Source organism: Salvia splendens, chromosome 21 (assembly GCF_004379255.2).
Source record: "Salvia splendens isolate huo1 chromosome 21, SspV2, whole genome shotgun sequence".
In the NCBI taxonomy this organism is placed as follows: domain Eukaryota; kingdom Viridiplantae; phylum Streptophyta; class Magnoliopsida; order Lamiales; family Lamiaceae; genus Salvia; species Salvia splendens.
In genome coordinates this window covers 7,645,453-7,717,541 of record NC_056052.1, presented here as the reverse complement: position 1 = coordinate 7,717,541, position 72,089 = coordinate 7,645,453, and the positions used below count along the sequence as shown (strand labels likewise).

Below are 72,089 nucleotides of genomic sequence, written 5' to 3'. Positions count from 1 at the left end.
GTGCCTTTCGCGTGTGGAGCGTGTGGCTTTCTCACGTGGCAGCTTTAACTGTGCCACGCTTGACGATGTGTCATGCCACTTGGATTGCTGACTCAGCGGTGGTCTAAAAAGATTACTACGGGTCCAGACCCGAGCCCAAAGACCACCCAAAGACCAATTGCCAAGATCCAAGTCCAAGTCCAAGTCCAAGATCGAGATCGAGACCGGGCCCGCGGCTCATGGCCCACGAGCACCAGCACGGGCTTGGGCTCGGGCAGGCCGGCGGCGGCGGCGCGCGCGTGTGGGCTCTTTCACCCATCTTGGTCCACTATAATTATTAAGTAACATAAAGTCACTTAATTTAAACACATTAAAAGATGTGTCACTTCTCCAATGTGGGATAATTAACACTAGTTAATTATTCCCTAAGTTCAAACTCCAAGCTTTAATTAAAAAGTTAATTATGCCCACCTTTAATCCACTATTTCTCACTCACCGGAAATCGGATTTGAGAAAGTGAATATACTATATTTATCTACGTAAAATGTAGATCGACACTATATCATTTAATTTCACAAAATTAGATGTCTCGTCACATTTATTATTTGGTCAAAATCCATTGACCGGGCATATTTATTCCATGATTTCTACAATCCCCCACATGAGTGGAAATAGCCAAATGCATATGCATGCAGACACAAGCTCAACCCTCGAGAGGTATATAAGCACAAGGATATGTAGTTGTTGGCTTTGAACCCTCCATAGTCGACACCATCGGATACACAGGCGGCTTAGTAGCGCGATGCTTTGAACTAATCCCCCTCGGCGTGCACCAAGACAATGGTGTTAACGCTTAAACACCTCAACCTCATCAGTTCTCACGTTTTGTGTCCATTGTGATTTTGGACACCACTTTCGATTCATAAGTACATTTTATGAAGCGACCACACTTCGCACTTATATAGGTGATTCTTAGTCAAGTACCTTGCCATACTTGGTCTCTTTGAGAACTCCATCTCTTTGAGATCATTAAGAACCATTAAAAGTCATAGACTTACCCTTTACCACTAGGCAAGTTCTCCAACACTCTATTGCTATTTTAGAGAATAGATATAGTTGAGTGTTTCTCATGAACTCTCATAGCTTAGTTTTCCCATTGAACCAAGTTCTTGGGATCTCCAGTCATCATGCTTGGGTTACCACTATGACAATTCTTTAATTTGTGGGTTTCAAACTCATTCCCTCTAGCAACTTATTCATTTGATCACGGTTTAACCCTTTGATTAGCGGATCCGCTAGATTATCTATTGACTTCACATAGTCAATTGTAATCACCCCTGTTGTGATCAAATGTCTCACGGTGTTATGTCGTCGACGTATATGTCGAGACTTACCATTATAGAAGCCATTGTTTGCCCTTCCAATAGCCGCTTGGCTATCACAATGGATCAGCACTGGCGGCACTGGCTTAGACCAACATGGAATATCTTCAAGAAAGTTCTTAAGCCGCCAGCCTTATCTAAGACAATAAACTCCGATTCCATGGTTGATCGGGCTATACATGTCTGTTATGTGGATTTCCACGATACAACACCACCCCCAATAGTAAAGACGTATCCACTTGTTGAAAGTGAGTCTCTATTCTCGAATATCCAATTTGCATCACAGTACCCTTCAAGTACCGGGGGTATCTCGAGAAGTGTAGCCCATGATTTTGAGTATGTTTTAAATATCTCAAAACCCTCACAAGAGCTCTCCAATGCTCCTTGCTTGGATTGCTCGTGTAACGACTCAACTTGTTCACGGCACAAGCAATGTCAGGTCGAGTACAATTAGTCAAGTACATAATGCACCCGATGACTCGTGCATACTCTTCTTGTGCAACAAGCTCGCCTTTGTTCTTGCTCAAGTGAACGTCGAGTTCAATTGGAGTCTTAACCAGCGCGCCATCATAGGCTTTGAATTTATTCAATATCTTCTCAACATAATGTGATTGTGTTAAGATGATTCCATCAGACGTTCTTAGAATCTTCATTCCAAGAATTATATCGGCTAGACCCATGTCTTTCATGTCAAAGTTTCTCTTTAACATGGCCTTTGTATCGTTAATTACTTGAGTGTTGCTACCCAAGATTAACATATCATCAACGTATAGATACACTATAACATGGCCGTTATTAGTGCTCTTGATGTAGACACATTTGTCGCACTCGTTAATTTTGAACCCATTTGAAAACATCACATTATCAAACTTCAAGTGCCATTGCAATGACGCTTGTTTCAATCCATATAGAGACTTTACGAGCTTGCATACCTTTTTCTCTTTTCCAGGTACTACAAACCCTTCGGGTTGCTCCATATAAATTTCATCTTCTAATTCACCATTTAGAAACGCGGTCTTTACATCCATTTGATGAATCTCAAGATTGTGCAATGCAGTAATAGCGAGAAGCACTCGGATAGATGTAATCCTTGTTACAGGTGAATAGGTATCGAAGAAGTCATGTCCTTCCTTTTGTTTAAAACCCTTTACTACTAGTCGGGCTTTATACTTATCCACTATTCCATCGGCCTTAAATTTCCTTTTAAGTACCCATTTGCAACCGTGGATCTACCAACACCCAAGTGTGGTTTAGCAAAATTGAATCAATTTCGCTTTGAACAACTTCTCTCCAATGTAGCCCGTCTAGGCCATCAAAGGCTACTTTTATAGATGTTGGTTCTTCATCTAACATAAAAGCAATGTAGTCGGGACCAAATGTTTTTAGTGTTTTGACCCTACTACCACGTCTTAGTCCTGTATCCTTTGGATCAAACCTTGCACGCTTGCGCGATTCAGGTTCCTCATCCGCTGATTTAGAACTAGTGGTTTCTTCTTCCATTGGATTAGAACTAGTTGCTTCTTCTTCAATTCTTATCTCAGAATTGGTTGAGACTTTTTTCCTTGTCTTTGCAAGGAAATGTATTTTCGAGAAATACAACATTCCTTGACTCAATTATTGTTCCTACAGTAATAGTCGATATTTCAGACTTGTGAACAACAAATCGATATGCACTACTATTAAGTGCATATCCAATGAAGATGCAATCAACCGTTTTAGGTCCGATTGTAACTTCTTTGGGCGGAGGAACCATCACCTTTGCCAAACACCCCACACTTTGAGGTATTTGTAGGATGGCTTCCTTCTCTTCCACAACTCATAAGGAGTAACATCTTTTCCTTTGAGAGGGATCTTATTCAAGATATAGTTGGCTGTCAAAACAGCTTCCCCCCACATGTTATGTGGTAATCTAAAGTTAGAAGCAGTGCATTCATCATCTCTTTTAGAGTTCGATTTTTGCATTCTGCAACACCATTAGATTGTGGTGAATATGGAGCAGTTGTTTGATGAATTATACCACTTGCGTTGCATAACTCCTCAAACGGGGCTACATATTCGCCTCCTCTATCGCTTCGAATTGTTTTGATTTTACAACCAAGTTGATTCTCAACTTCGTTCTTATAATTTTTGAACGCTTCTATTGCTCATCTTTACTTCTTAAAAGATAAATGTAGCAATACCTTGTGAAATCATCTATGAAAGTGATAAAGTACTTTTTACCACCTCTAGTTTGCACCATCTTTAAATCACATACGTCCGTGTGAATTAATTCAAGGGGTTTTGTGCTTCGTTCAACCGAGTGAAACGGCAACTTAGTCATTTTTGCTTCAAGACAAATTTCACATTTATCTTGAGTATCCACTTCATTAGCCTTTAGTAAATCTAAATTCACTAATCTTTTGATGGCTTTTGAATTTACATGTCCCAATCTACAATGCCATAAATTTGAACACTCAGTCAAATAAGAGGAAGTAGATGCTTTATTATTATTAACCAACGGCTTTGCAACACTGCGAGTTGCCACACTAAGCTTGAAAAGCCCATCGGTTACATAACCTTTTCCAAGGGATTTTCCAAACTTATACAAAAAAACCTATCAGACTCAAATACAAGTTTAAACCTCTTATTAACTAGTATTGATCCTGACACTAGGTTCTTGCGGATGTCCGGGACATGCAACACATCCTTCAAAGTGATAGTGACGCCAGACGTCATCATGAGAATCACGTTGCCAACGCCGAGGATTTCAGACAATGCTTGATTCCTCATGTTGATCTTCCTTCCTTCGACAGCAGTGTAGGAGGCAAACTTGCTCCTATCTGAGCAGACATGAGCAGTAGCGCCGGTGTCGATGTACCAACAACCCTTGTTAACAACACGGTTAACCTCTTCAGTGACCACAGTAATGAGGTCGTTTTCATCCAAGTCCTTGAACTCCTTCTCAACGACGTGGGCAGCCGACTTCTTCTTCTTGCTGCGGCAGTCCTTTGCAAAGTGGCCCGGTTTGCCACATTTGTAGCAATCGCCTTCAAACTTCTTTGTAGGCTGCTTTCCCTTCCCATTGTCACTTGGACGATTTGGGCGAGGGCGTTTGTTGGAGGGACCGCCCCACTCCAACAGATTGGCTTTGGCTTCAAGTGGGGTGAAGCCCTTAGGGTGTCGACTATAAGGCGGACACGCCCAATAGCCCCGCCCCAGTTTTTGTCCATAGCCCCAATTTAGTTGTCCACAGCCCCAAAATTCTATTTCCGCCACTATGGTGGACACCTCCAATAGCCCCCAAATTTTATAATCAATTTTTATTTTAAAATGTTTTTAGTGTTAATCAGGTATAATTAAAATCATCGAAGTGTAAATAATTAAAAAACGAGGTAATTGGGTCCGAATATTCGTTGTATTGCAAACAGGTAATATTCACTGCCATAGCCCGATTCCTGAGAGTCGGGTGATTCGTCGTCGCCTCAGTGCATTTTTAGAGAGTGGTTGTGTAGATAGTGAGTGGATGGATTTTGTGAAAATAGTGAAAAATAGGTGGTGGGGAGTGGTATTTATAGAGGTAAATAAAAAAAATAAAAAAAAATTCGAAATTGAATCCGCCGCGCCGGTTGTCCGCCCCCTATGGGCGCCGCGCCTATAGGCGCGACTAATTCTTCCCAGCCGCGGGCTCGCCCCAACCCCGCCTATCCCGCGTCCGCCACCCCTACCACCCCAAATGTTGTCCGCCCGCCATCCGGACAACTTCCCCACTATAGCTGCCCGCCCTCCGCCCCAACCCGCGGCTATAGCCGCGGGCTGTCCATAGTGGACACTCTTAGCCTTTTGGTCGCTTTTGCGCACATCAGCCTCAATGCGCAATTTCACGATCAAGTCTTCAAGGGTCATCTGCTTTCGCTTGTGCTTGAGATATCTCTTGAAGTCCTTCCAACTGGGAGGAAGCTTGTCAATGATCGTGCACCTTAGGAATTTGTCGGGCAAGGTCATCACTTCATACAATAATGCGTGGATGATCATTTGGAGCTCTTGGACTTTCTCTATGATGGGTCGAGAGTCGACCATCTTGTAGTCCATAAACTTGGATGCTACAACTTATTCAGTACCCGCAGCATTATCTATGCTATACTTTTTTCTAGGCTTTCCCACATTTGTTTAGATGTGGTTACATTGGAGTATACATTGTAGAGGCTATCATCTAATGCACTTAAAATGAAATTTTTACATAGATAATCCCCTTTTCTCCAAGCATCATAGTCTGCCATGACTTCGAGCCTAGTCTCTTGATCGTTTGGCGCGGGCGACTCGTTGTCCGTGAGGAAGTTGGCGACGCCCAATGTTGTCAAGTAGAACAACATATTTTGGTACCACCTTTTGAAGTCAGATCCTCCAAACTTTGGTGGCTTCTCGGCAGGTGACATCATTCTTGGTGCCAAAGGTGCCGAACTTGGTCCATGGAAGGAACCAATTCCATTGCCCCCGAAGGAGCCAACAATATGGTTGGGCATAAAGCCCCCACCATTCATGTTGGGCATAGAGCCCGCCATGGTCGTACCAGCCCCGAAGGGACTAGTACCTGCGTGAGACCCGAAGGCCCCAACATTCGTGTGAGACCCGAAGGCCCCAGCACTTGATCCATTAAAGGATCCGAAGGAACCACTAAAAGTGGAACCAACCGATCCACCCGAGGTGGATCCACCAGTGGGCCCAAGGGGGTTAACAAACTCCCAAGGGGTTGTTGATGAAGAAGGATAGCGCCCGGGAGTGGGCATCATCGTCGGAATCGACGAAGTGTTGACAGGTCCAGTGGTCGCCATGGTGGAGGAAATGGCGGCGGCGGTGGTGGCAGCAGCGGTGTTGGATTCCGTCGACATCTCCAGCAAAGGTGTTAAATGTTTCGAAAGTGTTAAGTTCAGTTTATAGTCCAAATTCCTTTAAAAGCAAGTTTTATCTCGTCTTGCGATTGTTGGTTTCTGGGATTACAAGAGAAAAAAGCTGGGCGTAATACAACCCGAAGAAGGAATACAAAAGAAAACTGAACCGAAATTACAATGGAAAAGAAAATCGAAACAGAAGACCGTAAAAGTGTTTAACCGAGTCGAGGTGTCCTCTTTCCGCAAGACGAGATACGCCCCGGTAGTGCTCTTCGGATTGACGTTCCGTCCCAAAAAATAAAACGGCTACGTCTCTGGTGAAGTAGCACCGCAATCAACAGAGCTCCGGCGAACTGGATAGTGGAGAGGGCAGAGCTTTCGACAGAAAAACAATGCAGAGAGAGGGAGAGAGCTTATGCTATTATGCTTGTGAATATATTGTGTCTAATGCAGTGGAATGGCTAGCCTATTTATAGGCCAAGCCACCATGCAGGGTCAACCAAGCCATGAAGGCTCATCATGGCAGATTCGTAACTTTCGGCGGTTACAAGCGTGTGGCAGGAGTGTGCCTTTCGCGTGTGGAGCGTGTGGTTTTCTCACGTGGCAGCTTTGACTGTGCCACGCTTGACGATGTATCAGGCTACTTGGATTGCTGACTCAGCGGTGGTCTAAAAAGATTACTACGGGTCCAGACCCGAGCCCAAAGACCAATTGCCAAGATCGAGATCGGGATCGGGACCGGTCCCGGGCCCGCAGCCCCGACCACGAGCACGGGATCAGGCTCGGGCGGGCCTGCGGCGGCGCGCGTGTGGGCTCTTTCACCCATCTTGGTCCACTATAATTATTAAGTAACATAAAGTCACTTAATTTAAACACATTAAAAGATGTGTCACTTCTCCAATGTCGGATAATTAACACTAGTTAATTATTCCATAAGCTCAAACTCAAAGCTTTAATTAAAAAGCTAATTATGCCCAACTTTAATCCACTATTTCTCACTCACCGGAAATCGGATTTGAGAAAGTGAATATACTACATTTATCTACGTAAAATGTAGATCAACGTTATATCATTTAATTTTACAAAATTAGATGTCTCGTCACATTTATTATTTGGTCAAAATCCATTGAACGGACATATCTATTCCATGATTTCTACATAAAATTGTCCCGTTTCCTTAAGAGACATGGCAATCTTGCATATGTAAAATGAGGATTATGGACCGTAATGGTGAAGCCTGTATGTATATATGTGGCCCTATATTCATATATATGTATTTATTTTAATAATGTCCTTGGCATGTTTGGTGACATCTTTGGAATAATGGTACTATATACTTTTGCTAGCAATGTGAAATGTTTTTTTCTTTGTCATGTCATATATATATAGGATGGAGAAGTCTTCTATTCGGAGAAGAAAAGCTCATAAAAGATTCGTATAGTCTAACATCCTTTGCAATTAGAACTCCACCATTGAACATTCTTTCTTACAAAAAAAAAAATCGTGGAGCACTTTCTTTTGTTTGGTGACAGTATGAATATAATCAAAATGATTTAGAAATAATGGAACATTTATCCTCAAAAGGGGACTATAACTAACTATCAAATGATTAGGCCACCCGCAACGCGTTACGCGGGTGGCCCGAGTCACGTTATGGAGGGACGAAACAAGCACGGGACGCGTTGCAGCGTCCCGGCCCGTCACCAACCAGTCCCCAGCACGTCACGCGTTCCGTCACTCCGAGACGCGGCACGGGACAGCTCGCCACGTGCTCCCGCGACGTGGCCCGCTCCCAGGCCATGCGTGACGCCCACTCGCCGGCCCGCGAGTGGGATTCTTCACGCTGACGCTATAAATCCTTTTTTTAAAAAAATCGAATTAAAATAAAAAATTAAAAAATTGGCAAGACAAATACTCATAATTCATCATCATTTCACACACAACTACACATCTATTCTTCCCAAATCATCTTTATTTCCTCTCCAATATTCATCTCAAATCATCTCTCTTTTATTCTTCCCCCAAATTTAATCGATCTCATGGATCCGTATGAGCAAATGTGTCGAATAATGGAAGAATCACTTGAAGAAGATCGACGCCGGGAGGCGGAGGAAGCTGCGCCGCCCCAAAGACGCTCCCGGACTTACAACCATCGTAACCGGGAGGAAGCCGCCGCAAGGTTAGTCCGCGACTACTTCTGCGATAACCCGGTGCGGGGAGATACCTACTTCCGTCGCCGTTGCCGCATGCGGCGACCGCTATTTCTCCACATCGCAAATACATTGGCGGCCCGAGAAGAGTTCTTCCAAGAAAGGTTCGACGCCGTCCGCCGTCCCAGCCACACGACGCTGCAGAAATGTACTGCAGCAATCCGTTAGCTTACGACTGGACAAACGGCGGATGTGTTCGACGAATACCTCCACATTGGAGACAGCACTGGGAGAATGTGCTTGCTCCAATTCTGCAAAGGCGTCCGGGCAGCCTTCACCGATGAATTTCTCCGGAAGCCAAGCACGACATATTGCCAGTTCTTGCTCCGCCTTCACGAAGAAGTGCATGGATTCCCCGGGATGCTTGGCAGCGTCGACTGCATGCACTGGCAATGGAAGAATCGCCCGGTGGCGTGGAGGGGGTCGTACACGAGCGGCCACAAAGGCACCCACCCCACCGTTATACTCGAGGCCGTTGCCGACTACCGGCTATGGATCTAGCATGCGTACTTCACTACTAACAACCGGCGCTATAAAATGGGGTACTATCTTGCCGATGACATCTACCCGAAGTGGCCAACCTTCGTGAAGACGTGCGCTAGGCCTGTGAACGCAAAGCAGACGCTTTTTGCGCAGAAGCAGGAGGCTGCTCAGAAGGATGTGGAGCGAGCGTTCGGGGTTCTCCAAGTGCACTTCAACATTATCAAAGCCCCGGCTCGTACGTGGTTCACGGAGAGCATGGTCGACATCATGTATACGTGCATAATCTTGCACAACATGATTGTCCAAGACGAAGGACCCAAGGCGGGATATTGGTTCGACCCCGAAGCCCCCGGAAGCTCAACCGCCAGTAGTCCGCCTCGAAGTGGAGTGCATCCGTCTATACAAGAACGGTTGTCTATTCGGGCAAGGACACGTGACTCTTTCGCCCACGCCCAACTCTAAGATGATCTAATGGAGCACATTTGGGCAAACTTTGGCGGATGAAATTAAATTATGTATTTTGTAATTTTTTAGCATTTTTAATTATATATTTTTTAATTTTTTACGAATTTTATGTTGTAATGTTATTTTATTTTAATGAAGTGTGTTTTTTATTAATTGAATTTGTTGGAAAAAAAAATTTAAAAAAAATTTGAATGAATAGTAATTTAAGGGACAGATAAGGGACAGAGGGTTGCAGGTTCTGTCCCTTAGTTAAGGGATGGAGTAAAAAAGTACAGTGGGGCCCGCGAATAGTAATTTAAGGGACGGTATTGTGACAGATTTGTGGATGGCCTTATCCATATTAGATGATTGTCCATCTTAGATTGAGTTGTGTGATTCAATCTCATGAATCAAACACATTACATATTTAATATTTGTTCTGTTTGCTAGATAAAATAATATCAAGATATAATTTAGGATTAAGTTTTGAGATATCAAGATATAATCTAGGATTAAGTTTTGAGATTATTTTAGTTGGGGAAAATTAGCTATGACTAATTATTATATAATTATCCATCTTAAATTAAGCTGTGTGATTCAATCTCATTAATTAAATATACTACATATTTAATCTTGAGATACAATCTTGTAAACTGAATAGTCCTTTATTAACTAATGCCTACTTTAATGAGAACAATTCTTTTAATTATTGTAATTAGTGTAATACAACTCTAATTAGAACTCCAGTGTTGAATATTCTTTGTGAAAATGCCCATGACAATTTCTTTGTTTTAGGATTACTGTGTTATTATCTATCTTTATCATCAAAGATGACACAATCGTAACGTCCAAAGAGCATGGATGTGGGTCCAAACTCACTTTTATTAATTTTTTACTCCCTGCTCTTTGGCAAGAGCACAACACCCACATCCATGCTCTTCCGCAACAGCATGCTTAAGGGTCCCGCCATTCCATTATTCAATTTAAATACTTCAATTACTAAAAACATTTCCAGAATATTAAAATGCATTAAAAATGCCCGATACCATTACAAATTACTAAAAAATAAAAAATTACATAATTAAATCCTAAAAATTAAAAATTACATAATTAAAATCCTAAAAATTGAGATTGAGAGAGTTGTTTGGTATAGTGTGATTTTTTTTGTGTTTGAAATGAAAGTATTTATAGATGAAAGTATGAATTTTGGGTAAAAATAATGAAAAAATAAATTAAAAGTGTGGAAAAAATGGATATATTTTATTAGGAAGTGGAAAAATATTTTTTTATTATTATATCTGAATTTTTCAGATTTTATTGATTTTTTTTTAAAAAATTAATAAAAAATGATAAACCAACGGCCAATCATAGCATGCCACATCGGCTGCTCGTGCTCTTGCTGTTGGCACGACCGTGCTCTATGCATCGAGCAGGGCCGTGACGTCGGCAAGAGCACAGCGGCGAGCAGGGGTCTGCTCTTGCCAACGGCACGACGCCTTCTCTTGCTGACAAGTACCGATGAGCATGTTCTAAATAATAACCAGACTACCTTCTTTGGCAAGCGTGAGACTATGATCATCGATGACAAATATGATTAGATATTACTTCAAATAAAAAACAAATATGATTAGATATTACTTAAAATAATACTATAAAAGTTCGTAAAAAATTATGACCTGGTCATTTACCGCTTCAAGTCAACAGTTCATTAAACAACGCTAACATATGCTCCTATCTTTTATTGTATTTTATTTCATATTTTATAGATTATATTTAAGTTATAGTATTAATTATATTTTTTCTTTTATAGTATTATTCAGTAACATCTCTCAAACTTGTATTTTGATTTTTTAAGAGGCATTTTTCTTGTGTATCAAACGCACACTTATCTTGGAGATAGTATATTAAAATTTGTGGTGAACTATTTTATATACATCTCCAATATCTCAACATTTCATACATAAACTAAAATTGTTTTCTCTCACGATTTCTCTTCTAAATTTTTGTTATTTCAAACCTGGTACTATAAAAAAAACAGGATTCGAATAATAAAAGTAAATGAATGACAAAAAAAGTAAATATTTTATAAAAAAATTAATTGAAGGCTAGCATAAGAAAATAGTCAAAGCCTTTTTTAATCGACTACAAAAATGATACTCCTATCTAGACAAAACATTCATAATTGAATTGAAACGCTGAACCAAATTGAATTGGACCAATAAAAAAATCTTCTTAGTTCTTTGATAAAGCATAGATATATTTTGTACAATGTCTGAATCAATTACAAAATAATTTCAAAACTTCTATTGGTCGTTGCCATGTATACAAACTAGTATGTCCAACAGGTACTAAAACAAATGATTTTCTTTAAATTTGTTTTATTGACAAGAAGGATAACTACGACTCTAGCGGAATAATTTGACCTTTCAGTTTTTATTTTTGTAATAAAATAAATAAAATTTGTGAAATAGTCAATTCAAAAATCAACTGTTACAAGTTGCCAACTAGACTTTGGTAGTTGATGTCACTAACTTAACGTTTTCATGCTGTTTCAAAAATTGTTTTATCCATTTCGCACACTTTTCTCAGCGCGTGAAGCCACTCGCCTCTGTCTGTAACAAATTCGTCAACCTATATAAATATAGATGTAGAAAAATGCACATTACTTATCCGTGTTAAGTTCGTGCAAAAGCTTTCCCCCCTTTTTCTTGGCGATGTTTGGTTTGCTGAGAGCTCGTGGGTTTCTCGTGATTCTCCATCTTTGAGCTATTTGTTTAAAAGGTTTAAATTCTTGATTCTTGGCGTTACTTGCAGGGTTTGGACATTGATTTCATTTTCAGTCTCGTTAGGTATAGACTTCGTTTCCCAATTCGAAAATTCAGTAGCTTGTATTGCAGACCTTTATTTTCCTGAAGAAATCTCGATAAAAATGTGGTCTTTGCATCTTTGAGTTCTTATATCTTGATTTTGCAGAGGTTAATTGAAGAATTCTTGAATTTCTTGATATAGTTGGATAAGTTTTTTCAATGGAGTCTGAAACGGCGGCGAAGTTTAGTCTGTGGAAGCAATCGTCGATGGCGCCGGTGAGGGACTACGAGGAGCTTGATGATGTGGAGGAGCATGAGGAGACTGATGTGATTGACATTGATCCCGGGTTTAAGCTGATGTATTTGGTGAATGGGGGTGATTTGGATGGCATCAGGGAGCTGTTGGAGTCTGGTGTGGATGTTAATTTCCGGGATATTGATCACCGGACTGCGCTTCACGTTGCTGCTTGCCAGGGGTATGATGATGTTGCTCGGCTGCTGCTTGAGAATGGGGCGAAGGTGGATTCTTGTGATCGGTGGGGGAGCACGGTATAAGCTCCATCTTGAGCCTCAAAGCATGTTTTTTTTTGAGTTTGTGTGCTAGTTCTTGATTTATGCACATTGTGTGAAGTTGTGTTTGTGTTCGTGTTTTTGTGCAATGTATGCGTATGTGTGTGTTTGTGAGATGGATGGATGGATGGTGTGGTGATGATTGCTTTCGTGTCCTTTCTGTGCAATTTGTGTATGTGTGTAACGAACGCTGCTCTATTTTGTGCCTCGATTTACTCGTTGTTATTGTGTCAAATTTGTGATCTTTGTGAGGATGAAACTGATCTTCAAGGGTGTTCTGCCCATATATGCAATGAAACATAGGTTTCTTATACAGATCGTTACAATAGTTTGAGATAATCACCATGGAGTGAACAAGTTATGTAGCATACAACTTCTAATTTATGTGTCTTTGTAGTTGTTCGACTATTTTGTGGTAGAATCTCGGTGCTGATTTATAGTCACTATGACAGATGCAATTTGCTAATCTTGCTTTGATTTCTTAGCCACTTGCAGACGCCATACATTATAAAAACAACAGCATAATCAAACTATTGGAGAAGTATGGTGTGAAGGATCTTGTAAGTCGTTTATGCACACCACACAGTTTGCCTACTCGTCCGAAAATTGTATGTCATATTTCTCTCACTCTGCTTAGGGCTTAACATGTCGTGGTTTTCCCCTTTAGATGGCTCCTATGCACGTTGAAAACGCCCGTGAGGTCCCAGAGTATGAGATCAATTCCAACGAACTTGATTTCACCGGTAGTGTTGAAATAACAAAGGTATTTACTATTCTTTTCATATCATTCGACTGTATGCTGAATTATGCAATAGATGATGATCAAGTACTTCATGGCAGGGAACGTATCGGATAGCTTTGTGGCGTGGAACCAAGGTTGCTGTGAAAATTTTTGGGGAAGGAATTGCTATTGAGGACAAAGTGTGAGTTCCTCAAATATAAGGTATTGCTTTTGACACGTACCGTCATCTCATTAAGTGCAATCTTTTTGCAGCAAAGCTTTTAGGCACGAGCTTGCATTGCTTCAGAAAATCAGACACCCGAACGTTGTACAGTTTCTTGGCGCTGTCACACAGAGCAGTCCAATGATGATTGTGACCGAATACTTACCTAAGGTGTTTATCGAAGCAGCAGAACACTTTGATTATAGCTTTGAAATCAATTCTCGTGTTAATCTAATGTATACTCAATCTTGCAGGGCGACCTCCAAGAATATTTAAAGAGGAAAGGTCCGCTAAAACCTGCAACAGCTCTCAGATTCGCAATGGATATTGCCAGGTTCGCCATAATTATATTTCGTCCAAACATAATTAAATGCACCTTTTCTATAAGAAGACGAGTAAAGTCATCTTGCGGTTTTACTGGTGTGCAGGGGAATGAACTATCTCCACGAAATTAAATCCGAAGCAATTGTTCATCGTGACCTTGAGCCTTCGTAAGTTTGTAGTTTCCATCTTCTTTATGTATTTGTGTTCGCATATGTATGAGTTTATCGTGGCATATGCTCATATGCTCAAGTGAGATAACAGGAACATCTTGCTGGACGACTCCGGTCACCTTAAGGTTGCAGACTTTGGAGTTAGCAAGCTCCTTAAAGTCGCCAACAGAATCAAAGAAGACACGCCTCTTGCTTGTCACGACAGTTCTTGTGAGTTCCAATCTCAAACTACTATAATCGTGTCTCAAACAAATTATTGGATGCTTAGATTACTCATCTGTTCGTCATAAATAGATCGTTATGTAGCACCAGAGGTCTTCAGAAACGAAGAGTATGACACGAAAGTAGACGTATTCTCGTTTGCATTGATTCTACAGGAGGTAATGGACTGGCTTCGTTTTTTCCCCTAGTAGACTTTGATATATCGATCTTTTTGGTGTGTAGATGATTGAAGGATACGCGCCATTCTATTCGAAGGAAGACCACGAAGTTCCCAGGTATTATTGCGAAAAGGAGCGCCCTCCTTTCAAAGCCTCATCGAAGTTCTATGGCCACGGACTAAAACAGTAAGTTACTCTCAAGAAGCCAATATTTCAAAGATTCAACGTGATAGAACGGTATCGTGTGGAGTTATTGATTATGAGTTTTTTGCAGTTTGATTGAGGAATGTTGGAGCGGAAATCCAGCTAAAAGGCCGACGTTTAAGCAAATCATTCTCCGACTGGATGCCATCTACAACCGATTTGGCCACAGGAGGCGTTGGAAGGTACTTCCCGTCTCGTTCCTTTCCCTCGTGAAACGACTTCCTCTGATTTTCGATTTTGTTTGAGTAAAAAATAAGTGGATGTTGTGCAGGTGATGAGGCCATTGAAGTGCTTCCACAGCTCGGATTGGATGAGAGACGGGTCGAGCCATACACATTCGTCTCGCTCCTCGTGAAACTGCAGGTGAAGAGGCCATTGCTATGCAGCTTGAAGAAAAGCTCATGTTATTGTTGCTTATAATGAATTTATAATCTGAAAATGTAAGTACTCTCATGCAATAGAGAAAGAAGATAGGAAGCCTTAATCTGTTATTTAATGTGATTCTTTTGAAATATACATTCACATGACAAGGAATAATTTTGTTAACAAAAGATGTAAATTAATTTTGGCTAGTATTTGTGTTAAGAAATATCATAAAAAAAGGAAAAGAGTCGCTAATTAATTAATGTTTATGAAATGCTAGTACCTGAATATTTCCAATCAATAAATTAAAAGAAATGGAGGAAGAAAAAGTTGCAGACCCTAAGCATTTCATGTAACTTTAATTGTTTGGTAGATTATATTGTGGGGGTGTTTCTATCCAAATTGCTAAAAATATTATCCACGTGTGGATAAATTTTGGTCAAAAGTCAAAACCACAATTTATAAAAAATCCTAGTCAACCCCCTCCTACTAAATAATCTCATAGCATCCACAGTGGGGCGTTCTAAGGTACGCCCTAAAACCCGCCCTATGCACCGCCACGTCAGCATTTTATCCTTCTACCCTTCCACTTGCAGTGGGGCGCCTAAACATTTTCTTTTATTTGAATATTTAAATAACTACAAAAATTGGGAAAAACCTTCATTTCATTTATAAAATTAATCATCTTAATAACTCGAAGAAGCAAATTCTCGTTTCACCGAATTCTACTTTTTTATCATAATTTTATTTATTCATTTCCCAATCATACTAATTAAATATAACCTTATTGCGAATAAATTCGTGTAAATATAAAACTATTTAGGGGCATACTTTAACGAAGCTAACAAATAATTAGTAAGGCACTAAGCATTTTTAATAATTAGTTTTCAAAATATCTCAATTAGCGTTTGTAGTCCAATGGTTAGGATAATTGCCTTCCAAGCAATAGACCATGTTTCGACTCTCGGCAAACGCATTTTTAAGGAAAATGCGTTGCATCGTCCGCTCCATCGTCCTCGTCGCCCACAATGGGCGGACGATGGCGCGAACGATGCCCTATCGTCCGCGCTTCGTCTGGGGACTAAGCTTAGGGCGCGGACGACGCATCGTCCGTCGTCCGCGCACCCACAGTGGCGGACGATGTTGAAGTAACATTTGTATATGCGAGATTTCAAAATATAATTGACTAAGGTGGTGTTCAATTTCCTACATAAAATAGTAGCAAAATATAGTCTATGATTGAGTCATAAGATTGAATATCATGAACCATACATAATACAAATTTAATTATGGGATATAATCTTGCAAACAGGAGTACGATCACGCCCTAAAGTAGGTGTGTGTAAGCACTTGTTTACTACACACATTGCATGACATTCCCCAACTCTAAAATTATAGAAATAAAGAAAAATATTAAAATTTTGATATAATTAGATATTTATGAAAAATACATAATAGACCAGAATTGGACTCAATTTGATGGTTGTTTGCAATTTACCTAATTAAATAATAGTAGGTGTGGGTAGGGATGTCAATCGGGTCGGCCCGTCGGGTTTCGGGCCAACCCTGGTCGGGTTCCGGGTCAATCGGGTGCGGGCTAATCGGGTTGTGATTTCTTTCGGGTTATAGAAGTTCAACCCTGACCCTAAAAGCTCGGGTTTCGGGCTAGCCCAGCGGGTTAATCAGGTTACTACCGATAAGATTAACATGCGATCATCCAATAAATAATGACGAAAAATAGTTAAATTCATAAAATTTAAAATATTTAATTCTGATAAATTTGAGATATATGCTTAAAATCAATCATAAACATGATCAAATACTAATATTTGATATATTTCGTGAAATTTTAATGCATATTTTAGAAATTTAAATATTTTTTTAGTGAATTTGAAGTTTTTAATTTATTTATCAATTATTATATTAATAAAAATTTAATATATAACTTATATATTTAATATAAAATTAAAAGTTATTTTTTAGCTATCTATGTTATAAAATTAATCAATAAAGTGCCGAATTAGGATTAAAAAAGTAGAATTAGGAGTATAAATTTTATCGGGTTTCGGGCCAGCCCATCGGGTTTTCGGGTCTGGCCCTAATGAGTTGCTGGTAAATCGGATGCGGGCTAATCGAGTTTTGATTTTATCGAGCTAGGAATTTCCAGCCCTAACTCTATAAATTTAGCGGGCTATTCGGGTCAGCCCACGGGTTTCGGGCTATACTGACATCCCTAGGTGTGGGTAAGCACTAAACACTTTTTTAACTACACACGTTAAAGAACACTCCCCGAGAATAAATTATGGAAAACTAATAAAAAAAATTTCAAAGTATAATATAAAAATATATAATTTTGACCATAATTTGACTCAACTTAATATCTTTTTACAATTCACCCAATTAAATTAGGTGTGTAAGCAGCACTTGTTTACACATTACATAACATTCCATATTAGGTCCACTTGATAGGTGTGTAAACACTTGGTATCAAAGTTACGATGTAAACACTTAAATTTATTCTTTTAATTTAATTTTTAAATTTAATTCTTGTATATTAAGTGTGTTACCTTTTAGTTTTAAAAACTATGTTCTGGTTCAAAACTAACATTTGTGTTAAATTTAATAGTCAACCATCTTTTAGCAAATTAATAATTTAATTATGATCTAATTAACTAGATTAACCCAATTAATTTAATATTAAATTTATAAAATATTTTCTATCTATAATAAGAAATATCAAAATTCATATAATAATTTTTACATATAATAAAAAATAGTATTAGAATATTCTTTTATCTAATAAAAATTAAATTGAATTAAAATTTATAAAATATTAAAAAATTTAATTTTTATTATTGGTGAAATATTTTATCATATTTATAATTAAGTCACTAATTTAGTTAAACCATGTTTGACCATTAAGTTTTAATTGAAATGTTAATTATGAACTAAAACATATTGTTTGAGACCAAAAGGTAACACATTTAATCCAACCTAAGCGAGATGTTTTATTTTCACATGTGTTTTAGAAAAATAATACCTCTCCGTCCGAAGGTAATTGAGGCATTTCTTTTTGGGCACGAGATTTAAGAAATTGATTTGTTAAATGTTAGAAGTGGAGATAGGAAAGTAAGAGAGGGGATAAAGCAAGAGAGATGAAAATAGAGTAAAGTAAGATAGTGAATAAAGTTTTTACCACAAAAGAAAATGACTCAACTACCTTGGACAGAGGTGTTGGAAATCTAGCTATAAACAACACTAACCGGGCATAATACAACCCGAGAGAAGATCGAAGAAAAGAAAAAACAGAAACGAAAATTACAGTAAGAAATTCGAAACTGTAAAGATGAACTTAGCCGAGTCAAGGAAGGCCTCTTTCCGCAAGACGAGATACGCCCCGGTAGTGTTCTCGGTTTTGACGCGTCGTCCCCAAAGATAAAACGACTACGTCTCGTTCGTTGCAACACCGCAGTTGGAACGAGCTCCGGCGAACTGGAAGAGGAAGAGGGCAGAGCTTCGAAAAGACTATGCAGAGAGGAAGTATGCTTGTGATATATGGTGTATGAAATGCAGTGGAATGGCTAGCCTATTTATAGGCCAAGCCATCATGCAGGGTCAACCAAGCCATGAAGGCTCATCATGGCTCATTCGTAACCGTCGGCGGTTACAAGCTTGTGGCAGGAGTGTGCCTTTCGCGTGTGGAGCGTGTGAATTTCTCACGTGGCAGCCGTTTAGGCTTTGACTGTGCCACGCTTGACGATGTGTCAAGCCACTTGGATTGCTGACTCAGAGGTGGTCTAAAAAGATTATTATGGGTCCAGACCCGAGCCCAAAGACCAATTGCCAAGATCCAAGTCCAATTCCAAAATCAAGATCAAGATCAAGATCAAGATCAAGATCAAGACCGAGACCGAGACCGAGGCCCGCGACCACGAGCACGGGCTCGGGCGGGCGGCGGCGGCGCGGGCGTGTGGGCTCTTTCACCCATCTTGGTCCACTATAATTATTAAGTAACATAAAGTCACTTAATTTAAGCACATTAAAAGATGTGTCACTTCTCCTATGTGGGATAATTAACACTAGTTAATTATTCCCTAAGCTCCAATTCCAAGCTTTAATTAAAAGCTAATTATGCCCAACTTTAATCCACTATTTCTCACTCACCGGAAATCGGATTTGAGAAAGTGAATATACTACATTTATCTACGTAAAATGTAGATCGACCCTATATCATTTAATTTCAAAAATTAGATGTCTTGTCACATTTATTATTTGGTCAAAATCCATTGACCGGACATATTTTATTCCATGATTTCTACAGGAGGGAGTACCATTGAAGATTACTCACTATTCTTTTTCATTCGTCTCAACTAAGATAACCCATTACTAAAAATGAAAACAAATTTTATCTCTATTTTATTATATCTCTCTTACTTTACTCTCTCTATTTAACACAAAAAATAAAGTTGGATAAACTACCGTGCTAACCAAGGAAGGGTCATCTTTCTTGCGACGGAGAGAGTAAAGTCTCTTCTGTATTATTCTTTCTTTTACATTATTTAATCTTCACTTCAACTATTTATTTATCATTTTTTTAAAACACGTGCGAAAATGAAACGTCTCATTCAAGTTGGGATGGAGGTTGTACTTTACTAGAATTTTACTAAACTTAGATGACATTTTTGCAATTTACCCAATTTAAGCACTAAGCATTTGTTTAACTACACGCATTACGAGCACAGGTGAATCAAAACATAAAATTAAAGCACGACAGTGAATATGCAGATGATCAAATGTGTACAAAACAAGTTATTAAATGGTCAAACCCCACAAAATTCATATATAAAAAACTAACTCCCATTACATCATTAAAATCCACATCCACAATACCCATATATATCAAGGTTTTGGCGTTGGACCACTAAAAAATTACATAAATATGTTTGAACATAAGAAGCAACATATCTTCAACTAGTGCACCTTTTTACACCATCGATCACCACATATCTTTTTGCTTCTCTTACTATATAAAAAATCATTTATGTAAAATATATTTAGTTGAACAATTCCTAAGTAACACAATATTTTTAATGATAATTTGGTAACATATTAGCTCAACTTTTCAATCAAATAACTAGGGTTTCAAAGGATGCATAGTAGTTGGAGGAATTGTGGGGTATTTAATTTGATTAGTTCTGTGCATTGAAACCATTGAAATTTCAACATCAAGAACCCTAAAAAACATACTGGAATTGATCTTGGTGGTCCCTTCTTGGAAAGAATATTGGTTCTAGTATGACTTAAGGGCATATATCCCTATATTAATTCATATATCGATCTCCATTCGCGAATACTCTATCCATCCCTGAAAATTTGTCACTTATCTCTTTTTTCGTCTGTCTCTAAAAATTTATCACCTTTCATTTTTACTATTTTTGGCAGTGGACTTCATACTCCATTAACTCATTATCACTCACATTTTATTATAAAACTAATATATAAAAGTAGGACCCACATCCTACTAACTTTTTTCAACTCACATTCTATTATATTTCTTAAAACCCGTGCCGGGTCAAATGGTGACAAATTATAAGGGACGGAGGGAGTACATTAATACACTCTTATAAGTATAAGATAAGTATAAGTATAAGTACAAGACAAATTATAGTAATGGAGGAATCTTGTTTTCGGCACCAATATAGTGTACAAGCATACGCATTAATCGTTTATTAATGTACTTATAAGTGTTTAAGGTGTGACGGTAGTAGAATCTAACCTGTCTACGCAGCTTAACCAGGTCATACGAGTGACAAATGACTTAATTTTGTGAATTTAAATACTATAGAATCGACCTACATTTGGAGTAGATGACCGTGACCTATTCATTTTCTTAAACCAATTCCCAGTGAGAGAGAAATAGTGAATTAAAGTTTGTCATTTGAATATGAAATAATAAGGTGAAGATTAAATATCACTACAACAAAAAAAACCCGTTAAGGATGTTTTTAATGCATCTAAGGACGTTAATTTGTGTTTCTAAATATACCACCGACACTTTAAAAAGCTTCCTTATTGTTGGTGTCCAAACTAAAATTAGAGAACGCAAACTAAAGTGTCCTAAAAAATAGAAGACCAAGTTAGTTTATCATTAATTTAAGGACGTTTTCTTTTGTGTCCTTAATTGTTGTTATTTTTAAAAAATTTCCAACGCAATTATTGCGTCACAATTCTTGTGTCCTTAAAATATACTCTCTTTGTTCCATAGTAGTTGAGGCATTTCTTTCCGGCACAGAGATTAACAAAAAGATATGTAATGTATTAAATAAAATAATAATAAAGTAGGAGAGAGGAAAAAGTAGAGAGAATAACGTAAGAGAGGGGTAAAAGTAAGAGTGAGAAAGTGTGTTACTTTTTACCAAAAAAGTGAAATGAATCTACTACTATGGAACGCCCAAAATGAAAATTTTGACCTACTAGTATGGAACGGAGGAGGTAAGTTTTTTGTAGTGAATGTGTTATATAATACTCCATCCGTCCCACCAAAAGTGATGGATTTATTTTGGGCACAAGATTTAAGAAAATGATATATTGAGTTAAAGTGGAGAGAATAAAGTATGAGAGAGGAAAATGTAAGAGAGATAAAGAGAAAATAAAGTACTGTTTCCTTCCTAATAATTTGTCACCATTTGACTTGGCATGGGTTTTAAGAAATATAATAAAAAGTGGGTTGAAAAAGTTAGTGGTATGTGAGTCCAACTCTGATATATTAGTTTTATATTAAAATGTGAGTGGGAATGAATTTATAAAATATGTGGTCCACTATAAAAAAAAGTAAAAGTAAAAGGTGACAAATTTTTATGGACGAACGAAAATAGAAATAAGTGACAAATTTCAGGGACTGAGGGAGTAAGAGAGAGGGAATAAAGTAAGAGAGTGGAAGTAAGAGAGAGGGAATAAAGTAAGAGAGTGGAAATAATGTAAGAGAGTGATTAAAGTTTTGTTTTTTGTTAAAAAAGGAAATTGATCACTTGTAGTGAAACAACCCAAAATGGAAAGTTGATCACTTGTGATAGGACACAAGGAGTACTTATTGAAAATGAACCTTCATTAAATCATGTATTTAAAGAGGTTTCATTTCTAAGTGCATAATTATGTACACAAGTAATGAGTTGTGAAACACACACTAGCGCGTCTTCGCTGCCAGCTAGCTTGCCTCGTGCCATGTGTCGGGTGTCGTTGACTTGGATCTTGGCAATTGGTATTTCTTAATGACAGGTCAAATTTTGGTCTCTTACGTTTATTCTAAAATTCTTTTTGGTCTCATACATTAAGTTTGTGACCTTTTGGTCTATAACATATTGTTTTGGTACCATTTGGTCCCAAACATATTGTTTTGGTCCAAATAATCATTTTCTGTTAAAATTAAGAGTCAAAATGTTTGACCAATTTAATAACTTAATTATAATCTTGGACTAATGTTCAATTTTGGTCCCCTACATTTTCCATAAAATTCTTTTCGGGTCTCATACTTTAAGTTTGTGACCTTGTTTGGGATCAAAAGGTTCCAAAACAATATGCTAGGGACCAAAAGGTCACAAACTGAATGTAAGAGACTAAAAATAATTTTAGGGCAAATGTAAGGGACCAAAATTGGACTTTAGTCTTTCTTAATAGTCTCAGACCAATTTAATTATTTTATATGCTCATAACGTTCGACCATTATACTGTAGCAATGATGACAGAGTTAACTCTGTATCGATCCTAGGGCTTGGGAAAAATATCGAAAAAATGATATATCGCTCGTATCGTATTGAAAAATATCGAAAAATTATCGGATTTTTGATATATCGTAATTTTCGATACGAAACGATACCGTATCGTAAGTTTTCGATACGATAACGATATGAATTTCTTTATATCGCGATATATTGTATTATATCGAATATACGATATATATCGATATATATCGATATTTTCGATATATCGAATTTCGGTACGATATATATATCGATATTTTCGATATATCGAAATATCGATACGATAACGATATAGATATCCTCCATATCGAAAGTTCGATATATCGAAATTCGATATATCAAAACTTTCGATACGATAACGATATGAAATTCTTTCATATCGATATTTTCGATACGATATACGATACAACGTTTTTGATACGATATATCGTATCGACCCACCCCTAATCGATCCTCCTATAGTGGCCTAGTTTATATAAATAGCGAGACGATGGCAGAGCTAAGTCTGTATTGATCTATAAATAGAGAGACATTCTATGCCTTCACAAAACACAACCATCTCTTCTAGTTTGTCAGGAGTTTGTTTGTCAGCAGTGTTGCTAGATTTGAGGCTAAACCATTTTATTTTTGAGGACAACAAGCCTAGTGCGAAAGCCTTATCGGGGCATATTTTGTTTTGCGAATAGAGTCTTCCTCCACTCGGCTACACTGTGGTTCTATTATTTAGTTTCATAATTTATAATTTATTGTTGTGTTTTGACTTTAGTGTACTTCCTTCTAGTTTTTTTTGTGTGTATTGTATTGCTAGAAGGTATATTGATAACATTTTCTAGGTTGAGTTTGTTATGGAATTTGGGGCAAAACTGAACTATCATTCTTGTAGTTGGAAACTATCATTCTATGAGTTTCAAGCTATCATTCTATGGGTTGTGAACAACTTAGAAAGTTCAAGGACTGATATGCAATAGTTCGGGGACTAATATGCAAATTCATGTATTTTTCGTTTGTATTTCCCTCACAATTATTTGAGTACGAAAGGAGAGGGAGTTAGTTAGATTCTTCACTTCTGGAGCCGAGCTGTAACTAGCAAAAGAGAGAAAGAGTTTTTCATCTTGTGTTAGTTAGAATTCTTCCATACATTGAATAAAAGTTCTCCACCATTTTTCATCCGAGTTCAGAGTGTTTTCTTGACTTAATCATTTCATTCAATTGTGTATTGTATTCTTGTTCGTTCCGAGTTTGATCTTGGCTGTGCTCGAGTTCTGGTTTTGATTGTATTAAGATAGCGATTGCAAATTGGCGCCGTCTGTGGGAACGAGAGAAGACGACGCATTCGACAATGTCTACCGCGAAATTTGATGTTGAGCGGTTCACCGGCGAAAATGATTTCGGCCTGTGGAGATTGAAAATGAGAGCTGTTTTGATGCAGCAAGGAGTCTGGGATTATGTGAAATCCAAGACGGACAAGAAGGAACTTGAGGGGGTGGATGCGACGAAAGCGCAGGAGCTGGAATATAAGGCGTATAGCTCGATCGTCTTTTACCTCAGTGATAGGGTTTTGAGGGAAGTTCAGAAAGAAGGTGATGCCGCAGGAGTATGGGAGAAATTGGAGAAAATCTATATGGAGAAGTCGATCTCCAATAGGTTACATCTCAAGCAAAGATTGTTCAACTTTAGATTTACTGACTCCAAGAATCTGGCCGATCAGCTCGAAGATTTTCGAAAGTGTATGGATGATCTTGAGGGTGTTGATGATCCTATAAAGGATGAAGATAAGGCATTGATGTTGCTGAATGCTCTGCCTCAGAATTTTGAACAATTCAGAGACTCCATACTTCTGGGGAGAGATTCCAAGGTGACTTTGGAGGAAGTGTATTCTGCACTTAAATTGAAAGGAATGCAGAAATCCATCAGCAAACCGATTGATCATGCAGCTGAGAGTCTGAATGTGAAAGCAGCCTCAAAGAAACCGTTCAAGTTCAAGAAACCATCATCTGATAAATGGAAGCCAAAATCCACAAAAGATGGGGACCAAAAGGAAACTAGAAGCTGTTTTTGGTGTAAGAAACCAGGACACATCAAACAAAATTGCTTTGCTTGGAAGAAAAAGCAAGCTGAAAATCATAAGGAAGAAGGAACTGCAGCTATCACTGAAGAAATTGAAGAAGCTAGAGCTCTGAATGTGGTCCAGAGCAGTCCCATATCCAAGTTATGGATCATGGACTCTGGCTGCAGTTTCCACATGTCCTCAAATCTTGAGTGGTTCATGGATTTGAAGGAGTCAGATGGCTCGGTGTTGCTTGGAGATGATCACGTTTGTGATGTTAAGGGTTGGTGTGGGGAAGATATCCTTGAGGATGGATGATGGATCCTTGAGAACTCTCACTGATGTGAGATACATTCCATCCATTAAAAGGAATTTGATATCCTTGGGTCTTCTTGAGAAGAATGGCTATAGATTGACTCTTTTTGGTGGAGAGATGATTGTCACAAAGGATGGCCAGGTGATCATGAAGGCTGTCAGAAAAAATGTACTCTATTATCTACATGCTGAGGCAGTAGCTGGATCGGCTAACTCCACTCAACAGACCATCAATTGGCATGCTAGGCTGGGCCATGTGGGAGACACTGGGCTGATGCAGCTGGTAAAGCAAGGCATTATTCAGATGGCTGAGTCAGAGATACAAAGAGCCATTGGATCATGTGAAGAGTGCATTCTAGGAAAGAGCAAGAAGCTGCCATATGGAGTAGGCAAACATAATTCAACAGAGCCTCTCCAATATGTTCACAGTGACATTTGGGGCCCTGCACCAGTAAATAGCATTGGAGGAGGCAGGTATTTCTTATCCTTTGTTGATGATTTTTCAAGAAAGGTTTGGATAATGATCATGAAAGAAAAATCAGAGACATTCCAGAGATTTCAAGAATGGTGTACTGCAGTTGAGTTAGAGAAAGGAAAACATTTGAGGTGTTTTAGGACTGACAATGGGCTGGAATTCTTGTCCCATGAGTTTGATGAATTTTGTAAGAGAAAGGGGATTAAAAGGCATAGAACGGTCCCTCACAACCCACAACAGAATGGGGTTGCTGAGAGGATAAATAGAACCATTCTTGAAAAGGTAAGATGCATGTTGATAGCATCTGGAATGTCAAAGCCATTTTGGGGAGAAGCAGCCTCCACTGCTGTTGTTTTAATCAACAAATGTCCCTCTGCTGCTATTGAGAATCAGACTCCGGATAATAGATGGTATGGATCTTGTGGAGACTATTCCAGATTGAGGCCATTTGGGTGTAGAGCATATGCTCATATCAAACAAGGAAAGTTGGAGCCAAGGGCTCTCAGATGTGTGATGATAGGCTATCAGGTTGGAGTTAAAGGTTACAGATTATGGTGCTGTGAGGAGGGAAATAAGAAAGTGGTGATTAGTAGGGATGTTATTTTCAGGGAATCTGAAATGCCTTTCCTCAAGAAGCAAGTTCAGACTGTTGAGTTTGAGGTGGAGGGTCAGAGGGAATCTACATCAGATGCTATGAGATGTTCACCAGAAACCAATGTTGGTGGATCCTCTGAACATGAAAGTAACAGCACGACTCCACAGAGACTGATTGCCACAGACAGACCCAGAAGAAGAATCAAGCTTCCCTCCAGATTTCAGGAGTTTGATATGATGCACTATGCATTGGCTATAGCTGAGGAGATGGACTATCATGAGCCTTCAACTTACAAGGAAGCAATAAGAAGCCCAGAAAAGGATCAGTGGCTATTAGCTATGCAAGAGGAAATTGATAGCTTGTACAAGAATCACACATGGATTTTGGTGTTAAGGCCAACTGATCAGCAAACAGTTGGATGTAAATGGATTTTCAAGAAGAAAATCGAGGTTTCCAACAACAATCAAATAAGGTTCAAAGCTAGATTGGTGGCTAAGGGATTCACACAGAAAGAGGGGGTGGACTACAATGAGATTTTTTCACCTGTGGTTAAACACAGCTCCATCAGAATTTTGCTTGCAATTGTTGCACAAAGAGATTGGGAATTGGAGCAACTTGATGTTAAAACAGCCTTTCTTCATGGAGAGCTTGAAGAAAAGATCTACATGGAACAACCACCTGGCTTCATTCAACCAGGGGATGAGGGAAAAGTATGTCTATTGAAGAGAAGCTTGTATGGGCTGAAACAAAGTTCAAGGCAGTGGTATCTCAGATTTAATGAATTCATGCAGAAAATTGGGTTTGAGAAATCTTTGTATGATCACTGTGTATTCATCAAGAGAAGAGGTGGAGTTGCTGTGGCATATCTACTATTGTATGTAAATGATATGTTGATTTCTGCTAAGCATAAGGAAGAGGTGGAGCTAGTGAAATCTGATCTGAAATTTGAGTTTGAGATGAAAGATCTTGGGAATGCTAAGAAGATTCTTGGGATGGAAATTATCAGAGACAGACATCACAAGAAGATATGGCTGACTCAGAGGGATTATATCAGTAATGTGATCAAGAGATTTTAGATGGATAAAAGTAAGCCAGTGAGCATGCCACTGAGTCCACAATTTAAACTCAGTGTGAATCAAAGCCCAAAGGATGATGAACATAGAAGAGAAATGGATAAAATCCCATATGCAAACATAGTGGGAAGTATCATGTACACCATGGTGTGTACAAGGCCAGATATCAGCCAAGGAATAAGTGTTGTCAGCAGATACATGGCTGATCCAGGTCTGGAGCATTGGCATGCTTTGAAATGGATACTGAGATACCTAAATGGAACTCAGGATTATGGAATATTGTTTGATGGGAGTAAGGAAATTGAAGAGCAGCCTCTGATGGGATATTGTGATTCTGATTTTGCAACCAATATAGACACAAGGAAGTCCCAATCTGGTTATGTATTCTGTTTGTATGGTGCTGCAGTCAGTTGGAGATCAAGTTTGCAATCTGTGGTGGCTCTCTCAACAACTGAAGCTGAGTACATTTCTATGTCTGAAGCTGTAAAGGAAAGCATATGGCTGAAAGGGATCTGCTCTGATTTTGGAGTTGATCAAGAAACTGTGACAATATTATGTGATTCAAATAGTGCTATATGTCTATCCAAACATCAAACATTCCATGAGAGGAGTAAGCATGTGGATGTCAAGCTGCATTTTGTGAGAGATGAGGTTGATAAAGGCTCGGTGAAGATTCAAAAGGTAGCAACTGAGCACAATGCATCTGATATGCTTACAAAAGTGTTACCCGGTTCAAAACTGAAGTATTGTATGGATTTGGTGAATCTAATCCAGCTAAAGTGAATGAAAGAAGTTGGAAGTGTTTGGAAGTTTGTTCAGTTGTGTCCCAAGGTGGAGATTTGTTATGGAATTTGGGGCAAAACTGAACTATCATTTTTGTAGTTGGAAACTATCATTCTATGAGTTTCAAGCTATCATTCTATGGGTTGTGAACAACTTAGAAAGTTCAAGGACTGATATGCAATAGTTCGGGGACTAATATGCAAATTCTTGTATTTTTCGTTTGTATTTCCCTCACAATTATTTGAGTATGAAAGGAGAGGGAGTTAGTTAGATTCTTCACTTCTGGAGCCGAGCTGTAACTAGCAAAAGAGAGAAAGAGTTTTTCATCTTGTGTTAGTTAGAATTCTTCCATACATTGAATAAAAGTTCTCCACCATTTTTCATCCGAGTTCAGAGTGTTTTCTTGACTTAATCATTTCAATCAATTGTGTATTGTATTCTTGTTCGTTCCGAGTTTGATCTTGGCTGTGCTCGAGGTCTGGTTTTGATTGTATTAAGATAGCGATTGCAGAGTTGTCAGCATAAGGTTTGCTAGTGTAGTTATTTGTAGGCTATTACGTTGAAATAAGACTTACCAAACTATCTTCTTCCCTCTCTTTAGCATAGACATTTCTTTTGAGTATGTGATTAAAGAAATTGTATTATATGAGCAAAGTGAAAGAAATTAAAGTAGAAAATAGAATAAAGTAGAGAGGTGATCCTCTCACGATTTTGCTCTTGGGACACTCTCCAAAATGTCTCATACTAATGGAGTTGAGATAGCCTATATATATTGTTTGAAACTACTGATTTTCTGATGCAAGATGTGTTCTGCACCCCTTAAAAAATTAAGATAGAGAATAAATTAAGAGAGAAAAGATGTGTTGTTTTTTGCTAAAAAGAAGAAATGATTCATTATAATGAAACAATCTAAAACGATATTACTCCATTACAGTGGGACGGAGAGAATATTATTGATAAAGTCTAGTGACCAACCGATTTATATATAAAAAATGATTGAACTAACTTTTTTTATAATGGATAGCACGTTTGAAATTTGTTTCCTATCTCCCATTTATATGAGCATATAAAATTGACATTAAGTACGTCATAAGAGAATTACTTCGCATCTCATATCATTGTTAGTTGTAATGTTCACAGCTCCACACAGATATAGTAGTATTAGTGATAATTTTTGTTTTCATTTCCAGCTTGACAAGGTTCCTCTTCTTTTTCTAACATGTGTTTAGGTGTCACTCAATAAACAGTTAGTCGGGTTGTTTTGTACATCAAAGTTAGCTTGGTGATTAGACTATAGTATCATCACTATCATGAGTTACACTTTTAACATTATACGTATAGTGACGAATCAAATTGTGGAATATGAGATAGAACTATAACAAAAAAAAAATGAAGTCAATTTAGTTAATACATGCATATATATATATGAAGTATAGTGTAGATCCAATAACAATAACATTAATTCTAGATACCTAGAAGATTTTCTTGTTATGACTATGTGAAGTTCCTTGATATCTTCAGATTCCTCAAGTTTATTGATTTTAGCACAACCATTCATTTCACACAAACATACATACGATCGATTTATTTAAAGAAATGTCAAAAGAAAATTAACCGAAAAAGAAGGCTAGCTAGCTTTGTACTTTTCACACGATGCATAGCATTCTAAAACTTCACACATCCTATATATAGGGTCGCATTAAGATGAAAACTCAATTTAGAAGATAATTCGACTACTAATCTGGGCCATTAGATTCAAAAATGGAGATCCAAATTAATTTAATCTCGATTGACGTTGTGTTGACATTTCTGTTGATGTTATTTGTCATCTGTTGACATCAAATCTTGAAATATAACGGTCCATATCATAATTCGAAGTTTGTACAATATATAGATTTGCATACATACATCCCTATGTATATATATGACTTATAAGTTATATATAGTTGGCTACAAATCTAATCTCAACCAAAGTATAGAACACAAAATTAAACTAAACAAAACAATAGATGCACGTGTGAATTGCTGGACTAATAGCACACATAATATTTCTTGAAATGCAAAATTGCTTATGGCAAAGTGTTCGATTCTTGCCCATTAATATTGGTTTTGAAAATAGAAGGCAAAATGACCAACCCTTTCTAATAGATGCTCCGGCAAAAGTAGACATCTCACATGAACCCTATGCCCACTTTTTACAAACAGTTTGGCATCTCTATCAATCACATAAGTCGATTCAAGTCGAGTATAATTTTATATAATCAAGTTAGGGTTTAAAAAAAAGAAATTGTAAAATAAAAACCTTAAATCATAAAGTGATTTTATTTAGTGAGTTATGTTACTACTTAATTACCATATTATCACAATTTAAGTGCTCGCATCAACCCTCCATGTGGGTAACACATTCATTAATCCTTGAATTCTTGAACCATTAACTATAAATCCAATGTGTAAATTCACAAACCTACCATCTTCAATTTCTAGTAGTAATACTTTTATTTTTGGCTGAATTGGTTTATGAAATTTGCAATGTTTTAATCAAGCCATGAGTTTTCATAGAAGAATTTGACATACTATATTTTAGCAAGACAACTTCAAGAGAAACGATTATAGGTTTTCTCCTTCCCCTTGATTAATCAAATCTTGACGTGAAAGAGGGAGAAAAAACAAATAAATATATAAAAAAACATGAAAGTATGGGTATTAGAAAATCTAGACACTAAGTGATGTGATATGTATAACTTCACATATCACGTCAATAGCGCACAATTAATAATGTGGTGGCCTATGTTCTAGGTTGTGTTTTTTCATTCTTTATTTATTTAGTTATATTAATTGATTAGTTCAATCAATGATTTCGAGTTTTTTTTTTATAACTAACTAGTTGGAAAAAATAATCAATGATTTCGAGTTTCAGTATGTACTTTTTCGTTATAGTTGGATAAGCAATGCTTGCAATTAAGCTTTTTATGTGTACGTGGTAACCAATTTTTATGCCATATATTTCTTATCGGAGTGAACTACATAAATGGTATCTGATATTTCACGTTCATACATAAATGATGTCTGATCTTTCACTTTCGTACATAAATGGTACATGATCTTTATTTTATATCATTTTTGGTACCTATAAACTACATTTTTGGTACCTGGTGCAATATTCACCCCCAAAATACCCTCTAAACAAATTTATTTTTCCATTTGTGTCATAAAGGGTATTTTGGGCATTAACAATTAGTACCAAAAGTGATATTATAATATCTTCTCTCATTCTCCTCACTCTTTATACTATTATTATTAATCAATATTAATATTATTATTTTGATGTTATAAATTAATAATTAATGTATTTTTGTAATATTATTTGAATATACTTAATCATAATTATAGTTATAATTATATTTAATTATTATAATAATATTATTGTTATAATAGTAAAAACTAGTAATTATAGTTATAATTATATTTAATTATTATAATAGTATTATTGTTATAATAGTAAAAACTAGTAGTAATTAATAAATAATAATTATTATTTTATATTAAATTAATAACTAATCAATATAGTCTTAATCAAAATTTAAAATTGTGAATTGTATTCATAATGATAAAGAGTTAAATATTTTTATTTAGGTGTTTCAACCCTAATACGAGTATAAATAATTTAATTAAAAATATTCAATTGATTTAATTACTTTAAATAATTAATTTAATTAGGTGTTTTGTTATTGATTTATATTATGAATGCAATTAGATGTATGTATAAAACACTAAAACGAAAGAAGAAAAAGAAGAGAAAAGAAAAAAGAGGAAACATAAACTAAGGAGAAAAAAGAAAGAAGAAAGGAAGATAAAATACCAAAAAGAAAAAAGAAAATGAAGAAAAAAGAAAGAAGAATAAACTAAAGAAGTAAAAAAGAAATAAGAAAGGAAGAAAAAAATTCACACATTTGGTTCTATTTAATTGAAATTCCAAAAATATCCTCCATATCAAAAAAATCACATGTTTGGTACCTAGGGTTATTTTTGTCATGGGGTACCAAAAACGATATAAAATAAAGATCAGGTACCATTTATGTGCGAAAGTTAAAGATCAGGTACCATTTATGTAGTTCACTCTTCTTATTAAACATATGTAAAAATTAAAAGCCTCCCACAAAGTTCGAAACCTTAAAATTAAAATTTTAGTGAAAAGTATTGAAGATTGGAAATTAAAGTTATAAATGCTACTCCATCTATCCACTAATTAAAAAGCTATTTTGTCATTTTAATTATCTATAATTTAAAAAATCATTTACTTTTTTTTCCACTTTTAGTATACAAAATCCCACATTCCACTAATTTTTTGCACTCACAATCTATTACTCTTCTATCCCATAAGAGTATGCACTTTTGGACACGAGTTCTAATGCACAATTAGTAAATTAAGAGAGAAATAGAAAAAATAATAATTAAAGTATTGTTAGTGAAAAAGAGGTCTCACTTCATAAAAGAGAAAAGATTTTTCAAAATTAGCAAGTGCATACTCTTGTGGGACGGACTAAAAAGGAAAGAGAGCATGCTTTTGTGGGATTGGGGGAGTATAAAACTAATTCTAGAATTGAGTCCCACATTCCACTTAATTTCTAGATTACTTTTTCTTCACAAAATCAAACAATTTCTTAAAATCTTTGCTGATTGAAAATGACTCTTTAAATGGAGGACAAAGGTGGTACATTTCTTTGTGTTAAAAAGATTCAACCCTCTTATTTTCTCAATTTACTCGGGTCAATACTTTGATTTTGTGATAAATTGACATAACTATGTATATATGTAATTTTATCGACTCTTTGTTGTAAATAAGATGAATTATTATGATTTATTCAAGCAAGACCTTCAATTTAAAATACGCTCCCTTAATTCCACGATAGTTGAGTTGTATTCATATTTATCTATCCCACTATAATTGAGTTGTTTCATTTATTTGGAGAAATTATTTTATTCACTATTCTATTTCACATTTTCTTTCTCTGTCATATACTCCCTCCGTCCGCGAATAGGAGTCTCATTTCTATCCGGCACGGGTTTTAAGAAATGTTAAGAAAAGTGGGTGGAAAAAAGTTAGTGGAATATGGGTCCCACTTGTATATATTAGTTTTAAATGATATGTGAGTGAAATGAGTTGGTGGAATGTGGGGCCTTTTTACCATTTATGGTAATTATGAACCGGGACTCCTATTCGCGGACGGACCAAAATGGAAAAACGTGACTCCTATTCGCGGACAGAGGGAGTATAATTTATTCTCTTTTCAACTTTATTACTATATCTCCGGTTAACCTTTAAACAATCATTTCTTAATCTTTGTGTAAAAAAAGAAATGCCCCAACTAAGATGGGACGAATGTAGTACACCATAACCATCAATGTTATTGTTGTTATCTTATATTGGTGTGAAGATAGAAGTGAAACCACTATCACTAATTGATTTTAGGATGAAAATCTATCATGGTATCAGAGCTGGTCTTCGACTATAGATAAATTTAACTGGCCATTAACATATCTAGGCTTTAAATTTGGGTAAGTTTGATAGATAACTAGTCCAACTCCTCGAAAGTTCAATCTTAAAGAATTTGAAAAAGGGTGTTGACAAATAAGATAAAAATAACTATAACAATATCACATAATCAATATAAAATCAATAAAATCACTATATAAGTCTCGTGGTTAATTCTTCTCTCATTAGTTGGTTTTAACATGACATGAAAATCAAACAAAAAAGTACACTATACTGTCATTAGAAAACAACAAAGGATATCAAATTATGTATAAGTGGCGGAGAATAAAACAATGTGAATTACTTTAAGATTTTAAAATAAGTCAACACCGAACCGAAAAGTTAGGGTTACAAAGTGCTAGTATAGGTTGCAAATCGCATCTAAATACCCAATCTATCGAGAAAATCTTACCCAATTATTCGCTTTAGATTCAATTGATTACATTTGGACTCGAATTTTGAAGGTTTAACCGCAATACGAGCTCAAATATCCTAAAAAGGAGAATATAACTTGAATCCAATTTCGATGCCTAAGAAAATAAAAGACATGGTTAAAAATAAAAATAAAAAGAAGTGATTCAAACATATGCAAAATAAAAGAAATGAATTTTACAATTAATAACAAAATTAAAAAAAAACGGGCTTAACATACATATGCAAAGTCAAACACATATATAGCAAGCTTAAGAGGGATTCATTCATCACCCAAATTAGCCTATTAATAAAACATTAAATCTAAGATCATATGCGAAAAAAATCAAAACTTACCAAATGTAATAAACAATTCGACTAACTAGAGATAATTTTACTTTGAATTCATAACTAATTAAGAAATGTAAATCTCTTCCTATAACGTGGTCCATGAAAGTGAAGTATCCACTGACACAAGTCCCTTTACAATTTCTAATTTCGTATAAGATGACACATTTACAACTTCTCCCATTTAATCTCTTCCATTAATGTGGTCGCAAATCGTAATGCATCAATACACATCACTTGTACGCATATATAATAATCTCTTTTGTCTCTAAGTAGTTGAGTCGTATTTCTTTTTGAATTGTCCAAAGTCTTTTACATTTTTAGCAAAAAGCAATACATTTCTTCTCTTTTTTTATTGGATAAAATGCTCAAACCACAAACGGCAGTGAGCAAAACAAGTTTCAACCCAACCAAAAGCGAACAACAAGATCACCAAACAAGAACGAACATCACATTTCTTCTCTCTTACTTTACTATCTCTTACTACTTTATTCTCTCTTTACCTTTTTCCTTTCTGCTTTACTCGCTTGAACAATTTTTCGAAAATCCTATGCTGAATAGAAACGCAAGGGATGGAGGGAGTACATTGTACCCGCATGGTCGAGTTACATACTCTGTACCCTAAAAACAGAGACTTTAAGGGATGACATGTATTTTAATACAAAATTTATAAAATATGAGAAACCAAAAAAGTAGTGAATAGTAAAACCTACGTTAGAGCATGCCCAATGGCACCTAACCCACGTGGCGCGCCATGGGTTGTGCGTGACGCCCACTCGCCCCCCCACCCACCCACCCACCCACCCACGAGTAGACGTCGTTTTATCCATTTAATTATTTTTTTAATTCATAAAAATTCAAAAAAATAAAAAGAAAAAAACAATTCGCACTTCCCAAAATATAGTCGTTTTATGACCATTATTTCAGTTTTTTTTTATTTTTTTTCATTTTTTTATCTGTAATTCATCCAAATCATATACTTCATAAATACCCTCATTCATCACTGATTTTTTTACATCAAACCAATCTATCTATCACTCATTTTTTTCAATTCAAGTATGTCTAGATGAAGGAGACGAAACGGACCAAACCAAGCGAGAGGAATGGGACGAGACAGGCCAAACCAAACGACCCCCCAAACTTCCATAGTTGTTTTATTGGGAATGTTGTTCGTTGCTACAACGGTCGACACTTCCCGTATGTCGCTGTCAGAACGAGCGACACATCAACAAACAATTGCACTTCTCATGTCTCGTTTGAACGTGTCACCACCGCAGCAGCCGTAAGAGTAATTTTTTTTAGTTTTTAACTATGATTTTCAATTATGTATCTTTTAATATGATATTTAATTTTTAGGATTTAAATTATGTACTCTTTAATTTTTAGAATTTTATTTTATGTAATTTTTAATATTTTAGAAAATTGTAGATGGCATTTTCGGGTTTTTTAATTAAGTTTTATTATTAATGAAATGTTTTTAGGAATTTTAGGTTTAAATTGATTAATAGAATAGTACTCCCTCCGTCCCTAGTTACTTGAGTCGTATTCTATTTTGGGTTGTCCCAAGTTACTTGAATCATTTCTCTTTTTGGCTAAAAACAAAATATCTAATCACATTTACTTTATTCTTTCTTTTACTTTACTCACTCTCCCCTCTCTTACTTTATTCTCTCTTGTACTTTATTTAACTCACTAAACACAACTTTCTTAAATCTCGTGCCAAAAGAAACTTCTCAAGTAACGTGGGACGGAAGGAGTAGGATCCATGAATAGTGAAGAGCATGCTCTTATGGTTGTGAGTGTCGTGCCTTCGTTAAGAGTATGGAATAAAATATGGATAAAAGTGAAGTTGAGTTCCGGATCTATGAATAGTAAAGAGCATCGCGGAGAGCACGTTGAGCATGCTCTTATTACTAATGTAATGCGTGATGAAAAATTCGACTAATTTAAAACACAGGATGGAGTATTAATAAATCATAATAAACCATTTGTTTATCCCATCTACTAGAGTGTATAAGCTGACCACAAAATATCATCAAACTGGACTAATCATCAAAACAAAGGTCATTTTCTTGTTTTATAAATACACACAACAGCTAGTGGAAACAACCATTTTCTGCATCTCTCTTGCACATTTGAGAGAATCAAAAGCTCAAAACACAGAAAATTTCAACCTTTTTTTTCTCAATATTCCTCCCCACTAAGGTACAAATTTCCATTCTTGCAAAAAAAATATCATGGGCTTGAGAAAAATTGAATCTTTAATATGCCCTTTTGTGTGAAATGCAGTTCTTCGATATCTTTATATTTATTCTTGATCTTGGCCTCAAGCAAAATGTTAAAAAGGGGTTAAAAAACATAAAGAAGGAAGTTTCATGTATATATATTCATATGCCGATTTTTTTAATCTTGCAGCTGGAAATGGAGCTCCAAAGTGATCAATCAAGGGAGATGTCAGCTGAGAGGAAGATTGGGAGGGGAAAGATCGAGATCAAGCGGATCGAAAACACGACAAATCGGCAGGTTACCTTCTGCAAGAGGAGAAATGGTTTGCTCAAGAAGGCCTATGAATTGTCTGTGCTTTGTGATGCTGAGGTTGCACTAATTGTTTTCTCAACCAGAGGGAGACTCTATGAGTATGCCAATAACAGGTATGGATTGATCTTTATATATATTGAACATTAAAAAAAGGGATCTTGAGAGAAAACTAAACTTGTTTGAAAATCTTAGTATAGGAGGATCTAGGGCAAGAAGGTTTTGTTTGAGATGTTTTAGTTTTGTACATCTAAAAAGGGTACTAAATAGTTGTGGGTTGATTGGTCTGTTTTGAGACAGTGTGTGAGAAAATTAGGAAAGGATTGTGAGAAGAAGGACATGAGGCCTTTTACAGTGAAGATTTTTGCTTGAGATAGATTATGGATTTTGGATGGCTTTCTGATTTTCCCAATTTTGTGTTTTTGTTTCAACTTTCACTGTGGCTTTATGCGGGTTTCCTCTTTTTGTGATGATCCCAATTAGCCCATGTTTTGCTTAGTGCAGAGATCTCTTTTTTTTTTGTGTCCATGGTGGGAGAAAATAGCAGCTTCTTGCTTTTCTAACCAAGAAAATGGCCACATTCTCATCTTCCTCATCTTTCTCTCCCTCTCCTTCTCTCATGTGTTAGTAAAGTTCTTTGAATGAAATTTTCTCTCTCTTGCACACAAACATAGAGTCAAGTTAAGCTCTGATTATTCTGTTCATCTCTCTATCTTGACACTTCCTTAATTGAAGACCTTAATTACTTTTTTTTATTTCATGTTTATTGAATTGAACTGATCTCTATTCTATTTCAAAATATTTTCTCTAAATTTCACCTCTGCAAATCAACTACACCAAAAGCTGCTCTAATTAGGGTTAGGGCTGGCCTATCTCAGATCCCCAAAACCCAAATAAAAATTCGATCTTTTTCACCTTATTTAGATCAACGTTACTTCCAAAACAAAAAAAATATCCTCAGAGCCCATCAATCAAGATTCAATTTTTTTTCCCTTTTCTTTGATTTCCACTTAGTTTCAAGTCTATTAATCACGATTCTTTAATGTTAATGACACTCCAAAATTCTTGAGCTTTTGACAACAAAACAATCCATCATTACATCTTATCAAATTAAATCTCTCACACACACAGAAATCAGAAGCTTGTGTGTTTCTTGGGAAGATTTCAAAATCCAATTTGCGTGTGTGTGTCAAGTCATCTTGATGCTTTCACAAAGCATTAAAGTTCTTGAAAGCTAAAACAAGAAGGTATTCAGTGGAGAAAGCGAATTCAAAACCAATGAAAACTCCCTTCATTTTTTTGTCATCTCATTATAGCATCTTTAATACCGCAGCATCTCACAAATTTCCATTTCCGGAAACCATATTTTCATTTTCTCTTAAAAATATAATCTTTCTTCAAAATTTAAGTTTCTTTAAAAGAGAGTCATTGGTACTGGCGTTGCCCAACCAATGAGAGAGTTCTGAGATTCTGAGGTTTTTGGAATTTACAAAATTGACGGTTGAAAAGGTGAGGGTTAATAGTATTAACCGTTGGGGAATGGAAAGGGATAATGGGTTAATTGTAATGACTGTGGTAAAAGATGGGTGAATTACTGCCTAGTTTGAGACCTAGAAATTTGGGCCAATCATGCTGCGACATTTTTCCAGCTTGGCATGGACAGCCAATCACTGGCTCGAGGATATTAAGGTAGCAGAGACTAAGATATTCAGGAGCTTTTGGTGTTTTTTTAACAGCTGAATTTAATTTGATTATATTAGATCATGTCAATTAGACGTCTTGAGTAGACAACATCAAATTTGATAAAAAAAAGTTGCACAATCGTCTTTTCAAATAAGAATAAATAAGAATAGATATATCCCTAATTTCAAATATACCGTCCCGTTCTTACCGAATATGATCAACTTTTATTTTTAGTTTGTCTTAACAAAAATAACTCATTACTAAAAATGAAAACACATTTATCTATACTTTATTTTCTCTCTTACTTTATTATTTCCACTCAATATACAAAATTAAATTGCATAAAATCTCGTGTTGTCCAAGGAAGAGGTCATCTTCATCTTTCTTGGGATGGAGGAAGTAGTATGCTTTTCATTATGAATCGACCACAAAAATTAGGCCTTTTATTTTACATAAGTTTCTCTTTAACAAGAGAATCTCATTATGTATTAAGAATACTTTAACTACTTATCATCCCTATTCATTTCCTATTTTATCAATTTTACAATTATTTGATTTAGTTTCAATGTCAGTTGATTAGTAGGAAAGCGTTCACGAATAGTTTTTCTAGTAAGATATTCGAAAAGCACGATATACTAAAACTTCAGTATTTTTTCTTTTTTTCCGTACGATAAGTTCGATATTGTGGTATTTTCTTCATCCCTAGTCACAATTAGTCTTATACACATCGAAGTAGTTACAAGTATGTATATATGAACAATTTTTTAAAATAATCAGGACTGAAATTAGAATAATAAATGAATGCAGCGTTAAAGCAACAATTGAGAGGTACAAGAAAGCATCCTCAGATTCCTCAAGTAGTGGCTCTATTTCTGAAGCTAACACTCAGGTACAAATTCATTATTTTTGTCAATTTGTTCATGATTTGTGATTTTAACCACGTTTTTCTTATAATTTTAAGATGATGTTGTAAAATTATGATAAAATTTAGTTCTAACTGTTACCAACTATGCTTGTTTCAGTACTACCAGCAAGAGTCTTCAAAGCTCCGTGCACAAATCAGTAATTTGCAGAACAATAATAGGTAATATTTCTCAATTTTTGTGTTATATATATATATAGTGAAACTGCCTCAATTAATATTTTTTCTGTTTAATTGGAACAGGAACATGGTTGGTGAGTGTTTAGGTGCTTTGAATTTGAGGGAGCTCAAGAATTTGGAGACTAAAGTGGAGAGAGCAATTGGCAAAATCAGATCCAAGAAGGTACAAGAAATTAATAATAATAATAATAATAATTTCAACCAATTAAAGGTCTTTCATTTAGTACTAGTATTTGTAATTCTATTTGTGGCTTACTGCAGAATGAGCTTCTATTTGCTGAAATTGAGTACATGCAAAAGAGGGTAAGTATGTCAGTAACATTTTAATTATGAAGTCACCATATAGTATTTTATATATATATATATATATATGTTTTGATTGTATTTTATATAGTACCATATAAAACATACTATGAGGGTAAGTATGTAGATAAATCAGTAACATTTGAATTATGAAGTGAATTGTATTTTTTTATGTTTTGATTGTATTTACTAGAACAATTTTTGTGCCTGATTATATTTACTAAATTATATTGGCAGCAGGAGATTGACTTACATCAAAACAATCAATACCTTCGAGCAAAGGTATGTCTGTCTATTTCTCTGCATTAATTTTTCACAATTTGAATGAATTATTAATGAGTGTGAGTTGTTAAATAGATAGCTGAAACTGAGAGAGGGCAGCAGCACATGAACTTGATGCCCGGGAGTTCCGATCAGTATCACGGCCTCGTTCAATCTCAGCCGTTCGATTATCTCCAACCCTCCGATGATTACCATAGGCAAGACCAGACTTCTCTGCAATTAGTGTAAGCCTCTCCTACCATTACCAATATTAATTAGTGTAACATTAATTACTAAAATTATCATCTTTATTTTTTCTTGTGGAATTAACAGCTAACCTTATGTGGAGGCTGTTCTGTCGTCGCAAGTGAGCTCCATCGATTCAAAAACTCTTCGTTATACTTATATATTGTTGGTTGATTAACTTTTATGTTAATGTTGTATTCTTGTCTGTTGAGGCCTCAAATTTAGTTCATATATGTATTTGTGACCTATAAATATTTGACAATGCTTAACTAATTACTACTACTACTACTACTTAATTAATAATGTATATCTGATGTTTGTATTGTTTTTATTACTACTACCATCCAGCATATATCACCGATAAATTATATCTAAATCGTTTATTTTAGTATAAAAAAGCAACGACCATTCCATACAAAAATCATTTCAAATTAAGGAAAAATAAAATATTTTTTGAGGAATGCAAAACTAATTAGTAAAAGAAATTATTGATGAACAAGACTATGAATGTCGAAAGGGTAAGCATCGGAGGGCAGCTCTGCACGGGGAGGATCTCGCAGCTGCAGCTCGATTTCCGATTTCAGTGAGATGATAATTATCCCAAAAAAAATAGTCATTTCTATTGCTGCATATTTCTTCTCCAGCGTTACATAATCCTGTTATTTTTGATACCGTGCAGCACGAAGCATTTGTAAATTTAATACCTGCACAAATACAACATAAGATAACTAACACATAAAAAAATTTACTATAGTTAATTACATAAATACTATAATTAAGTTACGTAATGCTGAATTGTGGCCTTGTGTAATAAGACTGGTAAAATTGATCATGGTAAAATGCGAGCCGTGGAGATCGGCGTTCAGGGAGTCGATGAGTGGCTTCAACCGGTCGTCGAAGGGCTGCACGATTTCATTAATGGTGTCGTTGCAAATTGATCCGTTGCTTACAGTTTTATACAGATTTTTCGGTATACAACCAAGTGGAGCCAACCCATAAACAGCTATTCTCCTTGCTCCATAGTTGTACAAGCTCTGCCAAAACAAAGGTAGATGTCGGCGACGCTGAAAATGTTTTTTTGTGTCTGATTGACTTAAAATTCTCACGGTGCTTATGAATCGAGCTGAGAAATCAAAGTCATCTCAATGCCATGATGTATGATGGATTTAGGTCATCCGACATCGTTTTGAAATGCTTTTTTTTAATTAATAAAATTATTTTCGTTTCCAAGAAACTAGGGTTTAATTCTGTGATTACCCACCAGTTTTGTAACGCACCACTTTTTGAACCCTAATTCTCGAACCCTAAAAACAAATTTTGCATTTAATGCCTTGAAGTCCGTGGATTAAATGACGAGTGAAATTGTTATTTGATATTCTTGTGATCTAATTGGACTTTGATATTCTTGTGATCTAATTGGACTTAGGGTTTTGACTGTGCGTTGACTGAGTCAACTTCATTGATTACGTGACGTGACTATTTTTTGAATAATTGGTGCGTAGTGAATTTATTTGTCAGTCAAAAGATTGGATTTATTGACAGAGCAAGATGACTTGTTTTGCGATTTTGAATTGGTGATGGTGAAATCACAAATCAAAAACTTAAATAATTCCTTTAATTGAAGAATATTTATTGGACTCAATTAGGTAGTTTTATACCCTAATCTCCTCTAGGCGTTCACACATTCTTTCACAATCTCAATTACTCCAACTGTGAGAGATACAACAGAGAAGAGAGTCAGAGAGGGAGACCCTTTTGTTGCCAACTTCAATCCATCGATCACGAGAAGAGAGGAGTAACCAAGGGGAATCGGATTCCAGTACTTCACTCTTTTCTTCTATTGTTCTAATTCCTAAAATACACCCTACACTCATGAAATTTTGTAACAGAGATCGGCAGTCTCCATCACCATCCTTAGCCTTTTCCAATCTTGTTCGACAGGTAATCTCAAACCAAGCTGCCTAAATTTTTTCCAAAATTCATCTCCAACATACAAATTCTTTGTATGGCAGAGAATAGAGGCAGCAGCTTATTCAAAATCCTCACCCCCCCAATCCACCAAGTTGCAAATCACATCTCCCCAAATTTCCAATTTCATACTACTGCATTGTTGCATGCATGATCATTCATGCGTAAAATGCATGCAACACAAGATAGCGAGCTATAAAGGAAGTCGTTGGAAGTTGGGAGTTAAGTAGGAGTTAGTTGCTGTGTAACTAACTCAAGCCAGCTGGCAATCATCACGTGAGATATGACGTGTTGCAGCCAATAAGAGTCGAGCACGTGGATGTTAGTTAGTTAAGTGAGCTAAGATGAACAGTATAAGTAGAGGAGTTGCTTATTTCTTTCGGTTATGTCGAGTATAGTGTTGAATTGTAAATCGGAGCTTAGATCGTGGATCTAGTTCCTCCTCTTCGTTTGATTGTTTCTATCGTGTAAACTTCTTGTTGATTCAATAATACGATCCTCGATTGTTCATTCAAGAGTTGCTTTGCGTATTATCGCTGAGTTCGGCAATGCCGAACTAAGAGAGGGAGACCGAGAAGAAGTCACTGAGTTCGGCAGTGACGAGCTAAGATAGGAAGACCGCGAAGAAGTCACTGAGTTCGGCAGTGACGAGCTAAGATAGGAAGACCGCGAAGAAGTCACTGAGTTCGGCAGTGGCGAGCTAAAATAGGGAAGCTACGAGCTCGGATCGTAACAAGTGGTATCCAGAGCAGTCGATCTCCGGAAACTGGAACGGTGACGCGAGGCGCTGAAATGGAGAAGAAAATGGCGGAATTGATGGATCAGAAGTTAAGTGAGCGTGATCAAGTCATTCATGAGCAGGAAATCCAAATTTTGGAATTGAGGCAAGCAATCGCTACGATTAATTTGCAGAATCAGAAAAACAACGCAGCAATGGATAATGGTGAAGGAAGTAGCGAAGGAAAATCAGATTGGGGAAGATCTACTCGATATGAGTTTCCTAAATTTGATGGTGAAGGATTTGAAGGTTGGATGATGAGAGCTGAATATTTTTTTCAAGTAGCAAGGGTACCAGAGGCGGAGAAAGTAAAGGTAGCAGCAATTCATATGGAAGGAAAAGCTCTCCAATGGCATAGAGGATTTTTGACTCTACATGGAAATGAGGCGTATGTTGATTGGAGATATTACATCTCGTGCGTAGCAGCTCGCTTTGGAGCTCATGCTTTTGAGGATCCGCTTGCAGATCTGAGGAATCTCAAACAAAAAGGTACGCTACAATCATACATGGATACTTTTGATGAGTTGTATCCGAGAGCTAGTATAAGAGAGGATCAAGCACTTAGTTTTTTCTTATCTGGACTTATTGATGAACTACAAATGCCAGTGAGAATGTTTAAACCTAAGAGCTTGGCTGAGGCTTACTCATTAGCTAAATTGCAAGAACTAACTGTGAAGGCTTTAGGAATTAAGCCTAAGGTGATGCAGAGTAATGTGTATTCTAATAGCAGTTATTACTCGAGTAGTAAGCCCCTGGCAGTCACCACTAATAGTAAACCTGTGGTGAATACTAACAATTGGAGTGGAGGTAATAAGGAGCCTAATCGTTTGGGTGGTGTTAGAGCTAGCACTAATCTATCACCCAAAGAAATGAATGAAAAAAGAGCTAGGAAGGAGTGTTTCTGGTGCACTGAAAAATTCACTCCTAATCATCAATGTTCTAAGAGGAAATTTTATGTTATACAACTGATTGAGCTGGGAGACACAGCAGAAAGTGAGGAACAAGCAGATTTGGCAGATGAAACAAGGGCTGGTGAAGAACCGGATCTCCAGCTGTCTTTACATGCTGTTTGGGGTAAGAATGGACCTCAACTGATGAGGATTAGGGGAATCTGTCAGAAAAAGGCTTTAAAGATCTTAATTGATACTGGGAGTACTCATAACTTCTTGAGTTCCAGAGTAGCTAAAAAGATTAAGTGTGAACTCACTGCAGTGAGCTCTAAGGCTGTAGAGGTTGCTAATGGACAACTACTGCAATGCAATCAGAAATGTAGTAGCCTTGAGTGGGAAATGCAGGGAGCAACATTTCAAGCTGAGGTCTATCTTATTCATTTAGAAACTTATGATTTGATATTGGGTGGTGCTTGGTTGTCTACCTTGGGTGAGATTACATGGGATTTCAACAAGCTGACTATGCAATTCAAATTATCTGGTGCGGTTGTGAAGTTGCAAGGAGAGCTATGGTCACCAAAATCTGATCAATTACATTGTTTACATATCTGCAACCTGCAAGAAAAAGATGAAAATGAAAGAAAGATCAGCCAGCTGATGCCTTCAATAGAAGAGGAAATTTCCTTCTGTTATGAGATCAGTACAGAGGAAATATGGCCAGAACTTAAACTGATATTGGATGAGAATGAAGCCATATTTGCAGAGCCAAGTTCATTACCACCACCGAGGGAGCAAGATCACAAAATCATTTTGAAAGAGGGGTCTAATGCTGTCAACATAAGGCCCTATAAATATGCTTCCAAACAGAAAGATATCATTGAAACTATGATTGATGAAATGCTGAAATCTGGAGTTATAAGGCATAGTGAGAGTTCCTTTGCTAGCCCTATTGTTTTAGTCAAGAAGAAGGACTCATCATGGCGCATGTGTGTGGATTATAGAGCTTTAAATGCTATCACGGTTAAGGATAAATATCCTATACCGGTTATTGAGGAGCTTTTGGATGAGTTGGGTGGGGCTACTTGGTTTTCTAAAATTGATCTACGGTCTGGCTATTGGCAAGTTCGAATGAGGCTGGAGGACATCCATAAAACAGCCTTCAAAACTCACTCCGGTCACTATGAATTTTTAGTGATGCCATTTGGATTAACAAATGCTCCGGCCACCTTTCAAAACTTGATGAATTCTGTCTTCAGAGAGCATTTGAGGAAATTTATTTTGGTTTTCTTTGATGACATCTTGATCTATAGCAAAAGTAAGGAAGACCATGAGTTTCACTTGAAGGCTGTGATGAACTTAATGAAGCAGCACAGCCTTCTAGCTAAGAAGTCTAAATGTAGTTTTGGGTGTAGAAGGGTGGAATACTTGGGACATGTCATTTCTGCTGATGGTGTTGCTACTGATGAAGCCAAGATAGCAGCGGTTAAGAATTGGCCAAGACCAAAAAAAGATTAAACATGTTAGAAGCTTCTTGGGTTTAACTGGATATTATAGGCGATTTGTATACAATTATGGAGTCATTGCTAAACCATTGATAGAGGTGACAAAAGGTGCTGCATTTAGTTGGCCTGAGGAAGCACAAGAAGCTTTTGATAAATTAAAAAGTGCTATGATATCTGCACCAGTTTTAGCTTTACCCGATTTCTCCAAGGAGTTTGTAGTTGAAACAGACGCATCTGGAGTGGGTATTGGTGCTGTACTAATGCAGGAGAAACATCCTATAGCTTTTATCAGCAAAGCCTTAACTCCTAAACATCAAGCCCTGTCTGTGTATGAAAAAGAACTCTTGGCTATCTTGATGGCAGTAAAAAAATGGTATTACTACCTGCAATGTAGGAGGTTTATAATCCTAACTGATCATCAGAGCCTCAAATATTTGGTTGAGCAGAAGTTGACAACTCCAACTCAACAAGCTTGGATGACAAAACTTATGCAATTCGATTATGAGATAAGGTACAAGAAAGGATGTGATAATGCAGTGGCTGATGCCTTATCTAGGGTGCCAGAATCTATGATATTTGCTCTAACTTCTCTTATAATTCCCTTGGAATTAATTGAGCAGATTAAGGAATCTTGGAAAGCAGATCAACAAATTCAATTAATTTTGAATGCAAAACAGACTGATACTACTTCTCACCCTAAATTTAGCTGGAAAAATGGTGAGTTAAGGAGAAATGGCAGACTTGTAGTTGGAAATGATGTATTCTTGAAGGCCAAAATTCTAACTATATTCCATGAGTCTGCAACAGCTGGCCATTCGGGTGTGTTGGGAACTTACAAGAGGATCTCTGCCTTGTGTTATTGGCCTAAGATGATGAAGGATGTTAAAGAATTTGTGAGGATGTGTGTGACTTGCCAAAGATATAAACCAAGCACTACTTCCCCGGCTGGATTACTTCAACCCCTGCCTATGCCTGCTGCAATTTTTACTGATATCACTATGGATTTCATAGAGGCTTTACCTACTTCGCATGGAAAAGACACTATATTTGTGGTGGTAGATCGGTTGAGTAAGTATGCTCATTTTATGGCTTTGTCCCATCCTTTTACAGCCAAGAAAGTAGCAGAAATATTCATGGATTTTGTTTTCAAATTACATGGCATGCCTGCTAAAATTGTGAGTGATCGAGGTGCTGTGTTTGTGGGAGCTTTCTGGAAGGAGTTTATGACTTTATTGGGTGTGGAATTGCTATATTCTACAGCCTATCACCCTGAGACCGATGGACAATCTGAGGTTGTTAATAGATGTTTACAATGTTATTTGAGATGCTCTATGGGAGAGAAACCACACTCTTGGGTTCAATGGCTGGGATTAGCCGAATATTGGTACAACACTACTTATCACTCGAGTATTCGGATGACTCCCTTTGAAGCATTATATGGATTTCCACCTCCTTTACATGTCCCATACCTACCTGGGGATTCAGATATTGAAGCTATAGACATTGCTTTGAGAGATAGAGAGGAGATGATTGTCATATTAAAGAAAAATATTGAGAAAGCTGCAGCAAGAATGAAGAAACAAGCTGATCTTCATCGTTTTGACAGAGAGTTTCAGATTGGTGATTGGGTTTGGCTGAAGCTTCAAGACTATAGGCAGAAATCTATTCGGGGCAAACACCACAAGTTCGAAGCTAAGTTTTTTGGACCATATCAGATCGTGGATAGAATGGGGAAGGTAGCTTATAAGCTGAATTTACCCTCATCAGCTGCTATACATGATGTCTTTCATGTTTCATTACTGAAGCCCGCTGCACCTCCTCTCGGGCCTATTTCAGATCTACCATCTACATCTCATATCAATGATGCTATACCACAAGCGATTCTGGATAGAAAAATGGTGAAGCGACACAATCAAGCGGCTACAAAATGGCTGATCCATTGGAAAGATAGATCCCCTGCCGATGCTTCTTGGGAATTCGCGGACGTGATCACCGAGCGTTTCCCTTGGTTCCTTGAGGACAAGGAACCTTAAGTCGGGGGTATTGTTGCATGCATGATCATTCATGCGTAAAATGCATGCAACACAAGATAGCGAGCTATAAAGGAAGTCGTTGGAAGTTGGGAGTTAAGTAGGAGTTAGTTGCTGTGTAACTAACTCAAGCCAGCTGGCAATCATCACGTGAGATATGACGTGTTGCAGCCAATAAGAGTCGAGCACGTGGATGTTAGTTAGTTAAGTGAGCTAAGATGAACAGTATAAGTAGAGGAGTTGCTTATTTCTTTCGGTTATGTCGAGTATAGTGTTGAATTGTAAATCGGAGCTTAGATCGTGGATCTAGTTCCTCCTCTTCGTTTGATTGTTTCTATCGTGTAAACTTCTTGTTGATTCAATAATACGATCCTCGATTGTTCATTCAAGAGTTGCTTTGCGTATTATCGCTGAGTTCGGCAATGCCGAACTAAGAGAGGGAGACCGAGAAGAAGTCACTGAGTTCGGCAGTGACGAGCTAAGATAGGAAGACCGCGAAGAAGTCACTGAGTTCGGCAGTGACGAGCTAAGATAGGAAGACCGCGAAGAAGTCACTGAGTTCGGCAGTGGCGAGCTAAAATAGGGAAGCTACGAGCTCGGATCGTAACATGCATCCATACATTACATACCACAATCTGCAATATACAAATGAATCGAAGCAAACTGAATTAAAGAATCAAACTTTTATTCACAAAATCAAATTAAGAACTTATCTGCGGGGTTAATCGGGGCTGCTTCGGTGGATGAAAAACGGATCTGCCGATCTGGACCGGCGGTGACCGGTCGATTTGGTGCAGGCGACGGAGCTTTAATCTCTGTAAATTTTGGGTGTTCTGTTTTGAGAAGATACAGTAGTTGATTCTTTTTCTTCTTCCCCTTTAATACTTTGAATCTTTGACTTTGAAATGGGAATGGAGAGTACAGTACGTGTATTTTGGAAAGGGAGCTTTGATTTGTTTATTATACAAATCCTTTTAATAATTGATGATTGTTTTTAGATAGTAGTGGGGGAGACGTGTAATACTTTTGTGAATGGGAGTATACTGTTAAAATAATTTTGAGAAAAATTTGTAATCTTATTGATAAAAATAATCGAAGCGCATGCATCTTATTTATTTACGTGGATATGAATGTATTTTATTTAATTCTCAAAAAAGGCTTTCTCCGCAAGCAAATTGACTTGGAGTGGAATAACCTAAGTTGAGAAAAATAAGCGAACGATGTGACTTTCTTTTAAATAAGGACAATGTCCTAACTATTTTTATCAATGAGAATGAAATGCGAATATGTTTATCATACCGTATTTTGGTTTTAACGTGCCTATCTGAAATGACTTTGCCATTTATTATATAAATCGAATTTGGATCCTTGTAGGGCCGCAAACCCTACTTGGATTAGTGTACACCTATGGTTAGCGTAAGGGTTGGCCAGTCTAGTGACTTGGTTTGTGGCCACATTCCAAGTCATGTATGAGCAGATATGGTAAACGTCTATAGGAAAATGACTACGCAGTCGTGATTTTGAATGATGAAATATTTTGGTGCGTCGGGCCTTTGAAAAGCTAAAACCCCGATGGTTACTTGACAATGACATGATAAATATAAATATTTTTAACTTGTTTTCGGCATAAGTCCACTGAGTATTTTATAGTACTCAGCCATGCATGTGTTTTCCTTATGTGCAGGTTGAGCGGCGAGGATATTGGGTGGTGTTGAGTCGAGCCTTAATCATTGTTGAATTTATTTTGAACTCCGAGGGGCGTCTTGTCTTCATACATGGCGTCACTCTTACCCTTGAATGCTTCCGCTGAAATATGGTTGTTTTTCTCTATTATGTTTTTGAACCCCTTTTCACTCTTGGATTATAAACCATGATAGTTGTTGACTTTGGATTTAAAACCTAAGCATTTACTCTAATTTTCCCTCGTTATTTGAATACTAATTATATTTGTCAAATTCTTTATTGAAACCCTAGAAAATTAACCTTTCTCAAAGTCCCATTAGTCGCGACCACCCACATTTATTAACCATAAAAAGGGCGGCCGTGACAAGTTTAGTCATTTTTGTACGATTATGCAGCATTTGATGCTGAAATCCATCGTACATCATGGCGTGGCTATGACTTTGACTCCTCAGTTCGATTCGCAAGCACAGTGTAAATTTTGAGTCATTTTGACTAAAGGTGTCTAAGGTTTACGGTTCTGGTGGTTAACCGCGAAATCATAACCGCCGGTTACGGTTTCGAACTGGAATCGTGAGAATTAACCCGAACCGAAACAATAGATTTTATAACTATGGTTCGGTTCAGGTTCAAAAATTTCTGAACCGAAACCGTGCCGGAACCTTCGGTTTTGGACGGTTCCAAACCGAAACCGCCGAAAACAGTGAAACCGAGTCAGAACCGCAAAAAACCTAAACTGGTGGTTCGGAACGTGAAAACAGTAAAAAAATCACCGGAAAACCGCCGGTTCGGAACCGGAACCGTAACCGTAACCGCGAAACACCCTCGCGGTTCGGTTCCGGTTCAGCAATTTCCTAAACCGGAACTACCGGTTCCGAACCTTAACCGCCGGTTCCGGAACCGTGGGCACCTCTTATTCTTACTGCATTACATAATCAAATACATTCCTCACACTAACCTTAAGTTGTTGAGTGTAGTGATTGATGACTGTTTCTGCAAATTGTTGTGGTGTTTGGAAAAGGCTAGTTAGGTAAAGTGGTGATAACAAGTAGTTGTTGACATACTCGTTGGAGCCCATGTTCACCACATACAAGCATTTCTTCAAATGCTCTCGGCCTTTTGTTTCATTTCCCAACAAACGGTTGATTTTCGAAATCGTCACTCCATGATTATGCAATTGTCTCTTCATACTTATCCTATTACCCTATAAAAAAAATACAAATTGTGGCGATGAGAATATAAATTATCACATTAACATTAATCCTAAATATACCATTTAATGAAAAGTCGAGACATATATTATTTAGATAAAAGATGAATTTACATAAATATAAAATATCCTAATATATATATATGGGATGTATTCATTTCCTTTTTGTATCTTTTGTTCTTTGTTCTTTTTAATCTCAGCCCCACGATTTTGTCATCCGCATGGTTAGATTGGTGCCACGTGTCATTTAATAATGCAGATTTTCAGTTGAATAATGCACACCGACTAATAATGCACCATTATAGTGTAATAATGAATATTTTCAATTGAATAATGCACACCGACTAATAATGCACCATTATAGTGTAATAATTCAGATCATCTGGACCGTTGATGAATGAGATCTAACGGCCCATATTAAGAAGAATAAAGGATCTAAGGGATGAATAGAAGAATAACGCTCCCCTATATTATATATATATATATATATATATATATAGGGATGTATTCATTTCCATTTTTATCTTTTGTTCTATTGTTCTTTTTAATCCTAGCCTCACGATTTGAAAATCCGATGGCCCAAAATCAAACTGATTTTGATTATTAAAATTATTAAATTAATAGGAAAATGTCATTTTTGGTATAGGATTAAGATTCAGTTATGGTAGTTTCCATGATTTCCTCCCTCAATCATCAGCCAAGATACGTTCTTCACGTTGAATACGTCTGCAATTTATATTTTCTCGTCACATCCCAATTTGTCGACGCCGTCTTCAATTTTATACGGACCCACGACATTAGATGCAACGAGCCTATGTTTATCTGATTGATTAGGCATTACGGGAAGGTCGATTTGATCGACAAAGCAGTCGAGGTTTTCCGCAAGATGGGAAAGTCGTATAACTGCGCGCACGACGCAGTCGTTCAACACAATTTTGAATGTTTTGGTCAACGGCGGGCGGATTTCTGATGCGACCGAGTTGTTCGCGAAGGGGCCGAAGATGGGATTCAGGTTGAATTCGGTTTCTTATAATGTAATGATCAAAATGTGGTTGGGGAATAATGATTGGGAGAAGGCGATGAAGGTGTTCGATGAAATGCTTGGGAGATAAGTGGAGCCTACAGTTGTGACTTACAATTCTCAAATTGGGTTCTTGAGCAAAAAGGGTGATGTGGATGAGGCGAAAACGTTGTTTGAGGATATGAGGGCGAAGGGAAGGCGAGGAAATGCAGTCACACACGCTGTACTGATTGAAGGTTTGTGCTCATTAGGTAGGTTCAACGACGCGAAGAAATTGATGTTCGATATGGAGTACCATGGATGCAAAGCCGAGCTTGTGAACTACGGCGTTTTGATGACTGATCTTTGCAAAAGAGGATTCATTGATGAAGCTTGTATTCAGAACCATTACCAAAGTCCACGAGTTTCAGTCATTCAACGAGGGTTTAGATATCATCTCGGCTAGGGAGTAGTTTTTACCGATTTACATAATGTACATATATTACTCCACGAGTTTCAGTCATTCAACGAGGGTTTAGATATCATCTCGGCTAGGGGAGTAGTTTTAACTGATTTACATAATGTACATATATTACTCAATAATGATTGTTTTAGTTTCTGTAATGTTTTAAGTCTAAAAAACGTTGTCCAAATACATGGGCTGCAGTAATTCATCTGGGGTTGCACATGCATGGCGCGTAGGTATATTTTTTTAACTGATATACATAATGTATATATTGTACAGTATAATGGGTAATTTAGTTTCTGTAATGCATTATTTGTGGTATGTAATGAACATTTATCCTGACCCGTTTAATTTAAGTTGTGCCGTGTTTCGATGTTTAGCGCACATTTCTTGTTTTCGCTAAGGGTTTAGCAAGCCTAGGGGCTAGGGTGTAGTATATTCTATGGCTAAAAAACGTTGTCCAAATACACGAGCTGCAGTAATTGGTCTGGGGTTGCACATGCATAGCGCGTAGGTATTTTTTGTAACTGATATACATAATGTACATATTGTATAGTATAATGCGTAGTTTAGTATTTGTAATGCATTATTTGTGATATGTAATGAACATTTATCCTGACTCGTTTAATTTAAGTTGTGTCGTGTTTCGATGTTTGGCGCACATTTCTTGTTTTCCCTAAGGCCATGTTTGGTTGGCGGAAAAGTAAAATTGGCAAGGAAAATGATTCCTGGGAAAATGAATCCCGGGAATATGATTTCTAATAACTTTACTTTCCCGTGTTTGGAAAATATCAAGACTTGAAATTATATATTTGATTTAAACACTAAACTAAAAATATACTTATCATTTTTTATTTATAAAAAATAATAATACATATTATTTAATAAATTATTAATTACAAATGATAATAATTATATTATTTTATTTATTATTACGATGGATAGTTTAAATATGGATTATACATCATAATATATAATAATATAATAATAAATAAGATTATTATAATTAGTATTATTATCATTATATTTACTTAATTTTTAATTGAATAAATTTTATAATTTAAAATTTCACTACAATTTTATTGTTAATTACTAATTTATAAATTAATAATTATTATATTATTATTTAATTATAATTATATTTAATTATTTAATAAATTATTATTATTATTATTATTATTATGATAATAAAATAAAAAATAAATATTAATAATATAGTTATAATTATGATAATTTGAATTATAGTTATTTATTATCTTGAAATTAAGTATGGTTTATACTTTTAAATTATTTATAAAACATTGTAATAAATAATAACGATGACGACGATGATGATGATGATGATGATGATGATGATGATGATGATGATGATGATGATGATGATGATGATGATGATGATGATGATGATGATGATGATGATGATGATGATGATGATGATGATGGATGATGATGATGATGATGATGATGATAATGATGATATGATAATAATAATAATAATAATAATAATAATAATAATAATAATAATAATAATAATAATAATAATAATAATAATAATAATAATAATAATAATAATAAATTGTACTATATTGCATTAAATATGTAAGAATCCTAAAACTGAGAAAAAGAATACCTAAGAAAAGTTAGGATTCAGAATCCTGGAAAGTTGTACTAACTTTCCTTGTTTCAGGATATTGATTACTTTCCCAGTTTGATTAAAAACAGAAACAAACACAGGAATTTAAAATTTAAGGAATCAGATTACTTTCCCAGACAAAATCCTGGCAACCAAACATGGCCTAAGGGTTTACCAAGCCTAGGGGCTAGGGTGTAGTATGTTTTAAGGCTAAAAAACGTTGTCCAAATACACGAGCTGCAATAATTGGTCTGGGGTTGCACATGCATAGCGCGTAGGTATTTTTTGTAACTGATATACATAATGTACATATTGTATAGTATTATGCGTAGTTTAGTTTCTGTAATTCATTATTTGTGATATGTAATGAACATTTATCCTGACCCGTTTAATTTAAGTTGTGTCGTGTTTCGATGTTCGGGGCACGTTTCTTATTTTCCCTAAGGGTTTACCAAGCCTAGGGGCTAGGGTGTAGTATGTTTTAATGCTAAAAAACGTTGTCCAAATACACGAGTTGCAGTAATTGGTCTGGGGTTGCACATGCATGGCGCGTATGTATATTTTTTTAACTGATATACATAATGTACATATTATACAGTATAATGGGTAGTTTAGTTTCTGTAATGCATTATTTGTGGAATGTAAGTTGTGCCGTGTTTCGATGTTTGGCGCACGTTTCTTGTTTTCCCTAAGGGTTTAGCAAGCCTAGGGGCTTAGGTGTAGTATGTTCTAAGGCTAAAAAATGTTGTCCAAATACACGAGTTGCAGTAATTCATCTGGGGTTGCACATGCATAGCACGTATGTATTTTTTTAACTGATATACATAATGTACATCTTGTATAGTATAATGCGTAGTTTAGTTTCTGTAATGCATTATTTGTGATATGTAATGAACATTTATCCTGACCCGTTCAATTTAAGTTGTGCCGTGTTTCGATGTTTGGCGCACGTTTCTTGTTTTCCCTAAGGGTTTATTGTTTTCCCTAAGGGTTTACCAAGCCTAGGGGCTAGGGTGTAGTATGTTTTAAGGCTAAAAAACGTTATCCAAATACACGAGCTGCAGTAATTGGTCTGGGGTTGCACATGCATGGCGCGTAGGTATATTTTTTTAACTGATATACATAATGTACATATTATACAGTATAATGGGTAGTTTAGTTTCTGTAATGCTTTATTTGTGGTATGTAATGAACATTTATCCTGACCCGTTTAATTTAAGTTGTGCCGTGTTTCGATGTTTGGCGCACGTTTCTTGTTTTCCCTAAGGGTTTAGCAAGCCTAGGGGCTTGGGTGTAGTATATTCTAAGGCTAAAAAACGTTGTCCATATACACGAGCTGCATTAATTGGTCTGGGGTTGCACATGCACAGCGCGTAGGTATTTTTTGTAACTGATGTACATAATGTACATATTGTATAGTATAATGCGTAGTAAAGTTTATGTAATGCATTATATGTGATATGTAATGAACATTTATACTGACCCGTTTAATTTAAGTTGTGCCGTGTTTCGATGTTTGGAACACGTTTCTTATTTTCCCTAAGGGTTTAGCAAGCCTAGGGGCTAGGGTGTAGTATGTTCTAAGTCTAAAAAACGTTGTCCAAATACACGAGCTGCAGTAATTCATCCGGAGTTGCACATGCATAACGCGTTGGTATTTTTTTTAACTGATATACATAATGTACATATTGTATAGTATAATGTGTAGTTTAGTTTCTGTAATGCATTATTTGTGATATGTAATGAACATTTATCCTGACCCATTTAATTTAAGTTGTGCCATGTTTCGATATTTGGCGCGTGTTTCTTGTTTTCCCTAAGGGTTTAGCAAGCCTATGGGCTAGGGTGTAGTATGTACATAATAATGCAAAATACTTGACAAACAATGCATCCCAGAACATAAATAGTGTAAATTTTTAATTGATTGATGCGCACATTGATAATTAACTGAGTTAATTTCGAATGTAAAAAAGAACTTAAAAAACTATAACCACACGGCTCATAATGACAAAAACAACAACTCACCGATACACACAATAATTCTAATAATGCCTAATACATTGGAAATAATGACAACTATTTGATACTTAATACACAACCTCAATCAACTAATGCGCACACTCCTGATAATGACAAAAGCAGCAATTCACCAATATACACAATAATTATCATAATGCATACTATATTGCAAATAATGACAACTGCTTCATACCTAATGCACAGCCTCAAACAAATAATGCACATACTATATTGCAGAATAATGGCAAATACTTGATTCATAATGCATAGTCCCAAAATCAGTTTCTTATAGCAAAACGCACATAACAAGTTGTTAAAAATACCACGCCACAAGGTGGCTGCGTTCACTTTCCATCATGTGTCTACTAAAAAATGTACAGTTTAAATAATCACTCCAGCTATCAATTAACCCATCAACCTCCATCACCCAAGCCGAAACTCTCACTCACTCCAGCCCATAATTCATGACCCACTGCTCGAAGTTGAACTTGGCCGGTCTCTCTCTCCAATACCTCGTGGCTTTAGACTGGTTTGTGCCACCTCTGGTGTTGTGCGCACAAGTAAGGAGCGTCTTTGCAAACTTGATTCTAAACATCTCTAAGCTTTTTGTCCCTTTTCCGCTCAGCCCGCACTCTCAATCCTTCTCCTTCTCCCCGTTACGTCTCCATATGGCGCATGACGTACACCCCTGTCTCCATTATTACGACGTTGTTCCTCCATGGCATTGTCACCACATAAAACATCATAAATTTATTAATAAAAACAGAATAAAACATGATATGAGCTTTATAATACATAATACTAATGACATCATGCATTTATTCATTAAGATAATGCGCACTTTGAATCGTCACTGGGTTGATTAACCAATATAAACAATACCTCTCATAATGCCTAATATACTCCAAATAATGACAATTACCTGCTACTAATGCACATATGTAATATTCACTGAGTTGATTAACTCATATACAAAATACCTCTTATAATGCATAATATACTCCAAATAATGATAATTAGCTGCTACATAATGCACTGCCTAAACCAAATAACGCACATATGTAATCTTCACTGAGTTGATTAACCCAAATACAAAATACCTCTCATAATGCATAATATACTCCAAATAATGACAATTACATACTACATAATGCCTGCCTAAACCAAATACTGCACATATGTAATCTTCACTGAGTTGATTAACCCAAATACAAAATACCCCTCATAATGCATAATATACTCCGAATAATGACAATTACATACTACATAATGCACTGCCTAAACCAAATACTGCACATATGTAATCTTCACTGTGTTGATTAACCCATATACACAATACCTCTAATAATGCATAATATACTGAAGATAATGACAATTAACAGGAACATAATGCATTGCCTAAACCAAATAATGCACATACGTATCTTCCAATAACCACAAATTCCCACAACAGCAAAAGTACCGGGTACATAATGCAAAATATTAAACAAATAATGCATCCCAATACATCAATAATGTAAATTTTAGATTATCTAATGCGCACAAAACAGTCATGCAATTACCCTTCCAGCCATTAACCAGAAATGAAGATGAATGCACACTGCAAGCCTAACTGATGTCGAACAACTGAAGCAATTATACACTCATTTTATACACTCAATCAACTGACGCAATTAGACACGCAGTTATACCTGCAGCTTGTGTAGGTTGAGAGCGCGACGAACGACCTCGTTTAGTCATTGTGAATCTGTCATAACAAAAAGAAATAAGATATCCGAATCCATCATTTTAAACCCAAAACAATGTCTGCGCTTCGGAGACAGAGAAAACCCTGACCAAAACAACTACTAATTTATGAATGTCGAAAGTCGCAAACTAGTCGATGTTCAAATCTTTACTTTTCGTGTCTAAAAATTCATGAATTCGGCTTCTAGTCGGCCTTTTTCACACATACCTTGTCGACTTGGTGAATACGACAGCACGGTGTTGGCGGTTTGGGTTCGATATTTGCACTGGTGGAGGGTGGGTGACGGGATCTAGGAGAGTGATATCAAATTTTTCGTCGACTTCCGACTGATAAAACGGCTACTGTGTGAAAAAAGGGGCGGCTAGGGTTTGCTGATTAATGGAAGATGGGGAGAGGGAAAGGCGGAAGAGTGGAGATGAAGTTAGAGAGTGTTGAATGAGAGAGAATTAGTCGATGGAAGGGTTGAATTCATCAGATTGCTTAAATTTCAGACTTTCCATATTCTGGCGGTTCCAATTTTCGTTTCTTTACTAAATTGCCCTTATAATGCACAAAATCAGCCTTATAATGCAACGCGGGTTTAATTAACAAGCATCCATTCGGACCGTTGATGAATCAGATCTAACGTTTCATATTTAAAAGAATAAAAGATCTAAGCGATGAATAGGAGAATAAGGCTATATATATATATATATATATATATATATATATATATATATATATAGGGTTTTGATCTATGCAAAACCGGATTTAAATACAGAAACGCAGAACAATATCATAATTAGGGCACTTTTAGGTCATAATTAGGTAATTTGTAGGTCATGCTAACAAAGCATGACCTAAAACGATCTTAGTATGACATTAAATCCAAATATTATAATATGACCTACAATTGCTTAATTATGACCTTCCGTGTTTTGGTTAATTATTGACCATTAGATCATCTAATCCTAGGGCTGAGATTTGGTCTGCATTTCTGGATTTAAACACATACTTATTTTGATCATCTCCCTATATATATATATATATATATATATATTCTATTTCAGAATATAGATTCTCGACTAATTTATTCTCTGGGAAAAAACATTGATTTAGATTAAGAATTAATCATGAGTAGGAGTATTAATTAACACAATCCATGAGGCAAGCTAATAAATTTGTAGGGAAAATTTTATTTACGGCAATTAACACAAACTATACCTAGGCATGCATATGAATTAAACAATTGCATCCATATATAATGGGTTAGTAGCCAAAAAAGTACACCATCTTTTGGTTAGTTCAAGTTTTTATCAAAATTTAAATATGTTCAAAAAGTACACCAACTTTAAACTTGTACTACTACATTTACCACGATTAAATTTTCTGGCAAAATTAATCCTATATAGCAACCGAGATTTCTTAGTCATCTTACCATCGATTCCGCGTAGTTTATAGGACAGAACTTATAATATTGTTAAAATATACACCAATTTTGAATGCAACTTTTGGATGATTTTGTTTGTAGCACCTAAAATAAACATGAAGTTTGAATTTGGTAAAAAAATAAACGAACTGAAAATATTATTAAATATTAATATTGGAATTAGTCGAGAAACATAATCGAAAAGATGAACACGTTTTGAGGCGAAAAGAATTGTATTGCTTTCTTGAGAAACTATCAAAACGAGCTATTAATCACAACTGACTCTAATCCTTTCACATATTATATAAAACCCGAAAGAAAGAGCTCAACAAACATAACTGCATAAAGCTAAACAAACTATTCAAACTCTGTTACAATCCAACGGCTAGTTGAATCGACGACTGAGATTTAATCTCAGATATGGCTCGCCCGATCCTACGGCTCATGAAGCTTTGGAGCAGTAAGCTTGTTTCACTTCGTTTCTTCAACATTTCTCAGCAATCAGTATGCATCAATTACAATCCTCCAGCTTGAATATTATTTGCTGAGTAGTCAATCTTTCTTACACATTCCAACCAACTTCAAACATAGCTCAAACTTTTCCTTTGGCAATGTCTTGGTAAGCATATCGGCCGAATTCTCCAAAGTGTCTACTTTGAACACTTTCACCCTTTCTCTTTCTATTTCCTCTCTAATGAAATGCAAGCGCACGTCTATGTGCTTGCTTCTTTCATGAAAAACATGGTTCTTGGCTAAGCTTATTGCGCTGTTATTGTCACAGCCAATAGCCATTGCATCTTGGACCACACCAAAATCTACTGCTATCCCCTTGAGCCAAAATGATTCTTTCACAGCTGCTATCAAAGCCATATATTCTGCCTCCGTCGTAGACAAGGCAACCACACTCTGCAAGCTTGATTTCCAGCTCACTGCACCTCCATATAAGGTGAAGATGTAGCCTGATTGGGACTTCCTATTATCAATGTTCCCTGCACAGTCACTGTCACAATATCTAGGGGTGGCAAATCGTGCGTGTCGGGTCGTTATCGTGTCGACACGATAACGACACGAACACGATAACAACAAACACGAACACGACCCGTTAAGAAAACCTCAAACACGAACACGAACACGACACGAAACCCTCAGACACGAACACGACACGAACCAATTCGGGTCAACACGACACGATAACAACACGTACATGAGATGACACGATAACGACTCGATAACAACACGACCTGATAACGGTTAAACCTATTAAAAATGAAAATAATAAGAATTAATAATATTAAAATATTATTTCTTAACGGATAACACGAACACGACATGGACACAACACGAACACGTATTGTTAACGGATAACACGAACCCGACACGAACACGACACGAACACGACACGAAATTTTCGTGTCCTTAACGGGTCGACCCGATAAGGACACGAACCCAATAAGCTCTGACCCAAACCCATTATTTTCGTGCCGGTTCGTGTCGTGTTATCGTGTCGTGTCAAAAATTGCCAGCCCTAACAATATCCCACCAATGCATCTCCCTTTACCACCTCACTCCCTCTGAACAGAATTCCAATATTCCCAGCTCCATTTAAGTATTTCAGAATCCATTTCAGAGCTAGCCAGTGTTCTTTACCATGATCACTCATGAATCTGCTAGTGACACTGATAGCTTGAGCATCATCTAGCCTTGAGCTTATCATTGCGTACATTACACTGCCCACAATATTAGCATAAGGGATTTTTTGCATTTCAAGCTTCTCTTGCTCAGTTTTTGGCATCCGCTCAACAGACAACCTGAAGTGCTGAGCCAGAGGGGTTACTGTTGGCCTTGAGTCTTGCACTTTGAACCTTTTTACCGGCCTTGATATATAGTCTGACTGATTCAACCATATCTCCTTCTTGGATCGGTTCCTGACTATATTCATGCCCAAAATTCTCTTGGCATTTCCCAGATCCTTCATGTCAAATGCAAACCTTAGATCATCTTTTATTTCCTGAATCACTTTCTTGCAAAAACCAGCAACTAGCATATCATCAACATATAAGAGTAAGTAAACTACCACAAGACCTCATTTCTTCTTGATATAAACGCATTCATCATACTTTGATCTAGTGAAGCCATTCCTCATAATATGATCATCAAACTTGATCTAGTGAAGCCATATCTCAAACTAACGTACAATCGACGATTCTAAAAAAGTAGTATCGGAGTGGGTTCCACAACCCGAGATAATTTGGTTTGAGCCTTGTGTGACCAAGGAGTCGAGCCCTAGATGACTCATGTTCGAGTGGAGCTAGGATAACTCAAGTTCGGGTCGGACCCGTAATGTCTCAATGAGTCGACTACGTTCACGATATGATCTCGGTTTGATTACTTTGAAGCCTTTTGAGAGTGATCCAAAAATAAATCCACGCGGACGAGCTTGGCAAAAGCGAACAATACCAAACTACTCATTATACAGTCGACGATCCTAATACTTTCGACAATACTCGAAACTTTATGAGTTCATACAAGATAAATAAGAACCCAACCCAACCCAACCCAGTCCAACTTTATTTAATTGAACACACTTGGTGCACTTTGGTCCCCTACTTAATAAATGAAATTTTAATTATGTAATTTTGTAATTTTTAATTACTAAGTAATTTTTTAAGGGATATTGACACCTAATATCATGGAACTTAAAAAAAGTTGGATTTTTCCCACGAACTTTGAAATTAACAAATAATATCACGAACTTTACCCCGAGTTTGTTATTTCCCACCAATGAAAAAATTCCGACAAATAATATCATGTTTTTTCGTAATTTCTCGACAATAACTTCGAGAGTTTCAAGATTTTCAATCTTTGAGAATAGTTTTTTTTAAGCACATCCTCCAAATTTGTGCTTCAATCTATTAATATAGCAAAACAAAATTTTATTTGTGAGAAATAACAAATTAAGGGTAAAATTTGTGATATTATTTGTCAATTTCAAAGTTCTTGGAAAAAAATCAAATTTTTTGAAAGTTCATGATATTAGATGTCAGTATCTTTTTTTTTTAATTTAATTGAATTACTAATGAGAAAGAAAAAAAAAAAGGAATACTCAACGATGAATCGAATCCTGAAATTTCCTATGTTGAGCAAGCTTCGATTACTTGTTCACTGAGAAAAGGAGAACAAGTCATGGCGAATGCATAAACACATGGAAGGCTACTACTTCTACTAGTATCAAAACCCTAGCAGCAGGAGTGAGCTCTTTCAATGGCTGCGCCGACCTCCGCCGCTGCAAATTTGAGTAAATATTCCACTTCAATTACTTTAAACTGTTATCTACTTGAATTATTCAATTCATGCCTGTGAAAATATTGGTTTGGAGGATAAAAATTTAAGCTAATTCATTGCTCTAATTCAACATGATGTAGTATTTGTTTATTTATTTATTAATTTATTAATTTTCTGCTTGTTTGATTGGTTCAGGGTTTAGCAAAACGGATTGACATTTAGATGCTCTTATGCTTATTGATTTGGTTAATGCTAAATAGGTTTAATAAAGTAAACTTATTGGATATATTTGTTAGTGATTGCATTTTACATAAACTTGTATCCATTTTACATAATAGATGCATATATTATCAGCTGTGTATTTAGTGGTTAATCAATCATCATGTGCTTTTGTAGCCATCAGTCTTTCTGAGAAAGTTAGCAATGTAATTTCTGGCTGCCCGCAAGACTACAATGCCTGGCGATCGTTGATTTCGGAGCTTGAAACTGCATCTCCGGTAAGTATATATATGTGCCTGCTGTTAATAAGTTTTTTGTTGTGATGATTTTCGTTAAATGTGCTTGCCTCTGCATTTATTTTCAAATTTTAAACAGTATCACTAAACTCTTATATCCAATTAGTAGAATCCTCAAGTGCTTGGTGCTTAAACAATTAATCTTGGATATACTTCAAATATATGTACTCTTATCATCCTTGTTTGTTCTCCTTTCTCACTGACGGCCATTCTGTTTAGGTCCTTAATAAGCAGTTCGTGCGAGATGTTAGATAACACCCACTGAAAGTTATGTAATATGTTATTGAGAATCAGTAACTTAAGTGTTTTACAAAAGTTTGATATCATAATATACACAAGGACATGTTTGTGTTGATGATTCGGTTAGGATATGCATAAACATGATTCGGTTGGTGAATGCACTAGAATTTACCTATTTCTGAATTGCAGGGAACATATTATCAATACTATGTCCTGCCCCAGTTAACAAATGAGTTTGAACTGCAGGAGGATATAAATACTATTTCCCTTGCATATGAATCCTTTTTGTCAAGATTCCCATTGTGTCATTGGCATTTGGAGAAATATGCTTATCAGAAGGCAAAGTTTTGCAACTCTCAAGAAGCTGTTGATATTTATGAGCGAGCAGTGGAAGTGGCAATGTATTCAGTCGGTTTCTGGTCTGATTATTTCACATTTGCTGCAGCTTGTTTTGAATCCCCTGGGGATATTCGGCGGTACTATCAATGAATCTGTCCATTTATAGGCACTTCCTTAGATAATAATATATGCTTGAATGTTTTTCTTTTTGGAGCTAAATTGTCTATTGTTTTTATTTGGGAAATTTATTGGCCAATGAACTTTGATGAGCTGCAGGCTGCAATTTTTTATGAGAAAACTGATATACATGAGTAGGTTATTGTTAGAACCCAGATATTATTCCTTAAGTAAGATTTTGTGTGTGTTGGCATTAGGGATAAACTTCAATGAATTAGTGCTACTTCTATCTGTGGACCTTTACCGTAGGGAATTCTATGAAAATGTATATAATACCAAAATTTGGATTAATGACATCAATCTTTGTAACTTATACTCCCTCCGCCCCATAATAGATGTCACACTTTCCTTTTTAGTTTGTCCCACAAAAGATGTTGCATTTTCCTTTTTGAAAAAAGCTTCTTCTCACATTAATATAAATATATTATTTTCTCTCTCCACCTAACACACAAAACAACATCTCCTAAAATCTCGTGCCATTCGGCCATTCCTCAAGTGTGCCATCTATTATGGGATGGAGGGAGTAGTATATAGGAGAGGGATCAAATTATTCCCCTTCTTATCATGAGTCCATGGGTCTCCTTTTTATTTTTGGATTGGACGTATAAAAGTGTTGTATCCGCCGTATAATTTTCTGAACTAAAAAAAATGAAATTTTCATGTGTTTGAATCCTCATGGAGGTGGCGATTTTTTTGTGGTTTTGAGTTCAATAAATTATACTACAATGGAATTAGTAATTTTATACTCACAGGTCAGTAACAAGGAGGCTAAGGACTCACGATAAGAAGGGGACTTATAATAACCAACCCATATATAAATATATTGATGTCTCATGGCAAGAATTCGAATGCTGGAAAACTATGTATATGTTCTTGGACTGTCTGGAGTTAATGTTGTCTCTCATAGATACCAAGTCAATCAAGCTAGTTGATGTTACCAAACATTCAAGTTTTCCCTTAAATGAGTAACTTTCCTGTGTCAGTGAAGCTCTTTTCTGATACTGGTTTGTGCTGCCGAATGATTGAAATACTGGGGATCCTATTGTAGGATCCTAATAGTACTCAATATGTAGTTCATTTTGGCAGATTGTTTGAAAGAGCCATCTCATTTGTTGGAAAGGATTACTTTTGCCATGTCCTATGGGACAAGTACATGAAATATGAATTCAGTCAGGAGGGGTGGAGCTTTCTTGCACAAAGTTACATCTGGGCATTGAGGTTTCCGACAAAGAAGCTGCAGTTGTATTATGACAAGTAAGTCATTCTCATTCTCCAACTTATCTAAAATGAGGGGTATGCTTTTCAGTGCCCCCTGCCCTCAATAGTTTCTCTAATATCACAACTATGACTTACCCTATTTATTTCTGTCATTCACATTTTTTCACCCTGTACTCCAGCTTCAAGCATTTTGTTGCGAATTTGGAAGAGGAGATTGGATATGAAAAAAATGACAGCATAGTAGATCAAATATCTGTTCCTTGTGCTGCAATGGAATTATCTAAGGATGAAATTGCTCTTGTCATCAAGGATATGCTAGATTCTTCCAATAGAACCCTCAAATCCAAAGCGCTGGATAGATATAGATATATTGGTGAAGAATTCTATCTGGAAGCATGCCGCATGGATGGTAAAGTAAAACGTTTTGAGTCAAGGATCCAAAGGCGTTTTTTTGATGTTACTCCTCTCGATGATGACCAATTAATTAATTGGCATCTATACCTGGATTTCATTGAGAAGGAAGACAATTTGGACCGGGCAAGTTTTTAACAGTTATCATGCTTCTCTATAGATTTACCATATTGTATTAAAATGTCTATATATGTTCAGACCATGAAACTCTATGAAAGATGCTTGATTCCTTGTGCCCGTTACCCTGAATTCTGGATACGATATGTGGAGTTCCTGGAATCAAAAGGAGGACGTGAGCTGGCTATTTCTGCCCTAGCCCGGGCCACTCAAATATTTTTAAAGGTTCAGTTCTCCCTCATTTGTGGTTAAGTTAGTCAATTTCTGGATACAGTCAAACTGTCTTATTATGCATGGTTCCTCTGCTGGCTTGGTGCGAGAAGGGGTATCAGAGATCCGAAAATCTTCTTGATAGTATAAGCCGAAATTGGTATGGTTTGGAAATATGCGTACAATGTTTAGTGCTATGTATAACTGGCTTTTCTGCATTTAACCTTATTCAAATTTGGCTTTTCCTAAATTATTAGTATTTCTTTCCTTTACCTTCTTTTTATCTACATGTGAAATATCTGAGTTTAACATCTAATTTGTCTTATCTCTAAAGAAAGAACTTTTACGTTTTTGTTTTAGAGAATTTGATTTCTGATTTGTTAATATGGTGCAGACTGTACCAGAAATTCATTTATTTGATGCAAGGTTTAAGGAGCACATAGGAGACGCCCATGGTGCTCGTGCTGCATTAGCTCTTTGTGATCCAAAAACTGATTCCAATTTCATTGAAAGCATTGCTGCACAAGCTAACCTGGAAAGACGTCTGGTATGTTGCATATTTCCAGCACTTGGTTGAGGAACTTAGTGCTAAAGGCATGGTTTGAACTTTTAGGGGAACTTTGCAGCAGCTTCTGCCACATATGAGAAAGCACTTAAAAAACCAAGGGAGAAGCAGAAGCCACGCCTTCTTCCCACTCTGTATTTGCACTTTTCCCGCCTTACATTCTTGGTATGAAACATGACTTAAGTAATTCCAGTATCAGAAGAACTTAGTTCTATAGTGTTCGTGCTGTCGCAAGTTGCAAAAGAAATGAATGGTGAGAAAGCAATCAGTTGAGAGTGTTCACAGTTAGCCCCCACTTTTTTGACTTGGAAAACATATCTACCATAGGTGTGCATACCGTATAGTGCAGTGAAAAAATTATCATTTGTCTTGGCTTCTTGGGTGCCAGAGATGTTGTGCACACTATTTTAGAGTATTCTTCTATGGTCTTCGTTTAATTTCTCTTGTCATGATATATTATGTCGCTCGTTCCTGATTCCATAAGTTTTTCTAACTAAACCTAACTGGCTGATAGACAACAGGTAGCACTGCTGCTTGTAGAGATGTATTAATTGAAGGTATACAACAGGTGCCTCATTGCAGATCCCTTTTAGAGGTACTATTATTGTTTCTATTAATTTTTTATTGGATAAGGTAATTGAAGACTAGCATACGATCGTGGGTGTTCTTTTCTTCCTTTGGTCATTAAATAGAAAAAGTGATCTCCATTCTACACAGATCTAAAATAGGTGAACAATGTTTCCAGATTTACATTACAAAGTATGAGTTATCCCCTTTTCTCCTCTAGATTTACTTGTCTATAGCATAGTTTTTGTGTTTTATATACAAAACCAACAAGGGTTAAAGGTCAACAATAAATTGTTATTTCTCATTTGCAGGAATTAGTAAAATTTGCAATGATTCATGAAGGAGCAAGCCATCTCAACATCATAAATTCAGTCATAGCAGATGCAATTTCACCCGGATTAGATGAAAATGAAGGTTTGGATGCCAAAGATCGAGAGAACCTGTCATGCTTGTTTTTAGAGGTCGTTTTTCCATCATCACTCGGTATCATTATGCTGACACTTTGTCACTATGTGATCATTCTTGCATTATTTGAGTCAGCCATTTTACGGAGTATGATGTTTATAAATGGATATGTTTTCTTGTATTTTCCTCAAGTTTTATCGATGATCTGTGTTAAGCAGGCAACTTGTATATGAACTTAAATGGCTGGGTGATATTGTTTGACTAATACCGAGAAGCATATTTACTGAATCCATGACTCTGTCAATTATAAACTTTAGCATACTCGAACAGAATTTTCTATATCTCTGCTAGACCTGATTATTGTTCTTCTGATGCTGCATTGATGCCTAATATTCGATTCTTGTTCTTCTGATGCTGCATTGATGCCTAATATTCGTATACGGGTTTCAGTTTGTCAATCTTTGCGGGACTTTGCATGATATAAAAGAGGCATGGAATCGTCACGTCAAATTATTCCCCCAGTCGCTAAGGTTAAAGACGCTGTCTAAGCACCCTGCACCGGGCAGTTACCCAATAGGTTCGACCAGGGATAAAAAAGGGAAGTATGACCACCATGTGCTTAGCCGGCCATCCACAAACCGTTGCAACCAACTTCATGGGGAAGAACAGTTACCTGAATCTCCCGTACCTCTTGTGGACCAAAGCAGCAACACCAAGGAAAAACTGCAACTGCTGTCGACCAAAGAAGTTTTGTCTAATGTTGATGAATCTCGAGACAGTGAACCAGCTACAGTTTCCTGCCAGTCTAGAGAAGACAGACTGGGGCCTATGGTTGTTGCTGCTGAATTTTCTGACCATGCTACGGGGAATGCTTTAACTGTGTGTGATTCAGGCCGGGATTTCTCGTCCCAATCTAGAGGAGACGTACCAGGGCCAATGGATGTTAGTGCTGAATTAGGTATGCAGTCTAAAGAAGATGAGGTTGGGAAGTCAATAGACACAACTGAATCAATTGAAGCATGCCAATCTAGTTTACCCAATGTTCAACCAGAGTTGGATCATGAGCTCAACCAGTCGAAGTTTCCAGCTTCGTCAGACCATAATTCATTGAAGTCTCAGGAAAAGGAATCTCGGGAGTTGATCCCCATGACTTGTGACGAGTATGAGACTAGTCCGAAGAGCATTCATTCAGTCGACTCTCTCAAAGTCCATGGTGAATCTGAACGAGATGGATCAGTGAGCCTTCAGAATAATGCACCAAGGGAAGTGCATCATCCAGGGGAGCCTTCTAGCACCCGCGGTGACTCAGCTGAAATAGATCACGTGGTCCAAGCTCCCGAACATGCATCGTCATGGTTCCAAGAGCAAAACCAAGCTCAAGATCGGGAGCTTAAGTTACAACAATCTCCCTTCATTGGTCGCCATAAATTAGTAAAAAATCAAGGTAGTGGAAGACGCAGCCAGTCGGAAGTAGGGGCGGTTGCGGATGATAAAGCAACTGAACAAGATGAGCCTGTCACAAATCAACACAACGCTCAGAAGTTTCCTGCTAGACAACAGCGTAGCCAGTCGGAGGATAGAGCAACTGATCTGGACCAGCAAATGGATACCTTGACATCTCCTACTTCGATCAGTATGTCTGGAGGACAGCAACCGGTTTCTTATGCTCAGCAAAACATGAATCCGGCTGCTCCAACGACTCAGCAACAATGGCAAGAACAACAGAGCTTGGCCATGAACCAGATGATGTTGCAGTATCATTACCAGCAGCAGCAATTACTGCAACAGCAGTATCAGCAGCAGCTGCAAATGCAGCATCCCTACTATCAGATGCAGCAACAGTATCTAACCCAGCAGCCATATCAAGTGCAGCCGTCTCTACAGCAGCAACAGTCACAGATACAGCAAGGTTGCGAGCCTCATCTGAATCCTCAGCAGGCACATGATACCCAATACCAACAACCTCAGGGCGCCACTTACCAAGTTCAGCAACTGGCGTATCAACAGCACTTGTCGCAGGAGCAACAGCAGCTTCTTTGGCAGCAGCAGTACCAGCAGTATCAGCTTCTGCAACACCAGCAGCAGCAACAGCAGCAAGGGTCTATGAATACGCAAGGACACAATGTGCATCACGATCCACCAAGGCAGCCGGACGAACAACTGCACAAATATCACCAACCCCATCCACAACATAAATTCACTCAACATATGAACCAAAATCGACAGGTATATTCTGTCACATTTTCCGTTGGCGATATCATTGTTGGCGCGTTATGTATTCAAATCCACCCCGACCTGAGTCACATCTGTCTTTACATTTACTGCAGGGTACACCAGATTATGCAGCAGTCAGACCTTCTTCGTCTCCACGTGTTGGTGCTCGATCACCACAAGTTTCACAATAGTTTCAGAGTGCTGGTCGATCGGATTCTCCTTATACGTTGTGCAGCAACCTACCTCAGTGATAAACATGGATATTGTAATATTGAGTATACTAGTGACCGTGTGATTTTTGATGATCGAAACAAAACGTTATCATATTTTGATCTAAGTTTTGTTTTGGTAGGGCTAAGTTTTTAAGTATTAGTACTATCTTATGAATAATCTTAACGTAAACCTATTTCACACAATCTTCTTTGAAAAATCGTGTATGCAATACATGATTGGATTCCAATAAAATCTCTTATTTGTGAGAATGTGATAGTACTTGCAGTGCATTTATAAATAACACATGCAATATAAATTCAGAGATTATAGGTGTGCAATGTTTGTGTTTTCATTTTCTCACAAACAAGGGGATTTTATTTGAACTCAACCTAATAGGTAGGGATGAATTTTTGTATGAACATCATTACCTTTAATAAATTGTATGAACATTTTCACTTCTACAAACAAAGAATCATTCATAAAAATTAGTAATCTTATTTTAATGGTAAATTTCTTTTTCTATTACTTACTCAATCCCACAATAATTGTCACTCTTATTATGGGCACGAGTTTTAAAAAATTGTAAAGAAAATTTGGTTGGAAAAGTTAGTGGAATGTGAGACCTACTTTTTTATATTGGTTTTATAATAAAATGTGAGTGAAGTGAGTTAGTGGAATGTGGGACCTACTTACCATTTATGGTAAAAAATGAAGTACGACAATTATTGTGGGACGCACCGAAATGGAAAAGAGTGACAATTATTGTGGGACGGAGGGAGTATTATGTTTGTCTTAGAGCACCCACAACCGTGCTCTTGCCAACGAGCACGGATGTGGGCCCGGCGCCACTATTTATGTCTGCTCTTAGGCAAGAGCACAACACCCACAGCTGTGCTCTTCCGCAAGGACGAGCACAAGGGTCCCACCATTCTATTATTCAATTTAAATAAAAACATTTCCATAATATTAAAATTCATTAAAAAACTAAAATATTATTACAAATTACAAATAAAATAAAAAAGACATAATTAAAATCCTAAAAATAAAAAGTTACATAATTAAAATCCTAAAAATTAAAAATTACATAATTAAAATACTAAAAATTAAAAATTACATAATTAAAGCTAAAAATATCCCCGTGGAAGACTATTCATCCGGCGGCACTACCCCCAATTATTTTTGGAGGCCCCATATCATGGCATCGTGCGATCGAAGTTGCGAGGGGTCATAGTTGACCTATCGGCCATATTGAGGTGGGCCAAAATCCCCCACAACGAGTTGGTGGGGGGTGGAGGTGGCGCATAGGGCACGGGAAAGGGAGCGGGTTCGGGAGCATCGCCGGATGGAGTCGTGGCGCGACGGCGGTTGGCCGCCGCCTTCTTCCTTCATTGCGGTCGGCGTTGGGAACCGTTCGGGCCGGCGTCGGGGCTACTCAAGTTAGCTCCGGCGAGTTGGCTAACCACGTCTTCGGAGCCGGCGTCAAATAGGGATACCGACCTTGACCGTTTGGAGGAGCCGCTAGAGGAAGATGTTACACCTCCCCTATACTTCGGATGCGATCGTGTCTCCTGCCAAATGTTGAGGTACTTGAACGCCTTGTAGTTCATGGATTGGTAGGTGTTCATCGTGGCAGAGATGACGTCGACCTCGCTCCGGCCGCTCCCCACCGACCGCTCTTCCTGGAGGTAATACCCCTAGAACTTGCTAATTTCTTCGTTGGCTCGGTAGATGGCGTTGCGCACCATACTCTCGTTGCGCTCGATTGTTCCCTCCGGCCGGTTTTCATTGTACCGGCGACAGATGCGCCACCAAAAGTGATCGCCGGATTGGTTCGTGCCAACCTCCGGATCTTCAGAGATTGACAAATACGCCTTGAACAATTGCTCCATCTCCGCAGGCGAGTACAGTGTGCGGACACTGCGAGTAGGAGGAGTCGGAGTTTGGGAGGGGGCGGTCGACCTCGCTCTAGGCTCTGGTGTCCACCGTATCGCCCTTCGGAGGCATCTTGGTCGTCGATTGGGTATGGCCGGTAGCCACCCGGAACGCCCGAACTTTGGGTTTGAGGAGGGGCCGAATATTCCGTTTCCAGACTAGGAAACGGTTGTGAACCGAACCAATCGGGGTTCCAACCGTGGGAGCCCGGAGGGTAATCGCCTTGGCCGGACATTGTTATGTTGTATGTGTGGAAGAAAGATTGAGAATGGAGATGAGAGAATGTAGATGAGAATGAAAATGAGAGAATGTAGATGAGAATTGTGTAGCGTAGTGTGAATTTTTGGGTGTGAAAGTGGGGGTATTTATAGATGAAAATGTGTATTTTTGGGGGGGGGGGGAAATAAAAAATAATAAAAAGTGGGTAGAAAACGGTAAAAAATGGATATATTTTTTTGGGAAGTGGAAAAATATTTTTTTTTATTTTTAATCTGTTTTTTAAATTAAAAACAGATTTAAAAAAAAATAATAATTCAAATGCAACGGCTATGATGTTGCCCAATCACAGCACGACACGTCACTTGCGCCGCTGGCATGGACGTGCTCGATGCATCGAGCAGCGCTGTGCCAGCGGCGCAAGTGCAACGGCACGGATGGACGAACGGCGCCGTCCGTCCACCGTTGTAGATGCTCTTATTCTCAACAAATAATATTTACATAAATCTTGTTAAAATCGTATGGATAAAGAGAGTATAGTATTA

General features: G+C 37.0%; 5 protein-coding genes across 9 annotated transcripts; 4 read left to right on the top strand and 1 right to left on the bottom strand.

Annotated features, from left to right (window-relative positions):
* The first annotated feature begins 12,023 nt into the window (after window positions 1–12,023).
* On the top strand, window positions 12,024–15,308 carry LOC121783464 (integrin-linked protein kinase 1-like). 3 transcript variants are annotated; one of them, XM_042181545.1, is made up of 13 exons: window positions 12,024–12,144; window positions 12,373–12,719; window positions 13,226–13,300; window positions 13,408–13,503; window positions 13,581–13,663; window positions 13,735–13,855; window positions 13,939–14,018; window positions 14,113–14,175; window positions 14,270–14,388; window positions 14,473–14,558; window positions 14,623–14,744; window positions 14,833–14,944; window positions 15,034–15,308. In XM_042181545.1, the coding sequence occupies exons 2-13, from the start codon at window positions 12,390–12,392 to the stop codon at window positions 15,115–15,117; spliced, it is 1,371 nt and encodes a 456-aa protein (XP_042037479.1). In that variant the 5' UTR covers window positions 12,024–12,144; window positions 12,373–12,389; the 3' UTR covers window positions 15,118–15,308. The 3 variants fall into 3 exon arrangements, with proteins under 3 accessions (XP_042037479.1, XP_042037478.1, XP_042037480.1); XM_042181544.1 differs by having other exon boundaries at window positions 12,030–12,212; XM_042181546.1 differs by having other exon boundaries at window positions 12,030–12,212; window positions 12,337–12,719.
* Window positions 15,309–27,390: 12,082 nt separating this feature from the next.
* On the top strand, window positions 27,391–28,170 carry LOC121784143 (secreted RxLR effector protein 161-like). The gene has a single exon (XM_042182324.1). It carries the CDS (start codon window positions 27,391–27,393, stop codon window positions 28,168–28,170), a length of 780 nt encoding a protein of 259 aa, XP_042038258.1.
* An 8,336-nt stretch (window positions 28,171–36,506) lies between these two features.
* On the top strand, window positions 36,507–40,910 carry LOC121783758 (floral homeotic protein AGAMOUS-like). Of its 2 annotated transcripts, none has more exons than XM_042181938.1 (9): window positions 36,507–36,667; window positions 36,878–37,113; window positions 39,488–39,569; window positions 39,703–39,764; window positions 39,846–39,945; window positions 40,044–40,085; window positions 40,326–40,367; window positions 40,443–40,591; window positions 40,680–40,910. In XM_042181938.1, exons 2-9 carry the CDS (start codon window positions 36,884–36,886, stop codon window positions 40,681–40,683), a joined length of 711 nt encoding a protein of 236 aa, XP_042037872.1. In that variant the 5' UTR covers window positions 36,507–36,667; window positions 36,878–36,883; the 3' UTR covers window positions 40,684–40,910. The 2 variants fall into 2 exon arrangements, with proteins under 2 accessions (XP_042037872.1, XP_042037871.1); XM_042181937.1 differs by having other exon boundaries at window positions 40,323–40,367.
* A 183-nt stretch (window positions 40,911–41,093) lies between these two features.
* LOC121784142 (GDSL esterase/lipase At2g19010-like) lies at window positions 41,094–42,694 on the bottom strand. Its single transcript, XM_042182323.1, has 3 exons — window positions 42,251–42,694; window positions 41,377–41,626; window positions 41,094–41,296 (listed from the first exon to the last, which is right to left on the bottom strand). The coding sequence occupies exons 1-3, from the start codon at window positions 42,275–42,277 to the stop codon at window positions 41,094–41,096; spliced, it is 480 nt and encodes a 159-aa protein (XP_042038257.1). The 5' UTR covers window positions 42,278–42,694.
* Window positions 42,695–62,033: 19,339 nt separating this feature from the next.
* On the top strand, window positions 62,034–69,665 carry LOC121784736. 2 transcript variants are annotated; one of them, XM_042182955.1, is made up of 12 exons: window positions 62,034–62,218; window positions 62,602–62,702; window positions 63,207–63,436; window positions 64,563–64,730; window positions 64,874–65,231; window positions 65,304–65,447; window positions 65,827–65,979; window positions 66,046–66,162; window positions 66,512–66,592; window positions 66,876–67,025; window positions 67,420–69,195; window positions 69,297–69,665. In XM_042182955.1, exons 1-12 carry the CDS (start codon window positions 62,185–62,187, stop codon window positions 69,372–69,374), a joined length of 3,390 nt encoding a protein of 1,129 aa, XP_042038889.1. In that variant the 5' UTR covers window positions 62,034–62,184; the 3' UTR covers window positions 69,375–69,665. The 2 variants fall into 2 exon arrangements, with proteins under 2 accessions (XP_042038889.1, XP_042038888.1); XM_042182954.1 differs by having other exon boundaries at window positions 63,150–63,436.
* Window positions 69,666–72,089: the final 2,424 nt, after the last annotated feature.

Coding starts and splice junctions, on each gene's coding strand:
- LOC121784736 (XM_042182954.1), top strand. CDS start 62,185: ATGGCTGCGCCGACCTCCGCCGCTGCAAATTTGA. Junction 62,703..63,149: donor AGCTTGAAACTGCATCTCCG/GTAAGTATATAT, acceptor TCTGAATTGCAG/GGAACATATTATCAATACTA. Junction 66,593..66,875: donor ATTGCAGATCCCTTTTAGAG/GTACTATTATTG, acceptor TCTCATTTGCAG/GAATTAGTAAAATTTGCAAT.
- LOC121783464 (XM_042181545.1), top strand. CDS start 12,390: ATGGAGTCTGAAACGGCGGCGAAGTTTAGTCTGTGGAAGCAATCGTCG. Junction 14,559..14,622: donor TTGCATTGATTCTACAGGAG/GTAATGGACTGG, acceptor TTTGGTGTGTAG/ATGATTGAAGGATACGCGCC. Junction 14,945..15,033: donor GCCACAGGAGGCGTTGGAAG/GTACTTCCCGTC, acceptor GATGTTGTGCAG/GTGATGAGGCCATTGAAGTG.
- LOC121784143 (XM_042182324.1), top strand. CDS start 27,391: ATGGATAAAAGTAAGCCAGTGAGCATGCCACTGAGTCCACAATTTAAA.
- LOC121783758 (XM_042181937.1), top strand. CDS start 36,884: ATGGAGCTCCAAAGTGATCAATCAAGGGAGATGTCAGCTGAGAGGAAG. Junction 37,114..39,487: donor TATGAGTATGCCAATAACAG/GTATGGATTGAT, acceptor AAATGAATGCAG/CGTTAAAGCAACAATTGAGA. Junction 39,765..39,845: donor AATTTGCAGAACAATAATAG/GTAATATTTCTC, acceptor TAATTGGAACAG/GAACATGGTTGGTGAGTGTT.
- LOC121784142 (XM_042182323.1), bottom strand. CDS start 42,277: ATGTGTGAACGCCTAGAGGAGATTAGG. Junction 41,627..42,250: donor AACGCCTAGAGGAGATTAGG/GTATAAAACTAC, acceptor TTGTTTTGGCAG/AGCTTGTACAACTATGGAGC. Junction 41,297..41,376: donor AGGCCACAATTCAGCATTAC/GTAACTTAATTA, acceptor GTATTTGTGCAG/GTATTAAATTTACAAATGCT.